This window comes from Microchirus variegatus (assembly GCF_963457635.1).
Source record: "Microchirus variegatus genome assembly, chromosome: 9".
In the NCBI taxonomy this organism is placed as follows: Eukaryota; Metazoa; Chordata; class Actinopteri; order Pleuronectiformes; family Soleidae; genus Microchirus; species Microchirus variegatus.
The window spans coordinates 4,969,333-5,032,545 of NC_139810.1; the positions used below are offsets into that span (position 1 = coordinate 4,969,333).

General features: G+C 38.0%; 4 protein-coding genes across 4 annotated transcripts; 1 reads left to right on the forward strand and 3 right to left on the reverse strand.

The window, feature by feature from the left end:
• Positions 1–12,340: 12,340 nt before the first annotated feature.
• Positions 12,341–16,707, reverse strand: icmt (isoprenylcysteine carboxyl methyltransferase; the record flags this gene model as incomplete). Its single annotated transcript, XM_083895294.1, has 5 exons — positions 12,341–12,520; positions 13,411–13,628; positions 14,460–14,629; positions 15,474–15,562; positions 16,489–16,707. 5 exons carry the CDS (start codon positions 16,705–16,707, stop codon positions 12,341–12,343), a joined length of 876 nt encoding a protein of 291 aa, XP_083751420.1.
• Positions 16,708–18,202: 1,495 nt separating this feature from the next.
• Positions 18,203–39,163, reverse strand: rtel1 (regulator of telomere elongation helicase 1; the record flags this gene model as incomplete). The annotated part of the gene is made up of 32 exons (XM_083895006.1): positions 18,203–18,282; positions 18,367–18,555; positions 18,872–18,997; positions 19,164–19,301; positions 20,064–20,277; positions 20,619–20,714; positions 22,202–22,347; positions 22,436–22,607; positions 23,545–23,668; positions 24,193–24,308; positions 24,410–24,556; positions 25,473–25,550; positions 25,651–25,728; positions 25,829–25,914; positions 26,933–26,973; positions 28,050–28,163; positions 28,854–28,986; positions 29,447–29,531; positions 29,604–29,675; positions 30,138–30,193; positions 30,989–31,086; positions 31,183–31,258; positions 31,343–31,381; positions 31,501–31,657; positions 33,040–33,105; positions 33,211–33,295; positions 34,634–34,709; positions 35,828–35,888; positions 35,985–36,066; positions 37,234–37,327; positions 38,075–38,306; positions 39,062–39,163. 32 exons carry the CDS (start codon positions 39,161–39,163, stop codon positions 18,203–18,205), a joined length of 3,459 nt encoding a protein of 1,152 aa, XP_083751132.1.
• A 2,794-nt stretch (positions 39,164–41,957) lies between these two features.
• Positions 41,958–45,356, forward strand: LOC310931645 (large ribosomal subunit protein eL22). Its single transcript, XM_083894866.1, has 4 exons — positions 41,958–42,008; positions 42,818–42,925; positions 43,592–43,716; positions 45,164–45,356. Exons 1-4 carry the CDS (start codon positions 41,997–41,999, stop codon positions 45,303–45,305), a joined length of 387 nt encoding a protein of 128 aa, XP_083750992.1. The 5' UTR covers positions 41,958–41,996; the 3' UTR covers positions 45,306–45,356.
• A 1,922-nt stretch (positions 45,357–47,278) lies between these two features.
• On the reverse strand, positions 47,279–60,741 carry rcc2 (regulator of chromosome condensation 2). Its single transcript, XM_083894470.1, has 13 exons — positions 60,630–60,741; positions 57,521–57,760; positions 56,951–57,044; positions 53,231–53,374; positions 51,655–51,786; positions 51,468–51,556; positions 50,774–50,888; positions 50,120–50,286; positions 49,819–49,999; positions 48,692–48,797; positions 48,483–48,555; positions 48,278–48,355; positions 47,279–47,410 (listed from the first exon to the last, which is right to left on the reverse strand). Exons 2-13 carry the CDS (start codon positions 57,719–57,721, stop codon positions 47,306–47,308), a joined length of 1,485 nt encoding a protein of 494 aa, XP_083750596.1. The 5' UTR covers positions 57,722–57,760; positions 60,630–60,741; the 3' UTR covers positions 47,279–47,305.
• Positions 60,742–63,213: the final 2,472 nt, after the last annotated feature.

Consider the following 63,213-nt stretch of genomic DNA (forward strand, 5'->3'; position numbering starts at 1 on the left):
AGATAGATAGATAGATAGATAGATAGATAGATAGATAGATAGATAGATATTAAGCTAACTAGCACACTAGATAGTACAATAACTAGCTAACTACTGCTGCCGTGTTTGGCAAGTTTGTGTCAATTAGTTAAACCTGGAAGGATTATTTCAAACACAGAAATCACAACATAAAAGTTTAATTTTCTTGATGAAGGCAGACGTGGATCAACTGCTCCTGTGTGTTATGAAATAAAATCATTGATTTTCTCTATGGACTTTGGTGTGGGAGAATGAGTGGTTGACAAACGTCAGTGTCCTGTTGGAAAAGGCAACTGTCCCGTGAGAAAAGAAATGCAATTATAGTTCGTAGATGTTTGGGACAAAGGGAGAAAAGAAAATGAACCACAAGCTGGTGATGAAAATAGAATTTCATCAAGGCATACGTACATGTTTTTATACGCTGTCGTTTTGTCACCTCATTCAAACACAGGCCAGCTGCAGCAGCTCCAAGACGAAGTGACCAATCTCAGGGAGCAGATCGACGACTCCGCCGGTGTCCACGACGAGCTCCAGAGCGCACGTGGCGAGCTCCAGAGCGCACGTGGCGAGCTCCAGAGTGCACGTGGCGAGCTTCAGAGTGCACGTGACCAGGTGAAGTCGCTGAAACGTGACCTGGAGGCGCGCGGCGCGCAGCGAGACCGTAACATTGGCGCGGTCCAAGCTAACTTTGCCGCCGTCTCAAAGGAGCTGGACGAGTGGGGCGAGGCTGCTCACAAGTACAAGCACGAGATTGAGAAGCTACAGCAGGACCTTCAGCAGCAGAGCGAGCAGTGGCAGAAAACTGCACAGATACAAGGTACGACGGGGTTAAAAGACACCTTAGATAGATAGATAGATAGATAGATAGATAGATAGATAGATAGATAGATAGATAGATAGATAGATAGATAGATAGATAGATATTAAGCTAACTAGCACACTAGATAGATAGATAGATAGATAGATAGATAGATAGATAGATAGATAGATAGATAGATGGATGGATGGATGGATGGATGGATGGATGGATGGATGGATGGATAGATAGATAGATAGATAGATAGATAGATAGATAGATAGATAGATAGATAGATAGATAGATAGATAGATGGATAGATGGATTGATAGATATTGAGCTAACTAGCATACTAGATAGGTTGATAGATTTTAAGCGATATTAAGCTAACTAGCACACTCGACTCGTACATATCTAAGGCATAATCTAAATGGTTGTTTATTTAATGTCTGTCAATAATCCCTGACCTTTTTAATTTGAACACAGTATTGTCATGTACGTTGACATACAGTATGTTATATATGTTGTGTCATTTTCATGGAAGATATTCTTCATTTAAGGCCTCTTTTACAGCGCCACACACAGGCCTGGCATATTACACAACAACGTCAAATTGGGGATTTTTGTGCAGACATTTCTTGAAACACTGCTGTATTTGCAGGAGAACTTGATAAGAAAAAGATTGTCTCAGGAAAGTTTAAGCCTGTGAAGCTCAGATCCTCTTCTTATCCACAGCCAATGAGATGCGGTCCCTGCAGGTGGAGTGCAAAGGCCTTCAGATGGAATGCTCCGTCCTGCCATCTGAGAAACAGGAAATCCTGAATGAACACCAGGTGGAGAAGAGCAGCCTGCAGAGTTACTGCGACGCCCTCTCGGCCGAGAAGGAGGACATCGCCCAGACTCACCTGAAGGACAAGGACAGCCTGCAGCGCGAGTGTGCGGCGCTGCACTCTCAGAACAAGGCCGCGCTGCAGAAATGGCAGCAGCTGGAGGAGGAGCTCAGCAGGTCAGTGAGCTGCAGCAAATGCACCAATTCCTGGCAGGAGTTGGAGGAGAGAGTGACCGAGCTGGAGCTCCAGCAGCAGCACGACTACGCCAGGTGGGACACCGAGCTGAAGGAGGTGAAGGCAGAGCTGATGGAGGTGAGGACGTGGGAGTAAACGTGAGGTGGACCCCCTTGCAAGTATGTCCCGTTGCAGCCATTTTACAATAATATCCCTTCCCTTCCGTAGACCGCCCTATTGATGCCTGTTCGAGCCATAGTCATCGGCCTTGTCCTGGCTTTGCTGTTCTGGAGCTTCAGAGCATTGTATAGAAGGTACATGTTACTCCTGTTGAGTCGGTCTACATCTGTCATTCTCATACATGTCTTTTTTTTTTTTGAAGATCACTGCATGACTTAATCACTTTTTCCCCTCATTTCCCAGAATGCCTTCTTTCTCTTGGGGGGAATAATTAAGAAAAAGAACGTCTGAGAAAAGTCTAACCTCTCTAATCATACAGTAGCAGCATCTGGGATCCGTCTGTCCTCTTTTGAGTGTCTAATACAGGGGTTCTCAAATGGAGGTTCGGGGACTCCCTCGGGGTCCGTGACACGCCAGTGTTTCCGTCCATTAAGATGCCACGACAGCACAAAGTTGAATTTGTTTTGTTTTCTTAAAAACGACTAAATAGACTTAAGTTTTTTATATATATCATAAGTGGCACATGAATATGAATGAGGAAAATTCAAGAGGATTATTGTGAATGTTGGGGAAACACTGCACACTGCGTCAGGGGCTCCATTAAAATGTTTTTATTGAAATAACATGATTGAGTGAAAAAAAGACAAGAAGAAAAATAGAAAATGGTTAGACAAACATTTTTTTTTTACCTGCTTGCTTAAAATACAAATGTATTAAGTTAATTCAAGCTAAAGTTTTCATATAATTCATATCAACTTGTGTTGCATTTAACTATAAGAAGATTATATAACATCGCTTGTGTGATTTTAGCTTTAGCAAGTCAGATATATTGATTCAAATTACTAAATTTTCATTATGCTTTAATGTTCATTGACTTCGATCATCCAATTAGCCTTGGATATTTAATGTTGATGAATTAAATTGTTTAATTGATTCTTGTTATTTGATTTAATGAAATTGTTACTTTTGTTCACTTAAAGGAATGATCTGTGTCTTTTGTACATAAATATTGTGACAAACGGGGGCTGAGAGAGTCCTACCTTCACTACTGTTCAACTGGGATATCTTTGATAATCATCTTTGATAGTCAATTACAGTGATTATTCAGACTGATTTTTAAGGCATAGATTGATTCCCCCGATCTAAAATTTTGAATTTATTTTTAGCCCAAAATGTGACCAAAACGACATACTATACTATGTCGTTGACCTCAATGTCATACTACAGTATTTCGTACAAAATCTGACCATTTTTTGGACAAAAAAAATTTCAGTCCAAAATCTGACAAAAACGACATACTATACTATGTCGTCCAAAATCAGAAAATAAAAATGAATTTTTTTTTTAGCCCAAAATGTGACCAAAACGTCATACTATCCTATGTCGTCGACCTCAATGTCATACTACACTATTTCGTCCAAAATCTGACCATTATTTGGACAAAGAAATTTCCTCCAAAATTTGACAAAAACGACATACTATACTATGTCGTCCAAAATCAGAAATTTTTTTGAATTTTTTTTTTAGCCCAAAATGTGACCAAAACGTCATATTATACTATGTCGTCGACCTCAATGTCATACTACATTACTTTGTCCAAAATCTGACAATTTTTTTGAAAAAAAAAATGTTGGTCCAAAATTTGACAAAAATGTCATACTATACTATATCGTCCAAAATCAGAAATTTATTTTAATTTTTTTTTTTAAGCCCAAAATGTGACCAAAACGTCATACTATACTATGTCGTCGACCTCAATTTCATACTACACTATTTCGTCCAAAATCTGACCAGTTTTTGGACAAAAAACATTTTCTCCAAAATTTGACAAAAACTACAAACTATACTATGTCGTCCAAAATCAGAAAATAAAATTGAATTTTTGTTTAGCCCAAAATGTGACCAAAACGTCATACTATCCTATGTCGTCGACCTCAATGTCATACTACACTATTTCGTCCAAAATCTGACCATTTTTTGGACAAAGAAATTTCCTCCAAAATTTGACAAAAACGACATACTATACTATGTCGTCCAAAATCAGAAATTTTTTTGAATTTTTTTTTTAGCCCAAAATGTGACCAAAACGTCATATTATACTATGTCGTCGACCTCAATGTCATACTACACTATTTCGTCCAAAATCTGACCATTTTTTTGACAAAAATATTTGGGTCCAAAATTTTACAAAAACGACATACTATACTATGTCGTCCAAAATCAGAAATTTATTTTAATTTTTTTTTTTTGCCCAAAATGTGACAAAAATGTCATACTATACTATGTCTTCGACCTCAATGTCATACTACACTATTTCGTCCAAAATCTGACCATTTTTTTGACAAAAATATTTGGGTCCAAAATTTGACAAAAACGACATACTATACTATGTCGTCCAAAATCAGAAATTTATTTTAATTTTTTTTTTTTGCCCAAAATGTGACCAAAACGTCATACTGTACTATGTCGTCGACCTCAATTTCATACTACACTATTTGGTCCAAAATCTGACCATTTTTTGGACAAAAAAAAATCCTCCAAAATTTTACAAAAACGACATACTATACGATGTCGTCCAAAATCAGAAAATAAAATAGAATTATTTTTTTTTGGCCCAAAATGTGACCAAAACGTCATACTATCCTATGTCGTCGACCTCAATGTCATACTACACTATTTCGTCCAAAATCTGACCATTTTTTGGACAAAGAAATTTCCTCCAAAATTTGACAAAAACGACATACTATACTATGTCGTCCAAAATCAGAAATTTTTTTGAATTTTTTTTTTAGCCCAAAATGTGACCAAAACGTCATACTATACTATGTCGTCGACCTCAATGTCATACTACATTACTTTGTCCAAAATCTGACAATTTTTTGGAAAAAAAAATGTTGGTCCAAAATTTGACGAAAATGTCATACAATACTTTGTCGTCCAAAATCAGAAATTTATTTAAAAAAAAATTTATTGCCCAAAATGTGACCAAAATGTCATACTATACTATGTCGTCGACCTCAATGTCATACTACACTATTTCGTCCAAAATCTGACCATTTTTTGGACAAAGAAATTTCCTCCAAAATTTGACAAAAACGACATACTATACTATGTCGTCCAAAATCAGAAATTTTTTTTTTAGCCCAAAATGTGACCAAAACGTCATATTATACTATGTCGTCGACCTCAATGTCATACTACATTACTTTGTCCAAAATCTGACAATTTAAAAAAAAAAAAAATGTTGGTCCAAAATTTGACAAAAATGTCATACTATACTTTGTCGTCCAAAATCAGAAATTTATTTTAATTTTTTTTTTCTGCCCAAAATGTGACCAAAATGTCATACTATACTATGTCGTCGACCTCAATGTCATACTACACTATTTCGTCCAAAGTCTGACCATTTTTTTGACAAAAATATTTGGGTCCAAAATTTGACAAAAACGACATACTATACTATGTCGTCCAAAATCAGAAAATAAAATTGATTTTTTTTTTTAAGCCCAAAATGTGACCAAAACGTCATACTATACTATGTCGTCGACCTCAATTTCATACTACACTATTTCGTCCAAAATCTGACCATTTTTTGGACAAAAAACATTTTCTCCAAAATTTGACAAAAACGACATACTATACTATGTCGTCCAAAATCAGAAAATAAAATTGAATTTTTGTTTAGCCCAAAATGTGACCAAAACGTCATACTATCCTATGTCGTCGACCTCAATGTCATACTACACTATTTCGTCCAAAATCTGACCATTTTTTGGACAAAGAAATTTCCTCCAAAATTTGACAAAAACGACATACTACACTATGTCGTCCAAAATCAGAAATTTTTTTGAATTTCTTTTTTTAGCCCAAAATGTGACCAAAATGTCATACTATACTATGTCCTCGACCTCAATGTCATACTACACTATTTCGTCCAAAATCTGACCATTTTTTGGACAAAGAAATTTCCTCCAAAATTTGACAAAAACGACATACTATACTATGTCGTCCAAAATCAGAAATTTATTTGAATTTTTTTTTTAGCCCAAAATGTGACCAAAACGTCATATTATACTATGTCGTCGACCTCAATGTCATACTACACTATTTCGTCCAAAATCTGACCATTTTTTTGACAAAAATATTTGGGTCCAAAATTTGACAAAAACGACATACTATACTATGTCGTCCAAAATCAGAAATTTATTTTAATTTTTTTTTTTGCCCAAAATGTGACAAAAATGTCATACTATACTATGTCTTCGACCTCAATGTCATACTACACTATTTCGTCCAAAATCTGACCATTTTTTTGACAAAAATATTTGGGTCCAAAATTTGACAAAAACGACATACTATACTATGTCGTCCAAAATCAGAAAATAAAACTGAATTTTTGTTTAGCCCAAAATGTGACCAAAACTTCATACTATCCTATGTCGTCGACCTCAATGTCATACTACACTATTTCGTCCAAAGTCTGACCATTTTTTTGACAAAAATATTTGGGTCCAAAATTTGACAAAAACGACATACTATACTATGTCGTCCAAAATCAGAAAATAAAATAGATTTTTTTTTTTAAGCCCAAAATGTGACCAAAACGTCATACTATACTATGTCGTCGACCTCAATTTCATACTACACTATTTGGTCCAAAATCTGACCATTTTTTGGACAAAAAAAAATCCTCCAAAATTTGACAAAAAACGACATACTATACTATGTCGTCCAAAATCAGAAAATAAAATAGAATTATTTTTTTTTGGCCCAAAATGTGACCAAAACGTCATACTATCCTATGTCGTCGACCTCAATGTCATACTACACTATTTCGTCCAAAATCTGACCATTTTTTGGACAAAGAAATTTCCTCCAAAATTTGACAAAAACGACATACTATACTATGTCGTCCGAAATCAGAAATTTTTTTGAATTTTTTTTTAAGCCCAAAATGTGACCAAAACGTCATATTATACTATGTCGTCGACCTCAATGTCATACTACATTACTTTGTCCAAAATCTGAAAATTTAAAAAAAAAAAAAAATGTTGGTCCAAAATTTGACAAAAATGTCATACTATACTATGTCGTCCAAAATCAGAAATTTATTTTAATTTTTTTTTGCCCAAAATGTGACCAAAATGTCATACTATACTATGTCGTCGACCTCAATGTCATACTACACTATTTCGTCCAAAGTCTGACCATTTTTTTGACAAAAATATTTGGGTCCAAAATTTGACAAAAACGACATACTATACTATGTCGTCCAAAATCAGAAAATAAAATTGATTTTTTTTTTAAGCCCAAAATGTGACCAAAACGTCATACTATACTATGTCGTCGACCTCAATTTCATACTACACTATTTGGTCCAAAATCTGACCATTTTTTGGACAAAAAAAAATCCTCCAAAATTTGACAAAAAACGACATACTATACTATGTCGTCCAAAATCAGAAAATAAAATAGAATTATTTTTTTTTGGCCCAAAATGTGACCAAAACGTCATACTATCCTATGTCGTCGACCTCAATGTCATACTACACTATTTCGTCCAAAATCTGACCATTTTTTGGACAAAGAAATTTCCTCCAAAATTTGACAAAAACGACATACTATACTATGTCGTCCAAAATCAGAATTTTTTTTGAATTTCTTTGTTTAGCCCAAAATGTGACCAAAACGTCATATTATACTATGTCGTCGACCTCAATGTCATACTACATTACTTTGTCCAAAATCTGACAATTTAAAAAAAAAAAAAGAATGTTGGTCCAAAATTTGACAAAAATGTCATACTATACTATGTCGTCCAAAATCAGAAATTTATTTTAATTTTTTTTTTTTGCCCAAAATGTGACAAAAATGTCATACTATACTATGTCGTCGACCTCAATGTCATACTACACTATTTCGTCCAAAGTCTGACCATTTTTTTGACAAAAATATTTGGGTCCAAAATTTGACAAAAACGACATACTATACTATGTCGTCCAAAATCAGAAAATAAAATTGATTTTTTTTTTAAGCCCAAAATGTGACCAAAACGTCATACTATACTATGTCGTCGACCTCAATTTCATACTACACTATTTCGTCCAAAATCTGACCATTTTTTGGACAAAGAAATTTCCTCCAAAATTTGACAAAAACTACATACTACACTATGTCGTCCAAAATCAGAAATTTTTTTGAATTTCTTTTTTTAGCCCAAAATGTGACCAAAACGTCATACTATACTATGTCGTCGACCTCAATGTCATACTACATTACTTTGTCCAAAATCGGACAATTTTTATTGAAAAAAAAATGTTGGTCCAAAATTTGACAAAAATGTCATACTATACTATGTCGTCCAAAATCAGAAATTTATTTGAATCTTTTTTTTTTTGCCCAAAATGTGACCAAAACGTCATACTATACTATGTCGTCGACCTCAATGTCATACTACACTATTTCGTCCAAAATCTGACCATTTTTTTGACAAAAATATTTGGGTCCAAAATTTGACAAAAACGACATACTATACTATGTCGTCCAAAACTAGAAATTTATTTGAACTTTTTTTTTTTGCCCAAAATGTGACCAAAACGTCATACTATACTAGGTCGTCGACCTCAATGTCATACTACACTATTTCGTCCAAAATCTGACCATTTTTTTGACAAAAATATTTTTCTCCAAAATTTGACAAAAACGACATACTATACTATGTCGTCCAAAATCAGAAAATAAAATTGAATTTTTGTTTAGCCCAAAATGTGACCAAAACGTCATACTATACTATGTCGTCGACCTCAATGTCATACTTCACTATTTCGTCCAAAATCTGACAATTTTTTGGACAAAAAAAATTTCCTCCAAAATTTGACAAAAACGACATACTATACTATGTCGTCCAAAACTGGAAATTTATTTGAAATTTATTTTTGCCCAAAATGTGACCAAAACGTCATACTATACTATGTCGTCGACCTCAATGTCATACTACATTACTTTGTCCAAAATCTGAAAAAAAAATTGAAAAAAAAATGTTGGTCCAAAATTTTGACAAAAATGTCATACTATACTATGTCGTCCAAAATCAGAAATTTATTTGAATTTTTTTTTTTTGCCCAAAATGTGACCAAAACGTCATACTATACTATGTCGTCGACCTCAATGTCATACTACACTATTTCGTCCGAAATCTGACCATTTTTTTGACAAAAATATTTGGGTCCAAAATTTGACAAAAAACGACATACTATATACTATGTTGTCCAAAATCAGAATTTTTTTGAATTTTTTTTTTTAGCCCAAAATGTGACCAAAACGTCATACTATACTATGTCGTCGACCTCAATGTCATACTACATTACTTTGTCCAAAATCTGACCTATTTTTTTGAAAAAAAAAATTTTGGTCCAAAATTTGACAAAAATGTCATACTATACTATGTCGTCCGAAATCAGAAATTTATTTGAATTTTTCTTTTTTTGCCCAAAATGTGACCAAAACGTCATACTTTACTATGTCGTCGACCGCAATGTCATACTACATTACTTTGTTCAAAATCTGACAATATTTTTGAAAAAAAAATGTTGGTCCAAAATTTGACAAAAATGTCATACTATACTGTCGTCCAAAACTGGAAATTTATTTGAATTTTTGTTTAGCCCAAAATGTGACCAAAACGTCATACTATACTATGTCGTCGACCTCAATGTCACACTACACTATTTCGTCCAAAATCTGACCATTTTTTGGACAAAGAAATTTCCTCCAAAATTTGACAAAAACGACATACTATACTATGTCGTCCAAAAATCAGAATTTTTTTTGAATTCTTTTTAGCCCAAAATGTGACCAAAACGTCATACTATACTATGTCGTCGACCTCAATGTCATACTACACTATTTCCTCCAAAATCTGACCATTTTTTGGACAAAAAAATGTCCTCCAAAATTTGACAAAAACGACATACTATACTATGTCCTCGACCTCAATTTCATACTACACTATTTCGTCCAAAATCTGACCATTTTTTTGACAAAAATATTTGGGTCCAAAATTTGACAAAAACGACATACTTTACTATGTCGTCCAAATTCAGAAAATAAAATAGATTTTTTTTTTAAGCCCAAAATGTGACCAAAACGTCATACAATCCTATGTCGTCGACCTCAATGTCATACTACACTATTTCGTCCAAAATCTCACAATTTTTTGGAAAATACTTTTTAAGCCCAAAATGTGACTTAAACGTCATACTATATACATTTTGTCAAATTTTGGACCAAAATTTTTTTTACATTTTTTTTTCAATTTTTGGACGACATAGTGTAGTATGACGTTTTTGTTTAATTTCGGACACATTTTTTTTTCCAACAAAATAACAACAATGAAGACGGAGCCTTAGTAATAACTGCCTTGTTTTTAATTCACACAAGTGATGTTTGACAGAAAACTGTACATATTTTCTCAGAGTAACAAACCCTTTTATGCAGGACTATGATAAATAAATAGTACACACACACACACACATGATGAAAGTGCAACAGATTTCATCAGTGAACTCCGGTGACATGCTGCATCAGTCATTTAAACATCCTCTAACCCCACACAGAGAAGGTTCATGTTTGCTACAAGTGTCATTCATCCATTCACTCATTCATTCACTCACTCTGACTGCTTTACACAAACACAGCTGTCAGCAGATTGTGCCACTGGTCAAATTTCAGACTTGCATCATGATGAACAGGTTGAATATTTCTCGTGTTGTCTGGCGTCTGATGTTAGTCCTGAGTGTTGCGATACGTAGCAGTGAGCAGACACAAGTGAAGTGATGGGAGCCACCGATGATGATCGATAATCTGCATCTATATAAACAAACCTCGACGTGTTTATCACCTTTTAGATGGACTAGAAGCCGATTCTCCCCTCAGTAAGAGTTTGCTTGGTTTCAGAAATTCATCTTTTATGAGACAACGCCAAGGTGAAAGTGTTAAACGAGAACCAGTCAATACAGGTAACGTCATTATATTATCCAAAACGAAACAGAACCAAGCCTGCAGCATTTTAACTTTCTCCAATTTCGGTGCTGTAATGAGAGAGCAACATGTAACTGTTGTTTAACAGTTGTTAAACAACAGTTTAACAGTTGTTAAACAACAGTTTAACAGTTGTTAAACAACAGTTTAACAGTTGTTAAACAACAGTTTAACAGTTGTTAAACAACAAAGCGAGCCTGGATTACAAAAACAACAACTGACATTGTGATATAACGTTTTCTGTGATATACGCTGCCATATGAAAATTCACTTTTCCAATTTTTGAAAGGATTGAATGAGCTTCGTCGTCACATTAAGATATCAATTTAGAGTGAATAATGGAAATAAAATAACAGTTTAGAACTTTTGTTTAGCACTTTTCCTTGTGTTCCTTTCCTTTCACGTCCTGCTCTCAGTGTTGGAAAATAATGTTACTGATTTTACTGAAAAGTGGAGTTCAATATGACTTCAATGATCAGACAGCATGTGACTGTCGTGTTGTGATGTGTCTGTCGTGTACGAGTACATTGAGATAACGACAAAGCCTGGATGATGAACGGTCGATGTGGAAATGGCACTTTCTACAAACCCATGAACTGCAGTATACAGACAGACAGACAGACAGACAGACGCCATGTTGAGCAAACATACCTAGTTAAAACTTTGGTATACAGTAGAAGGTACTACGGTTGATTTAAAGACTAAAGAAACCACTCTCACCATCAAACGCGTGTTTAAGATGTTTAAGAGGTGACGATTTAAGCAGCTATAGCAGCTTTAACCATCTACTTTTGTTGAGTTGAAATAATAATAATAAAAAAAGTTTAGGGATAGTGCACTTTGACCCAAGTGGAAATAGTTGTTGAAAAGACATCGATGAGCCCAAAGAAAATAACTCTGGATCAATACTTCAGTTTCCTTTTTAAATGTCTCCAAAAAGCCCAGTGGACAAAATCAACCTTGGGCACAACAATGAGGACACTGTGCATGTGTAAAGCATGCAAACATAGAAACACAAATTTAGCGGATACAGTGAGTGTAACTGGAATACATCGAGTACAGCGGAGGTTCTCTGGTCTTTAACGGGATTCTGGAGGTTGGTAGAAAAAACAAACAGCAGCCCAGCTGCCCCGCCTCGCACCCAACGGTCACAGTCTTTATCTGTGAGCTACAGGCTCTCAGCCAGCTGCAGGGTTTCCCCTCTGGAGGGCAGCGGTGCACGGCAGACGCCGCACAACCACCAGGTCTGACCTGCTGTACTTCAGGAAGTCTGTTACAACGGGCATCGCAGCTCTCCGGTGCGCTAGTTGACGCGGATGCCTGAGATGAAGGGAAGCCCGGTGGAAACCTTCTTCTTGTACTCCACATAGTCCTCGGCAAAGAAGTTGATGAGGGAGACCTCCTCCTCCTCGATCCGCTCCCGGAAGAACCGCCAACTGGCTATCGTGTAGCCCAGCGTACACACGGGGTTACACAGCAGGATCTGCACCAGAGTCACACAGCTTTTATCAGACAAACATTTACACTAGCGTTCAAAAGACTGGGGTCACCTGTACATGTCCAAAATTGGACAATTGGACGACATACTACAGTATGTCAAAAAAACATTGGCCAAAGATATTTTTGCATTTTGGACGACATACTATGATTTTTGTCAAATTTTGGACAAAAAAAGGGTCAAATTTTGGACTAAAAATGTGTCAAATTTTGAACGACATACTATACTATGACTTTTTGGTCACATTTTTGACAAATTCTTTTTTTCAAATAAAAATTGTCCAAGGAAATTGCCACATTAAAAAATTCAGTACAGTTGAGAGTCCAAAAATTTTGGACGACATACTGTACTGACTTTTTGGTAAAAATTTGGACATATTTTTTCAAATTTGTCAAATTTGTTGCATGTTGGACACTATACTATGACTTTTTGGTCAAATTTTGGAAGATTCCTTCTTCAAGTTTTGGAGAAAAAAAAATTGTCAAATTTTGGACAAAAAAAATGTCCAAAGAAATTATCACATTTTCGGCGACATGCTGTACTATGACTTTTTGGTACAAATTTGGAGATTTTTTTTTGTCAAATTTTGGACAACATACTAAAGTATGACTTTTTTGTCAAATTTTGGACAAAAAAAGGTTAAAATTTTGGACGACATACTATATTATGACTTTTTGGTCAAATTTTGGACAAATTCTTTTTTCAAGCTGGGGGGGGGGGACAAAAAAAATTATCCAAAGAAATTGTCAAGTTTTGGACTACATACTATACTATGACTTTTTGATCAAATTTTGGACAGTCCTGGTGAGGTTGTGTTGAATACATGAATAAATTTAAGGTGTTTGACAGAAAGTGGCTGAGTTGCTGGACCTCACCTGTGTCCCTATGCTCCAGTAGAACCAGCCCACGTAGGAGGGATGCCTGAAGTACGCGTAGACCCCGTCAGTGACCAGCACATGGCTCCGGGCCTTCTCGTTCTGCACGATGTGGTTGAAGTTGGAGCCGGCGGTCAACATGGCCGCCTTGCGCAGGGCCTCGCCGCACAGCACCATGAACAAACCCAGGAAGCTGAGCCAGTGCAGCTGCTTCAGCTCTGACACACACACACACAGAGAGAGAAGTCAACTCTTAGTCATACGTCAGAATAAAGAGGAGTTAATATTGTGTGGTAAAGCACTATCATGTTTATATCAATATAAGCACATTTAGTGTTCACAGGTTTTCAGTACAGTTCAACTGTACTCTTAGGAGTACAGTTGTACTATTAGGAGTTTGTCTGATTTATTTTTGTCTGTTTTTTCATCTTAGATACACTACTGTTCAAAAGTTGGGGTCACCTATACAGCTTTTTGTGTTTTCTATTAAAAGTCACACTTTTATTCATCAAATGAGTTGCACAATGAATAGAAAATAAAGTCAAGACATTGACAAGATTAGAAGTAATGATTTTTAATAATTGCAAAAGGGTTTTCTAATCATTCAATTGCCTTCTAACACCATTAGGAAACACAATGTACCATTAGAACACTGGAAATGGGCCTCTATACACCTATGTACATATTCGATTAAAAACTGTTTGCAGCTAGAATAGTCGTTTACCACATTAATAATGTATAGTGTGTTTATGATTCATTTAATGTTTCATTGAAAAAAAGTGTTTTTCCTTCAAAAATAAAGACATTTCTAAGTGATCCCAAACTTTTGAACGACAGTGTACATTTATTTAATAATTTCTGATCATTTCTATGCCCTAAAATGATCACACATTCCAGCCTGGCAACCAAACTTATCATTTCCTGAGCAAAGAGATGTTCTGGAAAATGTCATGTCAGAACATCTTTTGTGATAATTTCTCACATTCAGCTCAGGTTTCAATGAAGCTAATGAGCTAAGCTAGCGATAAAGAAGCTAACGACAGACCAACCTGGAACTGTGAGCTTCTCCACAGTGAACTCCAACCACGAGGACACAGCAGCCAGTGTGTACTCCACACTGTGGTTGAGAAGGAAGGAGTCCAGCGACAGACTGCGAGGGTTGATGACGGCGGTGACCAGGTACTCCGAGTAATGGAAGAAGGACAGGGAGCACATGTACCTGCAGAGAATAAACATGGTTCACCATGAAGATCAGTCACTTTCATTAAATAACTTAAGACAACAAACCTGTATTTAAAAAAAATTATTCAGTTTAATGATTTCTTTGTTATACGGAGGAAAGAAACCAGAAAATATTCACATTTAAGAAGTCAGAAAAACTTAAAGCTAAGTCACTCATGTTTCATAGAAGCGGAGATAATTCCTTCATGTAAATGTTGCTGCCGCCTCACTTCATTAGTGTCGATGTTATCTTTACTCCTTTCCCTCCGTCAGCTGTGACATAAAATGCATGACTGTGTCTCCACAGACATGAAAACAAAACACTACTATAATGAGACTTCATCAGCATTGTGTGAACTCATCTGAAAATGGTTTTTATGTAAGAAAGAAACGTTCAAAAGTTTGGGGTCACTTAGAAATGTCCTTATTTTTGAAGGAAAATCACTTTTTTTTCCAATTAATACATCAAATCATAGAATCATAAATATACTCTATACATTGTTAATGTGGTAAACGACTATTCTAGCTACAAACGTCTGATTTTTAATGGAATCTTTTAATGGCCCATTTCCAGTGTTCTAATGCTACATTGTGTTTGCTAATGCCGTTAGAAGGCTATTGGAAGATTAGAAAACCCTTGTGCAATGATGTTAGCACAGCTGAAAACTGTTTTGAAACTTTATTTCTAATCTTGTCAATGTCTCGACTATATTTTCTATTACTTTTGAAACTCTCTTGATGAATAAAAGTGTTACTTTAAATGGAAAACACAGAAAAAAATTATTGTATAGGTGAGACCAAATGTTCCTATATTTTGAAAAGTTGGTCACATATGTACATACCAGCCAAAATATGTCCACGTGGTTTCAGAGAAGCTGATAATTAGGCCACAGCCAAAGGTGAATCCCAGAAAACAGGCTCTGACAGCAATCTGGAAGAATCAGACAGGTCAAAGGTCAACAGCAGCAAATTTGGTCGCTCAGTTGAAGGGTGGGGTTCAATTCCTGCCTCTGCTCGTCTGTCTGTGTGTGTGTCCTTCAGTCTTAAGCACATGTGGCAGCTTGTGAGTGGGTATGAAAGATGTGTGAATGAAACTGCAATGCAAAACTATAGCGGAAAACAGACCAATAACAACTGTTCTTCTGATTTTATTCGCTCGTGACGAGTAACAACAATAGTTCAAGGAAATGTAGTGGAGTAAAATTATATAATTTATTTAGGAACTGCAGAAGAGTAAATGTTGCTACAGATACTACATACTACTACAGTACAGATACGTGAATGTTGTACTTTTGTACAGTAATGTACTTGGGTTTTTGGCACATCTAAAAGTAACTCGTTCTTTGAGAGTTTGGGAGGATTGGGTGTGGAGAAGGAGTTTATAGAGGTAACATGGTGCCAAACCATTAAGAGCTGTAAACAACAACAACACAATAAACATTTTAAAATTAACCTTAAAACGAATAGGAAGCCAGTGTCTGGAGGAGCAACACTGATGCGATGTGCTCTCGTTTCATTTAAAATGGGTGTCCCTAATAAACTGGCGGGTGAGTGTATGAACAACAGAGGTAAACAGTGCCTCATAATCGGTTCTACTTTCTATTTAGAGAACATAATCTCCCGCTGTAATGAGATTAACTCACCGTGTAAACTGTGTACGCTAGCTGTCTCCTGTAGTATGTGACAGCTAGCCAACATTAGCAGTGCTACATGTGTGTGTTTTAAACCCCATTTTTTTTATCACCGTAAGCAGCTTTAGCTGTAAACAAAGTGGTCAACAACATTAAAAACACAAGCTTTTCCTGACTCAATAAAAAACATTTAAAAAGAGTGAGAGAAGCTGACGTCAGTGCTTACCTTGTACAGAGGTGCTCTGTATGTGATTAGCAGGAGGCCGTTGGCAACTGCTATGTGCATGCAAATCGCTATTTTCCCCGGCGTTTCCGTCAGATAATCAAAGACCCAGTCCAGGTGTCCAAAGCTGGTTCTTATCAGCGGGATTAAAACCACACTGAGCCCTAAAAGAAAGCATTTAACACTCACTCTTCCTTCTAGCAGCAACTTAGTGCCTGCCATGTTGGAAATCCTGTGCCTTCGGGAAGTATCGCGAGAGCCAACCGGCAACCCCGAGATGTGTCGTTCTCTTCCTGATACTTTGACCTGGTTCGTTTTCACGTTCACTTTTTTAATTTATTTAACCAGATGAGATTACGTTTTATTAATTTTTTCTTAGATTTTATTAATTATTTTATTATTCTTATTTTATCTCTATATATACTTTATTTACATTATGCATTTTTAGATTAAATTATTTATTTATTATGTGCACCATTTTATTTCTATTTAATTATACTTTTTGGCCGTTACCGGGAGCAACACTTCATTTCGTTCCTTCTCAGTGTCGACAGGAATGACAGTAAAACGAAGTTGAATCCCTTAGAAATCGCTTTTCCAAGGGAGACCTGGCCAAGATAGGCAGCGTCACGTCAAAACAATAAACAAATAAACTTACAATAAAAAAAAGGTATGATATCAAAAAGTCCAAATGGATTACTAAAAACCAGTACATGTGATGGAATATATATATATTCTTAATTTGGATTTAAAAGCACTTGATTGAATCAATTTAGTCATTTCCCAATAATTCAGCGATATCTCAGATAATCCTGAGAATGACATGAGTATGATGATTTCACCACGTCAAAAATAGTCACGTATTATCTCAAAATCATGACTTTCCATCTCTAAATATTATTCTTTTTCCTCTCAAGAAGGCCTTAATATCTCAATAATAATAATAATCAATCTCAAATAATAACTTTAAAAACTCAATATGATGACTTACTGTTTAAAAAAATTATTATTATCTTATAAATTGACTTACTATTTTAATTTTAGAAATTAAGTAATTTTAGGGAATTTGCCAACTAATTAATTTGATTGAGTCATTGATTATTATTATCTTATGTGAGAATGGTTCTTCCATATTTCCACACTACATCACTACATCTTTAACCATTTTTCGTTGATTTACTGTAGCACAGAAAAAACATCCGTGGATACTCAGAAAATGGAAGTACATAGTCCAAATATTATTAAGTAGACATTAAAGGCTTGAAATAACTGAAGTTCTGCAGCTTAATGATTATTTATAATATACCCTTATGAGAGATGGACGTACTGAGGGTGAGCTCATCTGTCGGATGTGTGAGATGCTCTTTTTCAATGAATTAACTTAATTTACTGAGTTCTTGATTGTGTGACATAATCCCCAATCCTCGCCCTCAGTATAATAAAGACATTGTGCAAACATCAGCCACAAAGGTTTTCCATTTTCCCAGAACTTTAATTCATTAAAAAACAATGTTAAAATGCGTTTCTCAATAATAAACTTTAAATTACTGTACATGATACTTATTCGTGACATCACTGTCAGACGTAGCAGGAAGTCTTTGTCAGTGATCTTCTGTGTCACTTATGAGGTTTCTGGTGTGGATTGAGTGTTGCTTACAAATACGAGCGCCTCATTGATCTTCATATCGTCTTTTCCTGATCTTCACTCACAGCAGGATCAGCGGCTCTGACCAATCAGAGCATCCAACATCTCTTTGTACTGCTTCTTGTGATGAGGACGAATAAACACGCCAAATCCTTCACAAAGCAAAATTGTTTAAAACAAAAGAATCAGTGAGTACAAACATAGAAAAGAATGTGTTAGGATTTGTAAGAACTCACTGAGTAGAAGGCCGAAGTCCTCGTTTCTCTCTGTGAATAAGCTCACCACGGTGGCCACCAGCGCCTCGTAGTCGTCGTTCTTCTTGTAGCCGTGAATCGCCTGAAAGAGCTGAGCTGACTTTTGGGCTCCCAGAGCTTTTTTCACGTCGGCCAGAAAAGCACCGTGGACCGCGTTCTTTGGAGGACAACCTTGAGAACATAAACGCAGAGAGCGCTCGGGGGGGTCAGGGAAACAACTGTTTTTGGCCACATAACAAAAGGCTAACGCAATAAAAAAACTAGAAAAGCACCCAGAGAGCGCAGACCTCCGCCAAGTCTTGTAACCAGTGATAGCATATAAAGGTGAGCCTTTAGTTAATTTGGAAAAATGTCCCTTTTAATGTCATGGGCTGAGTCCTGATGAGTTTTTCTTTATCTATTTTGGTTGTTTTGCAGCATAAGAAGTGTTTATTGCTGAATGTGTTGTGTTTTTGCATCAAAAAGGTAAGCGGATGTGAGATCCTACCAGTCGGGGGTTCTTTCAATCCCTTGTGGCTGAGGTGTTGTCCCCCTTTGTTGAGCTGCTCTGTGTTGAGCTGACTGCTGGTCGACGTCCCACTGGAGGAACTCGGAGCCACAGTGGGCTGACTCTCTGTGGTTTTAACAAAATAAAAGCACAACAGTCTGTTCACGGCCACTCCCTCCATCTTCTACCAAGTTCATTTGAAGAACAATAGCGACACATTTTCCTGATACGAGATATTTTTTTATCACTTTTCCCCCAGACTTGAACATAGATGAGGATGAGTGATCCGTACCACTGTGCAGCATCAGCGTTTTCCTCTCATCCTTGGACAGCGAGTGGTCAGGTTTGTACCCACAGCCCTGAGTGGTCAGCTCCACACATCGCTCATCAAACTTCTTCTTGTGATGCGGCCGGACAAACTGGTAGAAGCCTGTGACGCAGAGGCGAGAGTTAGAAACAAGACAGTGTTTCAAAAACAAATCACAGAGTAAACTTTAACAGCTTCTTTGGCAGCAAAGCGACAGCTGATCGCTGCTCTTTTCGTTTAATAAACAGAATGCTCCAGTTCCACTGTAGGCGTGCTAACGGCGCTAAATGAGCTAACGCAGCTAACTGCTAAACAGCAGTGCCTGGACTCCGGTGCCACGGCACGTAAACATGACGCCACATGCATCTTTTTCCGGTCAGTCGTCATGGAAACTCGTCATGCGTTAACTTTGCCTAGCACTAATCGTAACAAACAAGGGCACATTGGCGTTGGGGGACATTTACCTAAATAAAAACTTAACTTCTTTTTTGCATAATATTCAAGCACTTTCAATTAAAGGTGCATTATGTAATAAATCTAAAGCAACTGGCCATAAAATCCTCCTAATATGTCACAGAGACTCAGGAATAATGTTCATATAACAAACTGAACTCACCAACAACAGTACAGACAGAATATTTGCATTAAAAAATATTTTGCAGACTGCAAATCATGTTTATGTTTTGAAATCATGTTTTGGCATGTGGCGCCACCTACCGCCGTCTCCCAATCATTACAGTCAGTAGAGTCTCTGAGCTACAATGGCGGAGAAAAACAAAACCTAAAAGACCTTGGTATTTTTAATTTGAGTGTAGTAACTGTTTTTGGCCACATTCTTACGTATAGCGCCTTTAATTTCAACTTTAAAGGATTTCAAGGACTCACCGTGGAGCAGATCGTGTGTGTTGGTGTCCTCAGCTAAAACAGCCGTGTCAGTCAGCAGGGCCTGCAGGTCGTCAGTCTTCTTGTACGTCTGCAGAGCCTGCACGATGCGCTCAAAGTTGACCTGGCTCAGTGATTTCTTCATGTCCGCCAGGAAGACCTTTGCCTTGCTGGCTTTACCTTCAGCAGACACGTCCTCCTGAAACACGCTGGGTTTCTTCAACCACAACGGAGAGAAAAAGAAGGAAAAAGACACCGACAATGAGACGATGACTAACATCATTGCTCAAGGGTTTTCAAGGGTTTTCAAATCATCCAATAGTCTTCTAACGCCATTAGCAAACAATGTACCATTAGAACAGTGGAAATGGGCCTCTATACACCTATGTACATATTCCATTAAAAAAAGACGTTTGCAGCTAGAATAGTCGTTTAACAACAATGTATAGAGTTTATATAGGATTCCTTTAATGTTATATTCATTGAAAAAAAAGTGCTTTTTCTTCAAATATAAAGACATGGTCATGTACATTAAAGTTGTCGTTTAACGGCGTGTACCTGCTCATGGACCAATTTGATTTTCCGTTTTCCTCCTCGCATTTCATCGTCCATCCTCTTGTCAAATTGAATCAAACGGGTGGACAGATGGCTCGCCTTCAAAAGGAACATGAAACAGAAAATAAATCAAATAAGAAATCACATCATTTGACGTGCTCATTTCAGATTCTTTCAGTTAAACATAGAGTAAAATAACGTTGAATGCAAATGGCGTTCTTTTAATCGCTTCATTGAAATTAAGGCATAAACATTTAATAAATACAACCTGAAACAGCAGGTCAATTACTTTCCAATTCAGATCCTGGAGTTTAATATTTATGACAGGTCAGTGAATGCAACACACAGAATATTGAAGTCATCCACAACAACTGAAAATAAACCACAATGGTTGGATTACACTACCGTTCAAGAGTTTGGGCTCACTTAGAAATGTCCTTATTTTTGAAGGAAAAGCACTTTTCTTCTTCAATGAATATAACATTAAAATAATCATAAATACACTCTATACATTGTTAATGTGGAAAACGACTATTCTAACTGCAAATGTCTGGTTTTTAATGGAATATGTACAAAGGTGTATAGAGGCTCATTTCCAGCAAACTTCTCTCCAGAAGAGTTATTTTGAATAAAAATCATTATTTCTAATCTTGTCAACGTCTTGACTATATTTTCTATTCATTTTGCAACTCTTTTGGTGAATAAAAGTCTGACTTTTAATGGAAAACCCCCCAAAAATTGTATAGGTGAGTCCAAACTTTTGAACAGTAGCGTATTTCAATAGTTATCAGTGGTTAGAATTTATGATGAACACAACTGATGGCCGTTAATGGTGAGTATGAAAGTGTATTACACTCATAAGTGCTGCTGGTAACTCAGTGTTCACTGTTATTACCAGGTCTAAACAGGCTCTAAAAGGCAGAACTGCCTATAGTAGAGCAGATTGGCAAAAAAATATTTCACAAATGGAAAGAAGCACCAAAACTTTGACTGAATGTACCTCTTGGGTCATTCTTTTGAAAAATCCCAAATCCCAAGTACCATTTTTCCAACCATCTTTTACATCAGAATCTCATTTCCTGGGCAGATTTCAGTGATTTTGGTGTCAAATAATTGGTAAAATGTCTTAATAAATTAATAAATCAGAAATCTCCAAAGGTTAATTCGCATTACAGATGTGAATATGACAAACGTACATTGATTGTGATGTTAAGGTTCTAATTGGTTATAACATGTTATTTGTTGTTTGCCATGCTGTATAATAATAATAATAATATGTACATTAGTGAGCAAAGGATTCAGCTCCTTGTGAGATAATACACTGACCATTTTTGTACATTTGTAATAAACGTTTTGCTGGAATAATGTTGTGTTTGTCTGAGTAAACGGCCAAAAGAGATATAAAAAGGACTTCTGATTTAGAAATGAGAAATGTAATCATTTGACACGAAAATAAATCACTGAAATCAACCCAGGAAATGAAATTCTGATGTAAAAGACAGTTGGAAATTTAAATTTTCCTGAAAAAAAAAATGCAATATTCTGCTCGACTACTCGGTCTTGTAGAAAAACAGACAACGCGTTACCGTCTGGTCCCCCGCAGCAGCGTCACTGCAGCCGCTGCCTCGTTCCAGAGCGTCCAGCAGGTTCACCGGCCTCCTGGGACTCTCCTGCACACCACACTCGTACTCAATACAGATCTTGGCCATCCCACTGGCACCGCTCTGTTCATCTGATCCACAAGCACAAGACGACGAGGTGAGGCGAGGTGACGTAACAGCAAGGACTGAGTTTTTTTTTAATGGACTCTTCATACTCACTGAGCCTCCTCCTCTTCAGGCTGGGGAGGTGGGAGTCCAACATCTTTGCCTTCTTGGTGTGGAAGCTCTGGGACGACAGGAGGGAGGAAGTGAGGCCAGAGGACTGAGCGTCTGGTTGACGCGCTGCTCCACAGCTCTCTGCAGCAGACGTCTTCTTCTCTACCACAGGTCTCTGGAACAATCAAACACAACACACCACAGTCAGCACAGACTCACAAATCAAAATGGAAGATTTGAATGTTTATTCTGTAACAGACACAGGGTTTGATGAGTCTGTACAAAAACAAAAAAGACATTCATAGATCATGGAGTTTAGAATTTACACTACTGTTCAAAAGTTTGGAGTCGCCTATACATTTGTTTTGTGTTTTCCATTAAAAGTCAGACTTTTATTCATCAAAAGAGTTGCAAAATGAATAGAAAATATAGTCAAGACATTAACAAGATTAGAAATAATGATTTTTATTCAAAATAATCATTTTGCCCTTTCGTCAAAAAACCAGCAAAACTGTTTTCAGCTGTGCTAACATCATTGTACAAGGGTTTTCAAGGGTTTTCTAATTATCCAATAGCCTTCTAACGCCATTAGCAAACACAATGTACCATACCACTGCTAACGGCGCCAACTTTGACCCACATTAACGCGCATGACGTCATGTTTACGTGACTCCTGATTGTTAAAATGAGTCTCTAAAGTAACGCTAAACTTTAAAAACAGAGGCACACATATGCAGTACACAGGTACGCTGGTTAATTGTAGCGCTGCTCTTTTCCTTTAATAAACAGGCCGCTCCAGTTCCACTGTAGGCACGCTAACGGTGCTAAAGGAGTTAACAGAGCTAACTGGTAAACGGTGCCTGGACTCCAGTGCCATGGCACGTAAACATGACGTCGCACACGTCTTTTTGTGCTCAGTCGTCATGGAAACGCGTCGTGTGTTAATGTGCGTTTACGCTAACGCCCAGCACTATTTTAAAATGTCCTTTTTTGGATGATTTTCAAACAGTATGGCAAGAGTGGAGTTCCAATGGGTGTGGGTAATAGGTTACTCATGTAAAAAATAAAAATAAAGCAGCTGTGTGAACTTTGCATGACGTGTAAGGACCCACCAGTTTCTGTGCAACCCTGAAGAACTGAGAAGCCTCACGGACCACGTTCCCAAAGCCGTCGTAGAGGCGAACGTAAGGTCGGACCCACGATGGGAGCTGAGCCCGGGCGTCAGTGCCCTTAAACCTGCAGAAATTAGTTTAATTATTCAACAACTTAATAAAAGAGGGAAAGATGCCTCTGTCGAGTCTTTGTGTAGGTACACTACTGTTCAAAAGTTTGGGGTCACTTAGAAATGTCCTTGTTTTTGAAGGAAAAACACTTTTTTTCAATGAATATAACATTAAATGAATCATACTCTATACATTGTTAATGTGGTAAATGACTATTCTGGCTGCAAATGTCTGTTTTTTTAATGGAATATGTACATAGGTGTATAGAGGCCCATTTCCAGTGTTCTAATGGTACATCGTGTTTGCTAATGACTTTAGAAGACTATTGGATGATTAGAAAACCCTTGAAAACCCTTGTGCAATGATGTTTGGAATAAAAACCATTATTTCTAATCTTGACTGTGTTTTCTATTCATTTTGCAACTCTTTTGATGAATAAAAGTGTGACTTTTAATGGAAAACACAAAAAAAATTGTATAAGTGACCCCAAACTTTTGAACGGTAGCGTAAATATGTGATATTTAACCAAACGCTGACCTGTGATCACACAAGAAGATGGCTCCAAAATCCTCCTTGTGTCGAATGACTCTGCCGATGGCCTGGTTCACAGCTCTGTACGCCTGCTGTTTGTACCACTCATTCCCAGACAGGTACTGTCCCACACACACACACACACACAACAGATATAACAATAAACCAGTAAAACATCACAGAGCTACTTCAGTCAAACCAACTGAGAGTGAGTTTCTCTCACCTTAAGCCCTGGAGTTTTTTTACAGCACATCTCGTCCAAGAACTTCATCTTCAGGACGACGCGAGGGTCCATCTTCGGAGGGAAGGGAAGGCCAGTGATGATGACGCCGCGGCCGAACGTGTCTGCAAAATCCAGACCCTCGCTCGCCTGACACAGGGAAACATTGACAGGGAACGATGGGTGACAGGCGTACTAACTGTATCGTTACATCTGACATAAGAGGACATGAAAAGCCTGTTGAGACACTGGCCAAGGTTTGTTTTCATTAAGGACTGAGTATGTAGAACAATGCTGAAACGTTTAGATTGCAATTTGATACTGATCAAAATCACTGGATCAGATATTGGACAAATAAAAATGTTATATATATATATACACATGTATATACATAATTACATATATATGTTTATATTAGGGCTGTAAACGATTACAATTTTTAGTCAGATTAATCACAGTGTAGCTGTGGATTAATCACGATTAATTACCATTTGTAAATATGCCAGAAAATTCTAATTTTCTCTTTATAATGTTGTGGGAACGGAAAGATAAATAAAGTATGTGAAAATATTAATGTAAAGTAAGTGAAAATATAAATGTAAAGAAAGTATATAAACTTTGTAAAAAAAATATACATTACGTTGTAAAGAACTATAAGACAATATAAATATAAAGAACAATAAAATACTGTAAATAACTTTAAAAAAAACGTATATAAACTTTGTAAAAAATATACACTAGACTGTAAATAGCACGCAATATAAACATATAAACAAAATATAAAGTATAGAAGTTAAATAGGGTACTAAACCCCCAAGCCTGTTTACAAGCTGTGTGTATATATATTTATATATGTATATATATATACATATATAAATACATAAACATATACACACATATATATACATATATATACATATACACACACACATATATATACATATATAAATACATATACATATATACACATATATATACATATATAATGCTTCACTATGCAGACTGTAAAAATGTAAATAAAAATCAGTAAAAGCATTTTAGCATTTAGCTTAAGTCTTAAGCTCACCTTTCCTCGACAAACAGCAAAGAAGCTTCCCCCTTTGGACGCTGGATCCCTCACTTTGCTGTAATAACCGTCAATAGTCTGTGAACAGACGGAGAGAGAGAGCGAGAGACGGGGTCAGCTGCTGACATTCAGTCATTTAGGGGAAATAACACAGACATTGAAGAAAAGCTTCACTCGCCTCATTAAAAGTGCCTTTTCCTTTAGGTTCAACAAACATAGGCTTGATGTTTTCAATACGATCCGCCTGTCCTTTCTCCTGATGAGAACACACAAACACACGTTCAGACATCACGTCACAAATCACGTGGAAGGTTCAGGACAGTATGGTCTTCACTGTCGATGACTTTTGCACTCACTCTCCAGAACTCCAGGGTTTTCTCCATTAAAGGAAAAGAGGGAAAAAACACCAAGAGACCATGAGGAACCACACGACTCAGGTTGGCTGAGGAGAGAACACATTTTTGATGAGGAAACGTTTACCAAATGTCAATCTGTGGAGGACACTGAGGTGTTTCAGAGTGCAGGAGGTTGCTCCTCAAGATGTTTAATGAGCCATATATAGTACATTTGTAGCTATGAAATGATTTACCTTTAACTTTACTGTCTTTGCTGCTGTGACAGCGTACATTTCCCCCACTGAGGGAACAATAAACGACTCACTTCTTGTATCTTAAATATCCCCTTCACTGTCCACTTTTAAAACGCATCTTAAAGGTGAAGTAAGTAGTTTATAGTGACATCTAGAGGAGAGGCTGAAATTTACAACAACGAACTGCTCCTCTGCTCACCCCCTCCCTTCCCTGAGCGCTACGGTTTCCTCAGCCGGTCATATGTCGTCCTCGTCGTCTTTCTCCGTGGTGCGGGCGTACGGTCTGGTACTGGCGTTCTTTTATTTTGCGTCTGAAAACGATTCTTGCTAAAAACTCCGCCAAAAGTGTTTTTGCGTTTGTATGTAAACGGAGAAAAACAGAGTTTTAGTCAATCTACGCTCCAAAATTGCAACCTTTTTACATTTGGTTATGATCATTTTTACATGTTTGCAATTGCAAATACAGCTCCTATATAACGTAGAGGAGCACAGACGTATTAGGGCTCAGAGGTCAACAATTTCAGAACTTCTTCTGTCATGAGCCAGACTGCAAACTTTAAGAAAGAGGTTATTGTCCCGGAGGAGTGGCGTGAGAATTTTAGTCACTCTGTCACTTGAATAGTTACGTCCATACACCGCGAGTGAGAGGTCAGTCGTTGTTGTTGTCGATGAGGATTCTGATTGGCTTGTATGGCTTTCTCCTTCTTCCTACACTGCAGCCCACAGGCGTAGTTATCATGGCTCTCGACAGCTTATTTATGCGGGTTAATAAAAACGGAAACTTTTTTGAAAACAAACATTTCTGCTGTGTGGGACTGATAAAGGACAATCTTATATTACTTATCTTAAAACATGTATATTTTGGACTTACCAACAGTGTTGCCTAAAGACGCCATGTTTTCAGGAACAAATCTGTCACAGAAGGAAAGGTTACAAACGTTCAAGGTGCATTATGTAATCAATCTAAAGCAACTGGCCATTTTTGGCCACATTCTTACATATGGCGCCTTTAAACTTGCGAGAAAATTTATTTTTCTTCCCTTTCAATTTCAAGGTTAGGCAGCTTTATTTCATACACACTGGTTTACATAACACAAAACAAACAGAGGACAGAAAAATAGAAAGAGAAAGACAACAATCTCAATCATAAGAATATGTGAAAATAAATGTAAAAATATTTATATTTGGTATTGATTTCAGAGCCTCCAGTTGTGAGTGATGTGATCAATAGAAACAAAAAATTAGTGCTGGGCACTTTAACAGCGTCAACGTTAACGCATGGCGCGTTGACATGACGACTGACCAGAAAAATACGTGCGTGACGTCATGTGTACGTGAGAGTCCAGGCACCGTTTACCAGTTAGCTTCGTTAGCTCTTTTAGCACCGTTAGCGCGCCTACAGTTGAACTGGAGCGGTCTGTTTATTAAAGGAAAAGAGCAGCGCTTACAAATAACCAGCGTACCTGTGTACTGCGTATGTGTGCCTCTGTTTTTGAAGGTTAGCGTTATTTTAGAGGCTCATTTTAACAATCAGGAGTCATGTAAACATGATGTCACACGCTTCTTTTTCCTCTCAGTCGTCATGGAAATGCGTCATGCGCTAATGTGCGTTAACGGGGTGCCCAGCACTAATAAATTGTTGTTGTTTTTTTAAAACAACATCAGTCCTTTCCATACACATCAGACATCAATCTTTTTTTTTTAAGTTTTAACCTTTAAACTGCCATGTTTTTGTCATAATGTAAAAAATTGTTTCAATGACAACCTGGCGTACGTGTTTAACAATATGCATGAAAACAAGGATACAATATTCTTGAAATTAAAAGCCATAAACACAAATTGTGTCTCGTGTGGTTCAGGGTTGGGACTTGATTTTTGGTCAAAAGTGAATGCTGTAGTTCATGTAGTTGTTTGACCAGTCGGGTCATGCGTGAATGTGCGTTAACGTGCCCAGCACTAAAAAAAAATAAAAAATAATAATGACTAACCTTCTGTCAAACGCTGAACTTAACTGGACGCCGTCTGGGCCTCGGTCAACGACGCTGACAAAGATCTGATCTCGTTCGATCACGTGACTGTTTTCCAGAGACACGGGGAAATTTCTACAGCAACAAATAACATCGGGATTAAGCAACGTTAGACCCAGCATTTGTCTCATTTGAGAGATTAAATTGGTACCATCATAGACACAAGCACACACAAAAACAACAACATCAGAGTAATGCAGGGCCGGCCCAAGCCTCCATTGGGCCCTAAGCAAAAGATTTTGGGGCCCTCTGTTACTGCCATTAATAATGATTATTGATCATTCACACACCTACTATACTAAAGGTATTCTACTTACTCTACTCTGTCACGAATAGACTTGTAAAACTAAATGTGAGAACTTTTTGTTGCATGGAAGCAGACACCAGATTTGCAAACTTACAGAAAAATCTTTCAATTAATACTTAAATTTTTAAATAAAATAAACAAATAAATATCAAACAAATACTTAAATAATAATGTAAATCAACAGAGGCACCTGGAACAAGGTCATAAAAATGGTTTTAACTTAAATATAAGTTAAATAATCACATCTGACAACTATGTAAAAACTGTGAAAAAGGTTTGGTAAAAATGGGGAGAAAAATTCTAAATAAACTACAGCAATCCATACTTTTTGTTTTTTTTGTTAATTGCTCTTGGGGGCCCTCTAGTGGTCATGGGGCCCTAAGTAGCGGCTTAGTTGGCTTATGCCTTGGGCCGGCCCTGGAGTAACGATTGACACAAAAGAGAGGGCGCTAACTTACATCCTCATCTCTGAGGTGAAGGAGGACAGAGGAGAGAGCGTCCCGCTGGTTAGAATGATGCTGCGGACGCCTTGGTTCACCAGTTCTTGCATGCTGAAGCCAGGAGAGAAGCACCAGTAACTCAGGATGTTGCCTACAAGGAGACAAGAAAACGGTAAACACTTGGTTCAACCAGAATAAAGTTTGATGACAACACTGCAATGAATGAAAGGGTTAAAAGTTAAAGCTGAAAAAGAATAAATCCCTTACAAAAAGCAAATTAATGTATTATATATTATATTGTTAAGCCCTTTCATTTAAAAATAATATTGACGAATACTATTTTAATGAATTACTTAATGAATTGTCTATTTGTATGTTAAAACAATCTTTTTTTCAGCCTCCTAAATGTGAATAATTGCTGGTTATTTTGCTCTGTAGAACACAAAAATCATTTTCTGACATTTCATGGACAAAAACAACCAACAGAGGAAATGATCTGTTAGCTGCAGCCCACTGGAAAACTGCTTCAAAGAGCATGTGTGATGGAAAATGCTGTGATTTTGAGGAATGAAGTTCAAAATCATCGTTCTAACGTGCTGGTTCAACATCACCTTGTTTCTTTGACGCGGTGGTCGAAGCCCATACGTCGGCGTTCTGTTTCTTCCTGTTAAAGCTGTTGTCTTTGTGGATGTGAACCTGAGTCAGACACATGAATATGATCAGATGATGACGTCACAGTCACTTCCAAGATGTCAAATGAACACACACCTTAAAATGAGCTGTGTTGGTCTGCATCTGCAGGTGTCTGTCCTTATCCGATGGTTCGCCAGAGAACACCAGCTGTGAAGGTTTAGAAACATCATCATCACAAATACCATATGAGGATATTGTAACATTTAATGAACGACTATTCTAGCTGCAAATGTCTGTTTTTTAATGGAATATGTACATAGGTGTATAGAGGCCCATTTCCAGTGTTCTAATGGTACATTGTGTTTGCTAATGGTGTTAGAAGACTATTGGATGATTAGAAAACCCTTGAGCAATGATGTTAGCACAGCTGGAAACAGTTTTGCTGGTTCTTTGACAAAAGGGCAACATTATTATTTGGAATAAAAATCATTATTTCTAATCTTGTCAATGTCTTGACTATATTTTCTCTTCATTTTGCAACTCTTTTGATGAATAAAAGTCTGACTTTTAATGGAAAACACAACAAAAATTGTACAGGTGACCCCAAACTTTTGACCGGTAGTGTATAAAAATGTGTGACATCTCCTTTTACTTCACCATGTTGCGTACCTGTATGATGTCAGACAGCTTCTGCAGTCCAGTTGTGTTCAGGAATACTCCCGCCTCTGCAGGGACAACATGATTTCAGAGTGTGCAAAAGGTAAAATTAAGGTTTCTTGAAGGTCTCCAGTCAACTCCTACTTTCATGTAGGCGTTCATTAAAGGGGACATATTATGCAAAATCAACTTTTTAATCATTAAAATATTATATTTGGGACTCTGGAGTCGGCAAAGTGTGAAAAAAGATGACTCAGTCAATGTTTTTGTGATCTGCCTCAGTCTAAATACAGGAGATAAAACACGACATGTTGACTTCCGCACTCATTGCTACGTCACAAAGAGACATTCCTGTAATTGTTGTTTCTCTGAGCTTCGCTTTGTCCCTAAAAAACGTGAGAGTGCAGGCGAGGGCAATAGTATCCGGAAGAGCGGAAGTCTGCGAAGTGTTCTATTCTTGTCGGCACAGTGCAGCACAGAGTTCTACACAAACTTCCAGCCTCAGAGGATTTACATTTTATATATGACGGCAATATGATGATGGCTGCAAACTGCTGTTAGCTGCCGTTAGCCTCAGTGACGCTGACGTAGTTTCCTGTGTCTCATTTGCATATTTAAAGAGACAGGCACTCAAAAGAGAGCGTTCTGAACAGGGCTGTTTTGGCAGAGTGATTGAACTGCTGTGGTGCTTCATCCTTAAGGTATTTGGACCAAAGCATGTCACAGACGTGTTCATTAGGACACCAGGGAACTAGGTTAGCTTGGAGAAATAGGCTATAATATGTCTCCGTTAACACAAATCAACAAATAAGAGACCCCATCTCTAGGTAGATGGTGGAAGAAGAAAGTCAAGTCATACTCACGCCCTGCTAAGTATCCACTGATCTGCTCCAGAGCTTCGTAGACGGCCGTCTTGCTGCTGTAGGTGAGGTGAGCTCTCTCCAACAGTTCGTAGATGAAGCTGAGACACAGACAGATGTGTCAACACTCAGACACACACACAAAAGTACAGATTCATATTCAGGATATAATCCTTCACTGCCACGCTTTGACCTACACTCCTGGTTTTGTGATGCCTTTGTCACTTGGGACCTCATAGGAATCAATAGCAGCTTCCAGATCCAGCAGAATCTCTGTGAAAGCCATCATTATGTAAACATAATACACAATAAATCCAGGCATTTGTTTTTAATATAACTTAAAAAAAAAATACTTACGTTTGATTTTAGCAATCGTGGTTATATCTACTTTTAAACCTGAAACATTAAAAAAACACATTAGCATACATGCCATGATGTGATGAATGGACACGTGAAATTAATTCAGCTTCTTCAGAGTGTAACGTTCAAAGGTTGAGACGCGTAAGAGTTCACACCTGAGTTGAGGGATTCCACATTGAAGTCTTCAGTGAAAGTGTTTCCGTGGCTGACCTCTTTAGCCTGCTCCGCCAGCAGCCTGTCCACGGCGCTAATGGCCGAGGCTACATCGTAGGGAGTCAGGTCAAAAGATGTCGACTCTTCACACGTCTTTTCCTGCAGAGAAATATGCTGCCGTAACCTCTGTGATATACGCTACCGTTCAAAAGTCTGGGCTCACTTAGAAATGTCCTTATGTCCTCAGAAATACTCTCTATACATTGTTAATGTGGTAAACGACTATTCTAGCTGCAAACGTCTGGTTTTTAATGTAATATGTACATAGGTGTATAGAGGCCTATATTCAGTGTTCTAATGGTACATTGTGTTTGCTAATGGCGTTAGAAGACTATAACCCTTGAAAACCCTTGTGCAATGATGTTAGCACAGCTGAAAACAGTTCTGCTGGTTCTTTGACAAAAGGGCAAAATGATTATTTGGAATAAAAGCCATTATTTCTAATCTTGTCAATGTCTTGACTATATTTTCTATCCATTTTGAAACTCTTTTGATGAATAAAAGTGTGACTTTTAATGGAAAACACAACAAAAATTGTACAGGTGAGCCCAGACTTTTGAACAGTAGCGTCCACGCTCGTGTTTCTCTGTATTGACTTATACCACATAGACGAATGTAAAACCTTCTAGTGCAGTTTCTTTTCAACACCTGCCTGTTGTGTATTTTTGTTGTGTTACTTTGGTAACTGTCACTACGACTCAACACAACACAAAATTCAAAATTTCAAATAAGGACTGCGTCACCTGCGTTGGCACGAGAGCTGAAACGATTAATCGATAACGAAATCAATCGTCACCTATTTTGATCATCGATCAATCGGTTTGAAGCTTTTTTCATGATTAAAACAAGATTTCTGATTGTTTTAGCTTCTTAAATGTGAATATTTTCTTTGTTTCTTTTACTCCACATAAACAAAGAAATCATTAAAACTGAATAATTTTGGTTTGTGGACAAAACAAGACATTGGAGAACATCGTCATTTCCAGGTTTGACAAACACTGATCGTTTATTATTATACGTTTTTTAACATTTTCTGACATTTTATGGATGAAATGATTAATCGATTACGAAAATAATCATTAGTTGCAGCTAAATTAGTTATTCCGGTATGTTTTTATTACTATATTAAAGTTGTATCATAAAAAAAGTTTATATAGTCAATTTTAATGTGAAATTATGCAACATATCATCATAAATATTATTATTTTCATGTATTTTTCTCAAAAAGTTTGTTTGTTTACTTCACCGGCCCCCGACTGACCAAACTAGACACTCTGTGGCCCCAAGGTCATTTGAGTTTGAGACCCCTGGTTTAAAGTGACAAAATGTAGGATTTCGACCTTCAAATAACACCTGCATCTGAAATCTGAAATCAACAGCAACTGTTGCTCTTGAAAATGTGCAATACATTGAATAAAAATCTCCCTTCATCATTCACAATAAAGTATATGTAACACAACATGTTAAAAAACAACTCTTACCACATTATGAGCTTCATCAAAAATGATAACAGCTCCCTTCAGTTCGATGTTGTGGGCTCTGCGGCTCTGTGAAACACAGAGGACAGACGATTCACATTCTTATTCCAGTAGGGAAGTGAGATCACAGTCAGACAAATGTAAGAACTCAACAACCGTCCAAAGGCCGCTCACCTTTGGATCCAGGAGGTAGTTGTACGGCATAAAGATGATTTCTGCCTGCTGCTTCAAGCTACGCGAGAGGTAGTACGGACAGCACCTGTAGAGAAAGAGAAAAAAGGGAAAAAGAAAGACACAGAAATCTGTCAATACCACTCTGTGTTAGTCAGACTGACTTACTTTAATGTCCTTTGTTCCTTTATCGATTATTAATTGATTACTACATTAATCTCTAACTGTTTTGATAATCATTGGATTGGTTTGAGTGTTTTTTTGTTTTGTTTTTGTAAATACACTACCGTTCAAAAGTTTGGGCTCACCTATACATTTTTTGTTGTGTTTTCCATGAAAAGTCAGACTTTTATTCATCAAAAGAGTTGCAAAATTAATAGAAAATAAAGTCAAGACATTGACAAGATGAGAAATAGAAACCAGCAAAACTGTTTTCAGCTGTGCCAACATCATTGCACAAGGGTTTTCAAGGGTTTTCTAATCATCCAACAGCCTTCTAACGCCATGAGCAAACACAATGTACCATTAGAACTAGGGGTGGGGGAACTAATCGAAATATCTAATCTAATCCACAATTCAGAATCGATTCATAAACTTTAAAAATCGATTTAAAAAGGAAAATATATATATTTTTTTTTTTTAAGTTTCTAAAACCCCACAAATCACCAGTTTGTGTCATTTGTGCACAGTTGTGTTGTGTACATTTTTGTAACTTCTGGGAGAAAAAGGCAGCTAGTCTAAGCTTTTATTTATGCAAGTTTTTATTTGTTTTGAATGAATAAATGTTAACTTTTGTCTTAAGTTTGCCTTTGTGTGATCACATCATTGGAATCAGTTAATTTAAAAATCACATCTGATACCTTATCTTATACAAACTGTATTGTTTTGATACCTTGCTTTAACACACTATGCATTGCATCAATTTTTGAATGGAGAATCGAGAATTGTATGAATCGAGAATTGGTTTTGAATCGAATCGTGAGCCACCCAAAGATTCACATCCCTAATTAGAACAGTGGAAATGGGCCTCTATACACCTATGTACATATTCCATTAAAAACCAGACGTTTGCAGCTAGAATAGTCGTTTACCACATTAACAATGTATAGAGTGTATTTATGATTAATTTAATGTTATATTCATTGAAAAAAGGTGATTTTCCTTAAAAAAATAAGGACATTTCTAAGTGAGCCCAAACTTTTGAACGGTAGTGTACATAAATCAAACTTTTTTGCGTTTTTCAGCTTCTTGAATGTGAATATTTTCTGATTTTCAAAAACATGACATTTGAGAACATCATCGTTTTCATGAGGAGCAGCACTGACAACTGCCATCTATTCTGTTGTTTGTTTTTGGACCAAATAAAATCAGGTGTAAATAAACCCAGATCTATTAAGTAGGTGAACATGAATATAGAAACTCTCACCTTTGTTTGTTGCCGAATTTGACCAAGTCTTCCACGTCAAGGATAGAGTTCACCAAGTCTCTGTCGGTGCTTTTCTCTGAGGAAGAAATCACAGAAACAACGTTGACTTTAAATCTTAAAGTGTCACATACATGATGTAGCCTGTTAAACACATTTATGTATCTGAACAAAAGGATTTTCCATGTTATGTGTCGATTTTAAGGCTGCAACAACGGCCCAGTGAGATAATGACTAAGTTATATATACACTATTTTGATCATCGATTAACCCATTTAACCTAATACACAACCACATTCTGTGTTGTTGAATCTGTAAGACTTGTAGTATGAACACAGTGACATGATAAACAAATATATTACCAGTGATTTTGTTCACTGATTCATCAGTTTGACTTTTTCTGTGATTTCAGCTTGAATATTTTTGGTTTGTGGACGAATCAAGAAGACACCTGAGTTTTAGGAAACAAATCACCAACGTCTGTCTCCATAAACAACTGAAACAATAATGTAAATAATCACTACTTGTAATCCTTCTGGGTGAAGCTCATCAATGTGTCTTAAGGCCGCATTACACTTCTACAACTGCGTAACTCCTTATCCGACTGCGTAACCACGGCGACCCCTCGAGCCTTCATAGTTCTCCGTCGTGGTGCAGGATACGCACTGCAATTTCCCGCCCCGATCAGTAGGGGTCGCTACGCAAGGTTGTTCTGCTTTTGGCTACAGTGAGCAATGGCGTCCGAGAGAGAACAACTGTTGTTGTTGTTGTAGCTGAATAACATTGAAACACAGATACTTTTGACAGAAAAATGACGTGAAAGACTGAGGAGACGTGTACGTCCACTAAAAGTACCAAGACTGATGATAGGCCAATTCAACAGTCTAATTGGACCAATGAGGAACACGGACGAAGAAACCCACTTCAGGTACTTCCGAATATTGGCTGGCTATTGGATGAACTTCTACGCCGTGTGCTACGTCTTATATTAATCATCAGGGCACCCACCGCATGCCCGTTGACGCCGCTCAGAGACTGGCTGAGGACCAATTGCAGCCCTTGCCGTTTCCGTTGTCCCTTGACGGAGTGACGGACACTTAAAAAATATTTCGTGCACCCGGAGACGACGCAGAGGGGTCTCCGTAACCGACGCAGAGCTTTTCACGCAGGAGTATAAATTGGGCTTTATACAATTACCGTCAACATTGTTGTAGTAGAGGCATGACCTTGTGGAGACTTTTCCTCTGCACATGTGGACCTGAAAACACCACAGGGGTCAGTTTTCCACAACCACAGGCAAAGAAAAGAAGCCCCACATCTACTCACACACGGAGAGGCTATATATGTCGCTTACTTTGATGTGGTTGCTCTCTTGACGCATCACTTCCTGGTTGATACACAGCTGCTCTCTTGACCCCAGGACACAGACTTTAGGGCTGAATAAACAACACATAATGGTTACAACTTACAAGAGCAGAAACGGCCAAATACTGGGATAAAATAAAAACTGTAAATCTAGCTCAAACATTTCTTTTAGGTTAAAGAGCCATAGAACGTCCACATCAACAGGAATGCTATTCAGATTTTCTGTCTTTAAATTTGGGATAGTCAGGATTGTGTATTATGTATGTATAACACAGGGTCTATGCAGGAAGCCTGATGTTAATTTCAATACTTTTTAAAGACTAGAAAACATTTCCAGACCTTATTCCGACTTCAAGCTGTAATCAGCAACACATATTTAACTTGGAAAACAGTTTTAATTTGCAATTAAATCTCTACAGCACAACCATACAAATGAACTCATACGCTGGAAAGGGACACAGCTTGAAATAATAAATTAACCCAAAGACAAAGAAAAAAAAAAAGAAAAGAAAAACAATAAGTAACATTTTGACGTGCCTTAATTAATTACTTAATCAATGAATTAATTAAAATTTTAATTAAATAATGAATGAATGAAATGAATGAATGAATGAATGAATTAAATGAATGAATGAGTGAATAAATGAATGAATGAATGAATGAATGAATCAATGAATGAATGAATGAATTAATTAATTAATTAATTGAATGAATTAAAGGTACCATATGTAAGAATGTGGCCAAAAACGGTTACTACATTCAAATTCAAAATACCGAGGTCTTTTAGGTTTCGTTTTCTGACGTAACTGGCAACCCGTGGTTGCTCGGCAGCTGAGACTCTACTGACTGCAATGATTGGTAGACGGCGGTAGGTGGCGCCACATGCCAAAACATGGTTTCAAAACATAAACATGATTTGCAGTCTGCAAAATATTTTTTTTAATGCAAATATTTTGGCTGTACTGTTGTTGTTGGTGAGTTCAGTTTGTTATATGAACATTATTCCTGAGTCTCTGTGACATATTAGGAGGATTTTATGGCCAGTTAATACAAACATGGGTTGGTCACCAAGGTTTCAAACAGAACAAGAGCTGCAGTGGGAACCATGCAGGTGCTCACCAGCATAAAAACCCCATGAGTCCATCCCAAGTCATCTGTCACATATTAAATACTGTATCGTAAAATTCCCCCATTAAATAATATGTCATGAAATTTTTTTTTTTTTTTCACAGTAGTACCTGTAAGACGTGTTCTTCAGCTCATTGATAACCTGTGCGAGCTGTGAGTGAGTCCTGGACGCATATATGATCTTGGGGACATCAGTGTAACTGGCTGCAGGACAAAGAATAACAAGGACACCATATAATAACTGCATTTCTTTCCAATAAGTTATGAGCAAAAGTAGATTCTATTTATTAAATTATTGTTAAAGTTGCCTTAAAGCTCCCATAGAGTGGTCCTATCGCATTATTTGTGAAATATGGAGGTCTACTTACATACATGAACTTGTTTTTATGGTCAAAAATCTCCTAGTTGCTGGAAATTGAAGCTCTCGTCAACCGCACAGACTGAAATCTCACCCCCAGAAGACAGAACTGTGTTGTGATTGGCCAGCCAACGAGAGCTTTCTCAACCGTCTTGTGATTGGTCAATACCTGGAAGTGAGGTAATTAGCACGTCAGCTCTCAGAAGCGCATCTCCCCCCTCTGGAACGGTGGATGCACTGCTACTCATTATCAAAACATTGTTTGAACAATTGAACAGTCCCTTTTATGACTTTGACCCAGAGTCAGAAGACACTGTCGCTCGTGAAACACCTCAAAAACGGACGTTCATTCTTCTTCTGCGGTTCAATGTAGGCAACCGGATGGAGCAGGAGGATCTGCTTATCAGGAGACGAGATCCTTACGTCACCAATTGCAGGCTTTTTCAGAGCGCTTGCAGAGCCCGAGAATACAATTTAGGGCTTCATAAACAAGGTAATGGCGCAGATACACACCAAAAAATCAGCGTTAATTGGAACTTCCGGTCTGTGGGAGCTTTAATGCTGACTTTCAGAGCAGGGAGTGTGTTTCTTACTTGGTGTGGGACCGTCTGCAGAAGCTGATCCCCACGATGACAGAGGTGCGTTCTGGAACATCTCACCACCAGCACCAGACGCACCAGCAGCAGCAACAGCACCAGCCATCCTCTCTTTTATCTTTTGGGCAGAGATGGTGTCCTTGAAGTGCTCCCTCCAGGCTAATGCGGCACACAGCAGGCACAGGGTTTTACCAGTGCCCGTGGGACTCTCCAGAACCCCATTTGTTTGCTGGAACAAACACACAGACACATTGACCAATGCAGCAAGAACATTTATACTCACAAGTGAAAGGGTAAACTGATTCTAAAGTTAATGAGGCTTTATGCATTGTTACAGCGTGATGCTAAAAGTGCCTCCTGTGTGTGTGTGTGTGTCACCAAGCTTTATTTTTTAGACTCATTTCATATATATATATATATATTATGTAGATAATGGATGAATGGATTGATTTAATAATGTGTGCAGAGGAAAAACAGCTAAACCATAGGACACTGACAAACAACACTTGTTATTTTCCTTACAAGCATGTACACTATAAGTGGTCTATATGTTGAAAAATCGGTGAAATGTCCCTTTATTGCATTTTCACAACGAGAATAAAGGTTTCACAAATCACAGACTGTGTTTTTATGAATCATCTGGGTCTGTAGGATAATCTAGCCCAGATTTGAGAAGTCTAGGTACAGTAGTTTTGGATCCAGACCTGGTCCAAAGTGTTCTATATGTTGAAACTTCAGTGAAATGTACCTTTATTGCATTTTCACAAATAGAATCATTTTCAAAAATACAACAGTGGATGTCATGCAAGGTTAATGCAGACTATTAGATTATTTTCTAATTACGCAACTCATTTTACTAAACCTATAATCTCATATCTGTCCTCTATTATGCAGACTGCTGTACTCTCAGTTGTTTAGTTGATTTATTTCCACCAAGTTTATTTTATTCAGGATAACTAAGGAATAAAAGAATAAAAAACTCACCCCGTTCAGACATTCAATGACTTTGCTCATGTACACTTTCTGACAGTCATACGGAGGAAAAGGGAATTTCACCGTCACTCCATGAAGACTCAGGTCCGACATGACGAGTGTCACGAGTTTAGCATTAACGCACGCGTTAATTCACGTTTATGACAATTTAACGTCACCTTCTTTAACGTTAAAATGCGGCATTGACGGTTGAATCAACGCAGCAGCAGCAGAATCTAAACATGATCAGACTTCGCGCCTGCTTTCCCCCTTTCGACATCTGCGCATGCGCACTGTGATAACATACCTCTGCTGCGTTCACGTCGCCTGGGAATATTGAGTATTTCTCCAATCAGCAGTGATTGCAAGAGTAATTTTTTTCCCCTAACCAATTCCTTGGTAAATTTTCAACAAGTGTGATCTGGTCGCAAAGATCTGTGCGTTTTGGGGCATGGGAAATGCCTCAATAATGTGATTAATTTGGCAGAAAAATAATAACAATTATAACAACAATAATACAATAATAAACAATAAACAATAAACAATAATAACTCCTCCTTTCAATAGGGTTCTTGCAGTCATAATCGAACCCTGAAAACCTAAAAATCGTGAGCCGTCTCAGGTCATCACAACATTAACCAAATCACACCAATCACACCAATAAATAATATATAAATACATAATACATTTATTTTCAAACGTCAAACCTGCTTTGACTTAATATTTTAAAAAATTAAAAATCCTCAATGTCTTCATTTATTCAAATTTCTCTGACATTCATTTAAATATTCGTCTGTGCTCCTGCAGATTTGCTTCGTGGTAAAAAACAAAACAAACAAAAAATAAGTTGTTTGAAGCGATGAGTTATTTTATAAGTGATAAAACAATAAAGTCATCAACATCAGAAAATAAGATAATAATCAGAAAAACTTTCTCTTTACACAAAAGTCATATTCAAGATGTTGCAAAGAGGGTTAAAGATAAAGATAACGTAAAACAATGATAAACAAGTAGAAAGATTAAAGTAAACATTTAAATCTAGGATTATGTTCACGAATCAAAGAAAATACAGTTAACTGAACATGACGACGTGTTAGAGCTGAAACAATGACTCCAATAATCCACGACTATTTTCAGGATTAAAAGCAGATTTCTGATTGTTTCAGCTTCTTAAATGTGAATCTTTTCTTTGTTTCTTTGCTCCATAAAAACAGAGAAATCATTTAAAGACGGAATCATTCTGTGTTTGTGGACAAAACAAAGACGTTTGACAACATCACCATTTCCACGTTTGACAAACTCTGATCAATGTTTTTTAACATTTTCTGACGTTTCATCGACAAAAACCATGAAAATGAAGTGATTTATGAAGAGAATCGTTAGCTGCAGCTCCACTACAGTGGCCCTGAAGGCCAGATCACCAACACACAACGGGAAAACACAACAACGTCAACTGAAACAACAACTGAAATGCCCTGAATCATGTTGTTACCTGATATAAATCTAAAATTGTCTGAATGCAAACTGAGCACAAAGCTGCAGAAAAAACACTGTGTGGAACATTTTGATATTTATTGAGTGTTTTATTTGACCTCAAACATGAAGGTAAACATGTTTAATATTTCTCCAACAGTTTCATTGTCACTGAACTCAGGGATTTTATATATTATTGTCCAAGAAAATAATAATAAATAACATAAAGTACTTTAAAGATTACAAAAACATTCCATTGAATATCATAACGTCTTTTGTAGACGTGGCAAATAAAGCCAACTTATTGTTATAATGACTATTATGGTTCATATAATGATCCTAAAATATTAAAATAAACTGCAGACTCTAACATGACCATATTATTAGGATCAACAAGGAACAACAATGTGTTAAAAGTAGTTTTATAACAGATTCTTTCACTAAACATGTTTATCTTCAACTCTAATTCATGTGTTCACATTTATCAGTGACTTTATGAACAGATAGATACATTCATGTGTCCATCGTCTCTTTTACTTTTGTGCTCAATGGGAAAACTGCTTTTTGGGCCCCATCAGTATTTTTTCTTGCAGTACCCAGAGTGGCCACCAGGACAAAATTGTCTTCAAGGCAGAGGGGGCGGAGCTCTTACGTCTATGATCACGAGTCCGCGCGCTGGTTTCACTAAAACACTTCGTTGTGGCGACAACCTTCAAATATTGTGCTCAATGGGAAAATTGCTTTTTGGGCCCCATGAGTATTATTTGTTGCAGTACCCAGAGTGGCCACCATGGCAAATTGTCTTCAAAGCGTTGTTATAATACATCCATGTTTCAAATGTACATGGATGCAGAGGCGATTCTAAAGTCTGTAGGGGCCCTTAGCAAAAATTCCCAGGGGGCCCTTCCAACCAGTGTTCATCACCATTGTGTTATAGATAATCTGACACCAACGAACAATGTATGAGTTCAAAATATTTTTTTTGTAATAATTGATATCACATGAAAAAACCTTGTAATTAAAAAGTATGTGAGAATATAAATGTAAAGAACAATAAAATACTGTAAATAGCTTTTAAAAAAAACTATATAAACTTAGTTAAAAAAAATTAATTACACTGTAAATAATCCTCTTCATTTTCCAATTTGCAGAACGATAACTTCACACAGGTTAGATTGAGGTGGGGCCTCTTTAGGGAGGTTTCCTACTGAGATGTCATTGCAAATCGCCCATTGTTTTTCAAGGGGGACGGGGAGGCGCCTGGTCACTGCACATTTCAGTAAAAACAGCCCCAAGCAGTTGCCTGTATTTCCTGTTCACAAGCTGCGACTCTGGATGCAAAAACAAACCAAAATACTTTTGTTAATCAACCTTAGATGTGCGGATCCATAGATCCAATCGATGACTCCGTTTTCGATTTGTTACCGTGGCGCATGCGCACTCTGCGCTCTTCCTTTCCCCCTGCTTCTCCGCCATGGCGCCTATTGTAAGTACAATCGCGTGTGGGAAAAAGCCACTCAAACGTGTGTTTTTGTGACGAGTGGGAGTCAGACAAAGTGTGAGCGACGACGCGAAAGTCCGCGTGTGACGGCGCTGATGTTAGAGCGGGGCTCGGACTCGGTTTCCGACGTGTTTTAATCCGAACAACACGCAGCGGAGCTAACGTGTGGCCTTTCGACTGTTAGCTTAGCAGCGGCGTCACCGTCACGTTGTTGTTTCCCACAGTTCACTGTGTGTATGTACCTTAAAAAAACATGAATTATAACAGTACAGTTGATGTATAGATGCAGTGAACGCGACTGAACACTGTTCACGTGGTGTCAGCGCGACTTATTGCACGTTTTCATGAACTACAATCACTAAATCCTCTATAAAAACGCCTTATAATAATCATCTGGCGTTATATTGCTATAGCCAACATGTTTTCTGAACCATGGTAAACAGAAAATCATTGTATCCTAGACCGTGTATTTTCAAATGCACTAAACTGAATTTGTGATTCACATATTGCACATATTTTTTCATAAATTGCTGGCTCACTCATCCCATATCAATTAAGGTGCCACAGAAATGGCTGTAGAAGTAACACGAAAACATCATATAGACTGTAAATGGTTTGTCATCGTGAAAAAAATCACATCCCCTTACCATACGTCTAGGAAACAGTGATATGGAGGAGATGTAGCGCATGTGTTCCACCAAGATCAGAGCTGGTTTCAGAGTCGTAATAGTGTCAGGCATGAGTTCAGTCCTGTTTTTAACTACTGCTGCTTTTCCGTGTGTTTTGTGATTCAGAAGAAGCACACCCCCGGTAAAGGTGGTAAGAAGAAGAAGCAGCTCCTGAAGTTCACACTGGACTGCACACATCCCGTGGAGGATGGCATCATGGACGCTGCAAACTTTGTAAGTTCAAATGTGCACTTTGTGACTAAAGTGATCTTTTCTTAGGATTGACCTCATGCCGCTTTACCAGGACATATGGAAAACCATACAAAAAGCATCATATGTGGCGTATAGGGGTAGCAATAATCTGGTAGATTCCCTGTGAGCTAAAACAAGTTAAATTCTCAATGGAGTTTGGTTTCGGAGAGTTTCCTGCTGGAAAAGACTCTTTATGTAAAGCAGAGAACGTATTTTATCTAAAAATTTAATATTAGATATTTCTATAACAATTGAATGCAGGGTTGTAATAGTTTTGGATTTTCTCATTCTTTTTATTTCATTTTGACTTTTATTTACTTATTTTTAATAATTTTTATTTAAAATGAGTTCGTTTTAATTAGTTTGTAGAGCGGGTTTGCTAGTTTTTATTCTTTGTACATGCTTAGTTTTAGTGTTCTATAATATGGCGTTTTGCCAGGTGCAAGATTCAAAAAGGTCATAAGTATTATATGAACCCAAAAGTATTATGATTATATGATGGATTTAATTTACAAAGATGAAAACTGAGCACATTTTCAGTAAAAAGAAAAATTGGAGTTATTTTTCGTTCACTATGATAACCTTGGGGCAGTGTCCTAACAGGAGTAGCATTGTTAACCTGTGTGTGTGTGTGTGTGTCCTATTCAGGAGCAGTTTCTTCAGGAACGCATCAAGGTGAACGGAAAAGCCGGCAACCTCGGCGGTGGCGTGGTTTCCATCGAGCGGAGTAAGAGTAAGATCACCGTGTCCTCTGAGGTTCCCTTCTCCAAAAGGTAAGACGCTCTGTGGACTTACAGCTGTCTATAAAACTATGTCAGATTAGGCTGTCGCTGCAGTTCGAGACTTAGAAAGTGTGGAAATGTAATTGGGGTGGGGAAAAAAATCGATTCACATGTTGTTTCTCAATGGATTCATAAACTTCAAAAATCGTTTTTTTTTGTTTTTTTTTTTGTTTCTATTTTGAAAAACCCAACAAAACGCAAGTTTGCATTATTTGTGTACAGTTTATTTTTGTAACTTCAGGGAGAAAAAAGCAGCTAGCCTAAGCTTTTATTCATGCAAGTTATTTTTTTGTAGTAAGTAAATGTTAATTTTTGTCTTAAGTTTGCCTTTGTGTGATCACATTATCACATTATCTTATACAAACTATACTGTTTTGATGCCATAATTTGCCTTAACACACTATGCATTGTATACATTTTTGAATTGAGAGACGTAGGAATCGAATCGGTTGAATCCAGAATCGATTTTGAATCGAATCGTGAGCCACCCAAAGATTCACATCCCCTAAATGGAATTTGCCATTTGCTCCCACTCACATGTGCCATACTCTATCATCTAGTTTCCTCGAATTGGCAACCTAATTTTAAAAATTGACAATCTTCTTTTGAAGACCTGAGACGATTAATTCTCAGGTCAATTTATACTCCTGCGTAAAGGGCTCTACGTAGGTTACGCAGAGCCCTCTGCGTCGTCTCCGACTGCACAAAATATTTTTTAAGTGTCCGTCACTCCGTCAAGGGACAACGGAGACGACAAGGGCTGCGATTGGTCCTCAGGACAGGCCGAGCTAATGCTGCTCTGTACCAGCCACTGTGCGCACCGAGCGTCCACAGAGGCGGAGCTGATCACCGCCAACAACGTCACTGCCAAACTATAAAACCGTTGCATCTTGATACACACACAGCACATGTTTAGACTCTGAATGGCAAATTTCTCGCCTCAAATCATCTTAGAACTGCGTTCCAGGACACATAAAAGTGAGAAATGGCCACTGTTTCAATGTTATTCCGTTGCAACAACAGTCTTTCTCTCTCGGACGCCATTGCTCACTGTAGCCAAAAGCACACCAACCTTGCGTAGCGACCCCTACTGATCGGGCGGAAAATTGCAGTGCGTATCCTACACAGTAGGATAATGCATTACGCAGTCGGAGAAGTATAATGAGGCCATAACTCCATCAGGAAAATTTGTTTTTACGTTATAAATCCTGGGAGAAGTTGAAGCTCATTTTCATACAGACCCTTCCAGCCTTTTTTGCAACTAGCAATAATAGTCTATGTGTAACACATGTTCATTCAGCTGTAAATGTAGCACATGTGATGCATTATTGTGGTAAAGGTTGTTGTGTCAGAGATGGGGGCAACAGAATCAGTGCAGCTGTGGTCCAAAGAAAAACATAAAAATCTAAAGACGCGTTGTTTGTCAAACTTTTTGCAGATACCTGAAGTATTTGACCAAGAAGTACCTGAAGAAGAACAACCTCCGTGACTGGCTGCGCGTCGTGGCCAACACCAAGGAGAGCTACGAGCTTCGCTACTTCCAGATCAATCAAGAAGAGGAGGAAGAGGACGAAGATTAACAATTTACAATTCATCAGGTTTTGTACATTTAAATAAATGTTGTTTACAGTACAGAAGCTTGTTTCAGGTGATTTTTTTTAAAGGTCTGATAGTACAGCAGGATAATCGGGAATGTAGAAATTCATTTCTCATTTCTCGCTTGACATCAGTCCTGATAATTTGTTTAAGTGCCACAAGGGGGAGCACTAGCAGCATATTGAAGGTCAGCCTTCTTGACTGAACTTTAAAGTAATGAATGTTTAATATTTTCAGGATGAATCAGGATAACTTTTGCTTGGGAAGGATGTTGAGAATCTTAAAAGATTGTATTTAACATCATTCATTTTAACATTATTTAAGATTGATTTCCTGATCTATAAGGTTAAGATTGCAGAGATTTAGAATGATCTTCTACCACTTTATCTGGTGTCAATCTCCACAGGGCCACATGGAGACAAATAACCATACGCTCACACAGTAGGTGTGCTGATATTTTATTTGTAATCACCAAATTGCAGCGTTAGCGGGGCCACATGGTTGGTGTAGTGGTTAGCACTAAGACCTGGATTCACTACCAAGAGTGTGCCAACTAGAGCTGAAACAATCGATTATATAATGAATCGTCAACTACTTTGATAATTAATCGGTTTGAGGGTTTTCTCATGATTAAAACAATTTCTGATCGTTTAAGCTTCTTAATTGTGAATATTTTCTTAGTTTCTTTGCTCCAGATAAAGAAATCATTAAAACTGAATCATTTTGGTTTGTGGACAAAAAAAACAACAGAAATTGCCATTTCCAGATTTGAAAAACGCTGAGCAACAAACAATTCATCGAGAAAATAATCCTTAGGTGCAGCTCTAGTGCTAACCACTACGCCAACCATGTGGCCCCACTAAAATATTAACTTAAGCTTGAATGGAGGAGGACGGTGAAAGACCCTCATGTGTTTACATTACATCTTTATTCAACCATTTCAATGAAAAAAAACAAATCAATGTAGCCCCGATAAATTCCACTATATAAAAAAAGAAAAGAATGTAGGACAGAGCAGAGTAAAACACCTGTTTTTTGTTTTGCTTTTTTGAAAACACCATAAACAGAAAGACCGACAGCACATCATTGGTTCTTTCAAGTTCTGAGCTGCTCGTAAAACTGCTTTCAGCAACTGGAATAATTAATGTGAGTCAAATGAGCAAAGACCTGGTGAAAACAGTGTGGTCACAGAAGGACTGAGGTGAGCATCCTCGATGCAAACACTGAAGACAAAAGGAAGAAAAAAATTTAAAAAAAGGAATGTAACATTGAGTGAAGTGCACTAACTCAGAACATTGTGTTCCGAAATCCTGACTGTAATCTGTGGCAGTTATACACACACGCGCTCACACACACACACACACACACACACACACACACACACACACACACACACAAACAGACACACACATGCTAGCTCATACTGCCATGTCCATTACATCAGACTGATGAGCTGATTCTCTGAACAACAGAAACAGAACATCCATAACCTGAAGAGACGTGTAGAAAAAGGCACAGGTATGGAGTGTCGTTAAACCTTTGAAAAGTCCTCAGGAGGAAAAGACCCAGGGACTCTGCTTTAGCACCCGTAAATGTGACTAAACAACGCTATCGTTTCAAATACTGCGGCAAAAACAACAAGAGAACGAGAAATATGAAGACGACGATGTTTGGCTGTGTTACAAAAATGGAAGTGGGGGGGAGGGGTTTGGGAAGCACGACTCCGCTGGGTGTGAAGTGCTCAGAGCAAACTGCTGCTCAAAGTGGGACGTGACGTCTCCGCTTTTAATAATTGGTGCACAGCCAGTTTGCTGGTCGTTGAGATGAGTGGATAACTTTGTGAATTTTTGAGCGTCCCCTCCACCCCCCCACATCCCAAACTCAACCATCCCACTAAGAAATCACCATGACCAGAAGGTGTTGGTGTCGAGCACGGCTGGTCTCAGCTGCAGGGGGGGGAAGGTTGAGGCGTCGCAGAGTCGGATCAGATTGTTCGGGGGTTGTACTCGGGCAGCTTTTTCAGTTTCTCCTGTTCCTGCGGAGTGTCCTGTCTGGCAATGACCAGAGAGTGACAGTAGCCCATCTCCACCTGCACCCAACAGAGAGAAAGAGAGAGACGAGCCAGGACATCAGTGTCACTTAGAAATGTCCTTATTTTTGAAGGAAAAGCACTTTTCATAAATACACTCTATACATTGTTAATGTGGTAAATGACTATTCTAGATGCAAATGTCTGCTTTTTATATATATTTATATATGTATAGAGGCCCATTTCCAGTGTTCTAATGGTGCATTGTGTTTCAAGCTGAAACGATTAATCGATTATTAATCGATGACTAAATTAAAACCAACTATTTTGATAATCGATAATCGGTTTGAAGCTTTTTTTCATTATTAAAACAAGATTTCTGATTGTTTTAGCTTCTTAAATGTGAATATTTTCTGGGTTTCTTTGTTCCACATAACAAAGAAATCATTAAAACTCCATTTTGGTTTGTGTACAAAACAAGACTTTCGAGAACATCATAATTTCCAGCTTTGACAAACACTGATCAACGTTTTTTAAACATTTTATGGACCAAACGATTCATCTTTTAATCGAGAAAATAATCGACAGATCGAGAATTATCGTTAGTTGCAGCTCTAATTGTGTTTGCTAAGGCTAATGGATGATTAGAAAACCCTTGTGCAATGATGTGCTATAGTTTCTATTCATTTTGCAACTCTTTTGATGAATAAAAGTGTGACTTTAAATGGAAAACACAAACAAAGCTTTTGAACGGTAGTGAACATTGGACAAAGGATGTTGAAGATGGAGCTGCCGGGCAGGAGGAGAAGAGCAAGACCACGGAGAAGGTTTGAAAGCTAGGTTAGGCATTTAGTCTTGATGTCGCCTGTTAATGCACGAAGTCTACGAGTGTCCTCACTAAGAATACTGTGCGTGAAAGTGTGTTACCTGCTCAATGTAGATGCCATCCAGGGTCTTGACTTCCTGGGCAGTGGTGGAGGATTTCGGTTTGTTGTCTCCGTATCCCTGAAGGAAAAAATGGCATGATTCACTGCTTTGCTCTTATGTCAACAATCGCATGTTATATAACCACCCACTCCCCCACTTCCCGCCTCCCCCCCCCCCCCCATTGGACTGATGTGTCAGGTCTTACCAGTTCTCCAAATGTGGGCGATGGCCCCCAGCTGATCGTACTCTCATCTGCAGCAATAATGATGCTGCTCTTCCTGTTCCGACACAAATATACAGTCACACTTGACAGAGTGGAAAATAAACTACTGCACAGTAATGAAGAGCTGACACACAGAAACACACACACACACACGGCAGAGAAAGAATTTAAAAACAGTCGTCATCACTCACCCACAGGCCAGGCTGCGGATCTTCCAGCCGCACAGATCCTGCACAGATTTCGGGTACATGGTGGACTCCCTGGAAGTGTTCGTCACCCCCCAGAAAAACAACCCCCCTGCAAGCATTAAAGAAAAAAAACACTGGTCAAACAACTACATGAACTACAGCAGGAGCACTTTTTCCCAAAAATCAAGTTTTAACCTGAACTAACCCAAGACACATTTTGAGACTATGCTCATTGAAGCCATTTTTGATGCATCCCGACAAAACATGGCAATTTAAGGGTTAAAACTTGTCTGACATGTATGGAAAGGACTGATGTTGGTTTAGAAAAACAACAATGTATTAGTGCTGGGCACGTTAACATCAGCGAATCACACGTTTCCATGACGACTGACCGAATAAAATGTTTACGTGACTCCTGTTTGTTAAAATGAGTCTCTAAAGTAACACAAAACTTTAAAAACAGAGGCACATACGCAGTACACAGGTACGCTGGTTCTTTGTAGCGCTGCTCTTTTCGTTTAATAAACAGACCGCTCCAGTTCCACTGTAGGCGTGCTAAAAGAGCTAACACAGCTAACTGGTTAATGGTGCCTGGATTCCGGTGCCAATTTGTATAGCCATCTTCTGGTCATCTCGTAATGTGTGTCTATCCCGTATGTTTTTCCCAACAAAACAAACATGTAACATAACAAACAAAGTATTATTGTATGGTATTTTCAGATGCTTCGCTGTCATGATTGTTTGGAGAGGACAATTTAGTTTGTCTTTGTCATACGTTTTCACTGCAAAAATCAAGTTAGTGATGTAAAATAACGTGACATCACCGTCTTGTTTCTTTGATGTATTCAAAGTTGATTTAAGGCAAACGTTTACTTTCATTTTCGCTTTCTTGATTATAAAAACAAGATATCTGATAGTTTCAGCTTCTTAAATGTGAATATAGTCAATTTCTTTGCTCCACATAACAAAGAAATCATTAAAACTGAATCATTTTGGTTTGAGGACAAAAACAAGACATTCAAGAACATCGTCATTTCCAGGTTTGACAAACACTGATCAGTAGTTTTGAACTTTTTATGGACCAAACGATTAATCGAGAAAATAATCGTTAATCTAGTTCTTTTTCTTACCCATCTCATTGACGGCGAAGCAACACTGATAACCAGCACAGATTTGAGCGGCACCGCGTCCAGGGAAGTCGAACAGTTTGACCAGCCGAGGAACCATCTCGTCCTTCTGCTCCGTGTGGCCCAGACGACCGTAACCCCCGAAACCCCAGCTGAACACTCTCTTCTGAGAGTCCAGCACCAACTACAACCACACACACACACACAAACATGACGGGTATTTAGTCTGTAAGATTTAACAGAGCAATTTAAAAGGTTGGAGCTGCGCTGAGAGACAAATAAGTGGATATATGGATTTCCTCACAGTGTGGTTTCCCCCGCAGGACACGTCTCGAACCACCACGTTGGGCACGGGTGTGACCTGACCGTCCTTGGACTTCTCGATGAAGATGGCGACGCGGCGAGGAATGAGCTCGCAGTCGTACTCGATGCGCTGGGCGCGAGCGATGAACTTCCCGTCGCTGTTGTGACCTGCAGTGGGACACGAGTCGATGTTAGACAACTAATTCTCTTTCCTTTCACCCCAACCCGTCTAGGCAGATGGCCGCACATCTTTGAATCTGGTTCTGTAAAAGATTTCTTCTTCTGTTAAAAGGGAGTTTTTTCTCTCTCCACTGATGCCTCTCGTGTTTGCTCATTGTGTGAATAGTTGGGTTTCTCTGCTTTGCATGATGTTGTCTATATACAGCGCCTTGAGATAATCTATGTTATGATTTGGCACTATACAAATAAAACTGAATTGAATTCATTCAAATCCTGAAAATGGGCAAAAGAAGCACTTGTATGAAAATTTTTTGACAATTCTACAGCCATAAAATCAAAATAAATCTCAGCAGCCTAAATATCATGACGGTCATAAGAAGGTCCACTTGCCAAGTAACTCAAACAAACACACTTTAAAAAGACAATACAGTGCGTGTGTGTGTGTGCGTGTGTGTGAGTGAGTGTTTGTACGTACCCAGCTGTCCGTACTCTGGGCAGCCAAAGGAATACAGGTTTCCTTTGCAGTCCACCACCATGCTGAACTCAGCACCACAGGACACCTTGACCAGAGGCTGTCCATTATAGGAAATCTACAGAGAGAAAACAAGACTCACAATTAACAGAGAACGTGCACCGACAGTTTGTTGACGTGAGGCCTCTGAGGACAGAAAACTTCTACTTGTTTTTTAATTCTTAATTTTTGGACTGCATTGACTATAATACACAGACATATCTTTTCAAACCATATAAAACAGTCATATTTTAAGAACTTTTACACAGTTTGGGGCACAGAATAGTATCTCAAGTATGTCCAGATAAGGTTAAAACACAATAATAATAAGTGTTAAATATATACACTACAGTTCAAAAGTTTGGGCTCACCTATAGTCACACTTTTATTCATCAAAAGAGTAGAATAGAATAGAAAATATAGTCAAGACATTGACAAGATTAGAGATAATGAGTTTTATTCAAAATAATAATTTTTGCTCTTTTGTCAAAGAACCAGCAAAACCGTGTGCCAACATCATTGCACAAGAGTTTTCTAATCATCCAATAAAAAAATAAGGACATTTCTAAGTGAGCCCAAACTTTTCAACGATAGTGTACATGCAGTATGTATTTGTGCCGACTGTGCAGCATGTTATGCGTGTCACTGATGGACTTACTGGTGCTGGGCTGAGGATGGCATCAGTCTGGTTTCCTTGGCCAAGTTGCCCCAACTTGTTCTCACCAAAAGAGTATGCAGTGCCGTCCTCTGAGGGGAAAACCATGAGCAAACGGAGCAATCAGTGTTGACTTACTATGTTTTTCATGAAGTATAAGTATTTATAGATGTTCTGTGGCTCAGCCTACCTGTGAGTGCCAGAGTGTGATTGCGTCCACAGGCTGCAGAAACAAACACCTGCTCGGCCAGGGACTCGATTATCTTCGGAGCGTCCACGCGCTTAGTGTCGCCGTGACCCAGCTGACCTTTGTCATTACGACCTGAGGAGGCAAAATAACCAAATCATTTCATTTAAAAAGGGAGAGTCGTAAACCTTATTATTAAGTACTAGTAAAACAGTACATCTACTTGTTTCTTATTCAAACAAAGTCAAAGTTGACACTGCACAGTGTTGTTATTTTTAAAAGATTAAAGTGTGAAATTTACGACAACGGTTGCCAAACAATATCTCTGGCATTTGTCATCCAGGCATCATCAAAGTCGGCGCTGCACACCCGAGTGCCCTTAGCGGGCTGACTGCCAAGTTTGAAGCCCGTCAATGGAACCGTTTGACAGTTCTATGATCAACAGTCTGACAGACAGACATTCCTTGAATTAATAGAGAGAAATGCTTATTGAGTATTGTGTTAGGCCAACTTTAAAAAACATGTACACTAGACTAACTGCAAGCTGCCGCACGTTTACTTGGCCTTAGCCGTGTGGGCATGCACCACAGTTCACACACCTGGCTAATTACCGGAAACACAAACACATGGTGAAATTCAAGCCGGTACATTTTACTAAAATAATTTTTTATGTTTTTAATAGTGCTGGGCACGTTGACGGCTGTTAATGAGTCAATGTTAACACACGTTAACACATGCCGCGTTTACATGGCGACTGACCGGAAAAAGACGCGAATGAAGTCATGTTTACGTGACTCCCGATTGTTAAAATGAGACCCTAAAGTAACGCTAAACTTTAAAAACAGAGGCACACGTATACGCAGTACACAGGTATGCTGGTTATTTGTAGTGCTGCTATTTTCCTTTAATAAACAGACTGGTGCAGGTCCACTGTAGGCGCGCTAACGGCGCTAAAGGAGCTAACGGAGCTAACTGGTAAACGGTGCCTGGACTCCAGTGCCACGGCACATAAACATGACTTCACGCGTCTTTTGCCGTCACGTGTCATGTGTTAATGCTGGCGCCGTTAACAGCGGTAGCGCATTAACGTGCCCAACACTATTTAAAATACATGTAAACTAGACTAACTGCATGCTACCACATGTATAGTTTCACTTGGCCTGAACCAGAGTTCACACACCTGGCTAATAACCCTAACACAAGGCTGACAAAAACATTGAAATTCAAACGGGTACATTTTACTTAAAGAATTGTATATTTTTAAGATAATGGATGTAAAGAAGACTTCACATGCATACAAAGCCAGAAACCGTCCAATACTACCAAGCTGAACGGGGGTAGATTGCCACCTAGAGTCGTGTAGAGGAGGAGGAGACATTTCCGTCAATAAATTAATTCTCCAACGGTTTCCTGGGACAAGGGCAATTGTCCAATTGAATGGCTTAACTGTGCTTGAAAACTTATTGACCGTTTTTCTACCAAGTGACGCAACATTAACTCTCAGTGAGTTGTGTTCACCCGTGCATCGTCTTTTTGATGTGGCTTAAAAGTACAGTGAAGACCTCTGCATGTTACTCACCCCAGCTCCACAGTTTGCCCTCAGCGGTCATTAGGAGACTGTGTGCAGAGCAGGGACCGGACACCACGCAGCTGACCTGGATGTCATTCAGACACCCGTAGCGGTGAGGACCCCACAGATTCTGGCCCAGGTTACGGAACGCAGCTAAAAAAAAAACACACGGAGACAACAGATCAGAATAACCTGACGAGATCTACTTCATACAGCGACTGTGTCAACACCAGGGGTTAATAACATTTAAAAAGAAATTACTACTGATACCATAACAATACACAGGAATATAACAAAAAGAACATTACATTGTACTCTACTGTTCAAAAGTATGGGTTCACTTAGAAATCTTGTCATTGTCTTGACTATATTTTCTATTCGTTTTGCAACTCTTTTGATGAATAAAAGTCTGACTTTTAATGGAAGACACAAGAAAAATTGTATAGGTGACCCTAAACTTTTGGACAGTAGTGTATCTGTTCTATTTTTGGTTATTTCTAATATTTTTCAATACTTCCTGGTATTCATAATTCGTATCTACTGTTTACTACCTTTACTTTTTGCTAAATCTGTGCCATTGTAACTTTGCACATTTTCCCATCTTGGTACAAAATAAGGATTATCTTATCTTACTTGAATATTATTATTATTTCCACCGTATGTGCTGAAGAAAACTCATCTCTTTCTCAGAGTAGTATGTTCAGAGTAACCGATTCACTCCCTAGTTTTTTTGTCTACAATTTATTTCTTCCAGACCCAAAACACACACCCGCTCGCTGTCTTAAATAGGAATTTAGTGTTTTGCGAGGCCACCGTCACCTTGACCACCTAAATCATAACAGTTCATTTTTTCGAGTCCAAGCGCAGATTTGTGCCAAATGTGAAGGATTTTCTCAGGCTGTTGGATAACACACTCACGAAGCAAAAATGTGTTTTGTCCAAACATTTGCTGTGTTTAAAATGGCTCTATTTACCATACTGAGAAAAACTACACTACCCTACACAATTTGTCTTGTGTTGTCCATTAAAAGTCACACTTATTCATCAAAAGAGTTGCAACATGAATAGAAAATATAGTCAAGAAATAGAAATAATGATTTTTATTCAAAATATTCATTCTACTCTTTCGTCAAAGAACTAGCAAAACTGTTTTCAGCTCTGCTAACATCATTGCACAAGGGTTTTCTAGACATCCAATAGCCTTCTAACGTCATTCGCAAACACAATGTATAATTAGAACAGTGGAAATGGGCCTCTATACACCTATGTACATATTCCATTAAAAACCAGACGTTTGCAGCTAGAATAGTCGTTTACCACATTAACAATGTATAGAGTGTATTTATGATTCATTTAATGTTATATTCATAGAAAAAAAGTGATTTTCCTTCAAATATAAAGACATTTCTAAATGATCCCAAACTTTTGAATGGTAGTGTACGTTCTCATATTAAAGTTGAGACTAGCACCTTTTAATATCCACTTTAAAAGTTTTAAAATGTAACGCCCGGAGCCTGAAGAAGAACATAAAATGTCCAAATACTTCCGGGCACTGAGTTTGTGTATCGAGTGTAAGGGCACAACAAAAAGACTGATGTGAAAGTGTGTTTAAAGCTCTGGCAGGAACAGCATCTAGACATGGTCTTTGTCTATGCAGCTGCTCCTGCCGACATCCCCAACCCCCCTTTCACTCTCAACAAAGCTGATTTATCAGCATGTACCAGAGTCGTGAAAGAAGGATGGAGCGCGGCCGAGCACGGTCTGCCCCAGGCATCAGTGTGCCTGCAGCGGGGGGGCGGCGCACACCATGCATACATATGAATAGGCATTAATGTCACAATCAATAAATGGGATCTCGCTGCGATTAACACATATGCTGCCTGTGCATATCAGACAAAGGCACATGCATACACACAATATGCAGACGTATGGAAAACCTCCATCCTTTGTCAACGCCGTCTGGGCGTCATCTTAAATCTCAACACAGACAGTGTCTAACAATTATATTCATAATCAACTATTTTAACAAATAACTGATCAGTCGTTTGACTCATTAAATAAAAAATGTTTAATAAATGACGATGTTTTCTCAAAATTAGAATTATTTATTTCAATCGATTTCTTTGACGTACACTAACGCTCAAAAGTTTGGTCTCACTTAGAAATGTCCTTATTTTTTTAAGGAAAACCCCTTTTTTACAATGAATATAACATTTAATGAATCAGAAATACACTCTACACATTGTTAATGTGGTAAACGACTATTCTAGCTGCAAACGTCTGGGTTTTAATGGAATATGTACATAGGTGTATAGAGGCCCATTTCCAGTGTTCTAATGGTACATTGTGTTTACAAATGGTGTGAGAAGACTATTGGATGATTAGAAAACCCTTGTGCAATGATGTTAGCACAGCTGAAAACACTTTTGCTGGTTCTTTGACGAAAGGGCGAAATTATTATTTTGAATAAAACCCATTATTTCTAATCTTGTCGATGTCTAGACTATATTTTCTATTAATTTTGCAACTCTTTTGATAAATAAAAGTCTGACTTTTAATGGAAATCACAAACAAATTGTCTCGATGAGCCCAAACTTTTGATCGAGCAAAGACACCAGACAATATTCACCTTCAAGAAGTAGAAAAATCGGTGACATTTGTCACAAAAGTGATTAAGAGATCAACAAAATAATTAATTAATTTAGTAATCGATTAACCGTTGCAGCCGTCGTTGATCAGGACAAGATTTAGAAGACCTACATCCAATCTAAACATCTTGGAACGACATCATGACAAACCAGTGCACGAGTGCAGCATCAAGGGCAAAAAGGCAGGTGCTAGCAGATGCTTGTCTGTCACTGAGCAAAGGTTGTTGTTTTGGTCGGGACAAAAACACCAAAAAGCTGACAACCCCACTGTGACAAAGCTGCAGGGGCATTTTAACAATTACTGCACAGTGAGAGCAGGAGACTGGAAGCTGTGGACTCAGAGCAGCACTCATTGTACTCGACTTTGAAACATTATGTGCTGCACTTAAGACTCCTTTTTACCTACAAATGCCTGTGTCTTATTACTTTGAGGAAATAATAATGGCATGAAGCTCAAATATCGTGTGTTATGAAAACCGTTTGTATGTTTTATTTTATATTTTATCTCTGATGTACAGCACTTTGTTTCAGCTAACCCAAGTGCTTTATAAACAAAGTCGGATTGGAACTGCTGACAACAGCCAAAAAAAACTGTGACTGTCACACGGTAATGAATCGAGGTGCAAGAAAAATACAGTTATTTTGGGATGTTTCTGCAAACTATTTTCTGAGGCTAAAAAAATAATCACTTTATTGCTTAGCGTGTTGTATCTCAATGTTGTATCTTCACATCACGATATGCATCATATCACCAGGTTTTTGCCAGTTCACAGCCCTAGTAATTATGCTCTGTCTTCTTTGCTTCTCTACGACAGTAAACTGAATATTTTTGTTTAGTGAACAAAACATTTTAGGAGCTAAAAAAAAAAAATAAAGTAGGGGCGACCTGCCAAAACCAATGTTTGCCGATTCCATGCAAAACAAAAATAAGCCTTGCTTCTATGCAAATGTACATTGTCGTAATAAAAAAGAAGTTGCAGAATTGTCTAATGCTGTCTACACCCAACTTTCAATGAATGAAATGGCTATAAAACAGAGCAGCTCTGAGGGACCTAACCCAGCTATTTAATATCATAACTACCTTGTTGTTTGGGCACCTCCTTTCTTCCAATCAGATCCCAGTTGGTTGCTCCAAAGATGAGCAGTTGACCTTTCACCTTTGGGCACTCAAGTTTCTGTAGAAAGGGAACAACGAGTTAATTGAAGCCATGGCTAATTATTTCAAACACTGGGTTAGATTGACAATCGAGTGCCTGGTGTTCGCTCAGATGTGTTCCATGACTATAAAGTGATTAATGGTTAAGGTCAACGAACATAGTGGTTGTCAACGTCCTTTAAATGCGTCTTTGCCCATCTCTATTTCAAATGTCCATTGCTATGTCTTATCAAAAACTTAAATATAGTCTGTGGTTAGTAAAATACACATGTGCAATGAGGAAAAACAAACAAACAGTCCAACCAGTGGCCACTGCAACAAGAGAATATTCTCTTTTAGCTACACAAACATGAGCAGATAAGAGAAGAATTAATTCACTATCTTGAATTCCAATTCCAATCCAGTATTCACCTATTCGCCTTGAGAAAGAAAACAAAACATGTCATGATTTCAGTTTCCTTCAACTGTGATTTAAACATAGAGCCTAATACCCACTATTTTCTCTTTGATGTCGTCTGGCACAGTGACGGGCTGCAGACCAGGCTTGGTGGCAGGCCGGCCAGGTTTCTTGTTGTTCTCCTGCTCAAAGTCAAAATCGTCATCGCTGCTGAAATCCCTCTCTTTCCTCTTGGCGCTGACCCTCTTCTTCTTCACGCCGCCGTTTCCTGAGATGTCTGTCACCTTCTTGCGTGGCATTTTTTTTTCTTCTTTTTTTTTTAGATTAGAAGTGGTTTTCTGAGAGGAAGAGGAAATGGACGGGGTTTTTAGACAGAGTGCAACAATAATGAGTCTAATTGTACGTGCAATCATACGTGCATCACGATGATAAACAACTCAAAAATAGCTTCAGTAATACATCTGAAAAATGCAAATGACAGTCATCCATTTCTGCAGAACAGAGAAGTTATTGGATATAAAAGATGTGCAACAACAACTCAATGCATTTCGACATGTCGATGTGACCAAGATGGCTCACTGAAGTTCAAACCAAGCATCAGAATGAGGAAGAAAGGTGATTTACATAACTTTGAATGTGGCACAGTTGTCTGTGCCAGGCACATTGGGCTAAATTATCTCTAGTTTACAGAGAATGGTCAGAAAAGGAGAAAATTACCAGTGAGTAACCAGAAAACCACACTGCACGCCACTTGCTTTCATGTATCCCTAATAAAGTGGTCACTTGTCAATGCAGACTTCACGTGACTTAACTCTCCTGTTTGCGTTACACTGGCATTCACAATGAACAATAAGAGTTCACTAGAGTTCCTCTGAACTCCGCACTGACTTCCATTCATTTGGACAGGCCATATAACCAAAGCCTTATCCCACACCGTGACCTGCAGTTAATGCCTAATTCTGACCTTAACCTGACCACAGTCATATCTTAAGCCCAACCTTAACCACAGCTTAGAGAAATTTGCATCTGCAACATTATGAGGGTCGGGTTGTGTTTTTTTACTAGGAAAAAAGACTTAAACTCACTCATAACGCATTATAGATTTCAACCAATGTGGGTTTTTATGTCGTCAATATTTGAAATGAATATGGTGCCATTATTTGGGGGCCAGTTAGTTTGGCACATTTTCTTTTTTTCTCCCTGATAAAACACTTTAATAATAGAAAATGGTACACAAGATTGCTCAACTCTCAATTATGAACGCGTAAAACAAATCATCAAAAGATTAGGCAGTTGAATAGACAAATAAAAATCACATTACTTAGTCTAATAATTGTATGATGATCGGTTACAGCGTGACTGATCATTAGTCTACCTTCTTCGTGCATTCCCTAGTCCCTTGGTTCTCAAACCGTGGTGAGAGTCCTCTGGAGGTACTTGGAGGAGAAATAGTGTTCTACTGCATATACAAAATGCATTCATTAAATGGGGTTGGCACCAGCGCCCAACGAATAATAATTAGAGTCAACTTATCGCTCGCTCCATTGCATTTATTTCACTATACCAGTGTGTGAAGTATAATATACATGAGGATGAGAGAGCAAATGATCTTATTGGGAATAAATCTGCCGCCTGTGAAAGGTCTGCAGCTGACTTTGCTCAACCCGTTAACACCACTGTGCTATGTAACAAAGGTGATAATGGTGACAAAACAAAACACTTAGAAATAGAAACGTAAAAAGTATAAAGATGATCAAAACACAATATATGCCAACAGATAACATGGTCTAAATCAGGGGTCTCAAACTGGCGGCCCCCAAATCAATTGCATGTGGCCCGCCAATTAATATCAACTTATAATGAGTTTAGAGCTGAAACGATTAATTGATTAATTGGTTTGAAGCTTTTTCATGTTTAAAACCAGATTTCTGATTGTTTTAGCTTCTTAAATATGAATATTTTCTTTGTTTCTTTGCTCCACATAAAGAAATCATTAAAACGGAATCATTTTTGGTTTGTGGACAAAATAAAACAGAGAACAAACATTCAGACAGAGATTTCCATGTCTTTTTCTCAAGAAATTGGCCTTTTTTTGACTTCACTGGCCCCTGACTGGCCAAACTAGAGACTCTGTGGCCCCTGGGTTATTGGAGTTTGAGACCCCTGCTCTAAATGCTCAATTTAACATGAGCAAACGTGTATGCAAAGACGCATTTAAACAGGAAAAGGGTTTCTGTAACGAACAGTTTGAGTAACTCTATCTTTAAGAAAACGGGGTCAATGACTGTAGCACTGGGTGAAATTTAGCTCGGCCTGTTTACACCACTGTATTTTAACATTGACGATAACGAGGGCTCACTATTTTCCCAGGTGGTACTTGGTGTAAAAAAGTTTGAGAACCGCTGCTCTAGCCTCTTACCCCGACCTCGAAAAAAGTCCTGAAAAGTTTTCAGAACAAACTAAAATGTCCTCACAACGATGTGTTTTTCTAAAAAATAAACTACATTTATCCTCACAGCCCAATAAAAACTGCTTCTGCCCCTTAAAACTTACTTTACTTGACTTTGCCCTCGGTTTCCTCTTTAACAATTTACAGACCATTAAAGTAGAGACGGTGGCTTTAACTTCATATACATTTTCTTTCGACTGTTTGGTCAAAAACAGCGTCAACAAACCAACAAAACAGCAACTAATTAAACGCGTACCGGCGTCGGACTACGAGCTAGCAGCCGTTAGCCTCATTAAGCGTACGAGCTAACCACCGTCGCTCTTTGTTCACATTATGCTCGGGGTAGCGAGCTAGCCGACGTGCTAACATCATCGGTAAAGTTAACGTTTCGGTCAGACCGTAGCGACACAAACGACCCCGGTGACGTTCGGATTTTCTAAAAATAGAGCGTCAACCTTTGACCGCAGACTGGAATAAAAAGCTCGGGCTTTAATGTGCAACATTAGCGCAGCGATAGCCGGCTTCATTGTGCTAACGTTAACCCCCCTCTCCTCGCCGCTGAAAGCTAACAGGCGGTCTAAATAAAGACGCCAACGTTACATGAAACGGTGCCACAATAAACATACAAAAAAATAAAACTTTTCAGAAATGTTCACGAAAATTGCTTTTTTAGAGTTCGACACACGTGCGAGCCGTGATATTTAACAACAGATGTTTGTTTGTAAATTCATAAATGGAAGAAATACCCAAAAATGTACCGGCGATTTCCTGATTCAGCAGCTCTCTCTCTCTCTCTGTCCGTCTCCGGTTTGATTGATTTGAACAAAAGAAGCTGCAGTCTGATTTCACACCACGTGGTTTACATTTACTATTCATACAGGAAACCCAGCATTCTCCAAAGCCATCCAGCAGGAGGGAGGAAGAGGAGCGAGCCCAGGAGGAGACACAAAAAGTAACACAACTTGTACACAGGATTCTACGACAACTTCTGCGCGCGCACACGCACGCGGGTCTGCTTTAAGAAAAGCATGAAAACAAACAAAAACACAAATGAGTCACAAAGTGTGGGTTAGTGACAGTGAGTGGACACACAGGACTTTAAAAGAGACAACAACACTGAGTTGAATTGATGGAGAAAAAAGGATGAAATAAGAAAGGTCCAAGAGAACAATATCAGACTATTCAAACATTTACAGATATATGATTAAATATACTGACTGTACAATATCAGACTATTCAAATTTACATAAATATGATTATATATACTGACCACACAATATCAAACTATTCAAACTTTTACAGATATATGATTATATATACTGACTGTACAATATCAAACTATTCAAATGTACATAAATATGATTATATATACTGACTGTACAATATCAGACTATTCAAATATACATAAATATGATTATATATACTGACTGTACAATATCAGACTATTCAAATATACATAAATATGATCATATATACTGACTGTACAATATCAGACTATTCAAATTTACATAAATATGATTATATATACCGACTGTACAATATCAAACTATTCAAACTTTTACAGATATATGATTATATATACTGACCACACAATATTAAAACTATTCAAATTTACATACATATGATTATATAGTCTGACCGTACAATATCAGACTATTCAAATTTACATAATGATTATATATACTGACCATATAATATCAGTCTATTCAAATGTACATAAATATGATATATATTGACCGTACAATATCAGACTATTCACAAATATTTACAAATATATGATTATATACACTGAATGTACAATACCAGACTATTCACAAATATTTGCATACATATTGTATATACTGACCGTACCATATCAGACTATACACAAATATTTGCATACATATCATTATATATATTGACAGTACCATATCAGACTATTCTCAAATATTTACAGATATATGATTATATATACTGATCGTGCAATATCAGACTATTCAAACGTACATAAATATGATTATATATATTGACCGTCAATATCAGACTATTCACAAATATTTACAGATATATGACTATTCACAAATATTTGCATACATATCATTATATATATTGACCGTACCATATCAGACTATTCATAAATATTTACAGATATATCATTATATATACTGACCGTACCATATCAGACTATTCACACAGATATTTACATATATATAAATATATATATACTGACTGTTCAATATCAGACTATTCACACAAATATTTACATATATAATTATATATATATATACTGACTGTTCAATATCAGACTATTCACACAAACATTTACATATATAATTATATATACTGACTGTACAATATCAGATTATATACAAACGTACTGTGTATATAGTAAAAAAGGACACAATTCACTGGGGTGCAACTGCTTTCCTGGAACACTGAAGACAAATAGAAAGAGGAAGAAGTGGACATTTACATACACAGTTTAATCGACTGCATCTCTCTGTGACGAAGACGATGATGTCATGAAGTAGACTGATGATGTCGTGATCATGATGTCATATGGATCAAAGGAATAGAAGAGATTGTTAGTGTGGCATCAGGATTATGGAACACAGGCGATGCTCGTCGTACTCGTGCCATCAGACTTGTACCCATTTCACAAATGGGTTTACAGAGGAGAAAACACAGGGAACGGGAGCCCAATTATAAACTAATTTACACATTAAATGGGTATTCCCTGGTGAATCCACTGGGGACAGGGGCCTTCGGAAAAGTACACAAATGTGTTTCCATAGAAACCAAACAAACGGTCGCCCTGAAGTCTGTGAAGAGGTGGACTGGTGAAAAAGAGGTGGCCATGCTCGAAAAGCTCCGGACGCTCGACAAAGACACGGCCAACTTGATCAAGTTCAACAGGCATTTTGAGTTCGCCGGATTCTTGACTCTAGAATTTGAAATGCTGGACATGGACCTCCACCAGTTTGTGAAGTGTTTCACCAGGCCGCTGCAACTGTGCGAGGTCCAGGTGATCGTGCAGCAGATGCTGGTGGCTCTGAGTGCTCTCAAGAGCGTCAGAGTGGTCCACACGGACATCAAGCCGGACAATATCATGCTGATCAATCACGAGCAGCTGCCCTTCAAGGTGAAGCTGATCGATTTTGGACTGGCCCACTCCACCTCAGACATGAGCGTCGGCAGCAAGCACCAGGCCACGTTGTACCGGGCTCCCGAAGTCTTGCTGGGTCTCCCCCTGCACGAAGGCGTGGACATGTGGTCCCTTGGCTGCGTCGCGGCCTTCCTGTACCTGGGCAAACACCTGTATCCGTCGCGGTGTGAGCACGAGCGAGTGAGAGACACCGTGCA

What these genes read in the sequence shown, in the direction of transcription:
- rcc2 (XM_083894470.1), bottom strand. Translation starts at nt 57,721, where the DNA reads ATGCCACGCAAGAAGGTGACAGACATCTCAGGAAACGGCGGCGTGAAG. An exon ending in CGCCCACATTTGGAGAACTG is followed by an intron (nt 48,356 to 48,482) that starts GTAAGACCTGAC and finishes TTTTTCCTTCAG; the next exon opens with GGATACGGAGACAACAAACC. An exon ending in ATGGCATCTACATTGAGCAG is followed by an intron (nt 47,411 to 48,277) that starts GTAACACACTTT and finishes TGTTGGGTGCAG; the next exon opens with GTGGAGATGGGCTACTGTCA.
- LOC310931645 (XM_083894866.1), top strand. An exon ending in TCATGGACGCTGCAAACTTT is followed by an intron (nt 42,926 to 43,591) that starts GTAAGTTCAAAT and finishes TGTCCTATTCAG; the next exon opens with GAGCAGTTTCTTCAGGAACG. An exon ending in GAGGTTCCCTTCTCCAAAAG is followed by an intron (nt 43,717 to 45,163) that starts GTAAGACGCTCT and finishes AACTTTTTGCAG; the next exon opens with ATACCTGAAGTATTTGACCA.